This window comes from Schistocerca gregaria, unplaced genomic scaffold (assembly GCF_023897955.1).
Source record: "Schistocerca gregaria isolate iqSchGreg1 unplaced genomic scaffold, iqSchGreg1.2 ptg000066l, whole genome shotgun sequence".
Lineage (NCBI taxonomy): Eukaryota > Metazoa > Arthropoda > Insecta > Orthoptera > Acrididae > Schistocerca > Schistocerca gregaria.
The window spans coordinates 13,457,362-13,529,450 of NW_026061707.1; the positions used below are offsets into that span (position 1 = coordinate 13,457,362).

The following is a 72,089-nucleotide window of genomic DNA, read 5'->3' on the forward strand; positions in this document are numbered from 1 at the left end:
TTACACCTGCAGCGGATCAAAATTCCGTTCCGCCCAGCGTCTGGGTCGAACCCACGACCCTGGGTTTAAGAGTCTGACGCTCTACCGACTGAGCTAGCCGGCTACCTCGGTGAATACCTGCCGGGTAGCACGTCACACAGTACTCGTTTGGGTTGGGTGGTCCCATACAGAATCTCTCCATGATGCCTAATGTTTTCCTAACGTCACACTCGTCACGTACTTCACTTTTATGTCATAATCATTTCTGAGAGGTAAAGAAATTGCATGACAACATGCAGAGCTAGTGGCGTCAAAATTAACACACATACTTTATGTGACTCAAAAGCCGAACGAGTTACTTTCCGACGTTGTTTTAGATGTGCAAGTGATAGTCAAAACTCGCTGTGTTGGCACTCTGCCGACCATTTCGCTAGTTAACACCGGTCTTGTTGTGTGTGTTTCAAGCTCAAGAGCATCTCCAAGCAAAAAATGGTCAACAGCAACATTCAGACTGTTTCGTACTGCTCAATTGCTACATTAAAACGTTATGTTTCTTTTTCAGAACTGGAAAAACACAAGCGTGACAGCATTCAAACCTGTAATCTTCAGATCCGAAGTCCGACGCCTTATCCATTAGGCCACACGGTCACTGACGACCAACATTTACATGTATACGACTCATCTCGAAACGCTCACACCCCTGAGGATTTGTGTTTTCGTTCTGCACAGCCGCTGCCCCTTGCTCTTTCCCACCCATTCGTTACATTCAACCTCTGACGTGACCGACCAAATATAGACTGAGAAACAAGACCACACACTTTGTGCATTCGGAATCGAAGGCAGGGCGTCCCTCGCCGCATTTGCTACGATTGCCATTTGCTACTTCTGCAGAAGCGGCGGCGGCGACGACGACGACGACGACGACGACGACGACGAATATCGCGAGAGGCTCTGAGATATGTGAGAAATACATCTATAAAATGTAATTCAGACTGCCTCGTCCCACCTTATGCTGTACCGCTTTGGCAAATGCTTTATCTGCGCCATTCGCCTTAATCGCATCTGAGAGCAATTCTTAAAAAAACGCCTGTTGCTAATTGTTCGTCATCACAGGTACTGTTTGCAATACGGCCACGACGCGCAACTGATTTCCAAAATTCATCTTTCTCCTGTGAGGATGGAACTTACGACCCCTGGTTTATTACACCAGTGCTCTACCACTGAGCTAAAGAGGCGCGGGCTAGCGGTACTCTTGGGTTCTTCGTCCTTACGGTCGTCTGCATCATCAGACTTTAGCTGACAACACTTCATATTACCGGCTAATATTTGCAGCTATGGCGACAAATTACTGCTTGGCTACACATCTGACACGTAACCGATGTGCTCTCCAAACAACAACACTTGCATTTCAGAACATGTCTTTCACACATGTCTACAAAATCACCTTCACCTTCAAATACAGTTTCCTTGCGACTGACAGAGACGTAGGCAAAGTTTAAAGTTGCTATTTCCATTAAATCTCGTTAATCAGAAAAACGGTGATTTACACCTGCAGCGGAACAAAATTCCGTTCCGCCCAGCGTCTGGCTCGAACCCACAACCCTGGGTTTATGAGTCTGACGCTCTACCGACTGAGCTAGCCGGCTACCTCGGTGAATACCTGCCGGGTAGCACGTCACACAGTACTCGTTTGGGTTGGGTGGTCCCATACAGAATCTCTCCATGATGCCTAATGTTTTCCTAACGTCACACTCGTCACGTACTTCACTTTTATGTCATAATCATTTCTGAGAGGTAAAGAAATTGCATGACAACATGCAGAGCTAGTGGCGTCAAAATTAACACACATACTTTATGTGACTCAAAAGCCGAACGAGTTACTTTCCGACGTTGTTTTAGATGTGCAAGTGATAGTCAAAACTCGCTGTGTCGGCACTCTGCCGACCATTTCGCTAGTTAACACCGGTCTTGTTGTGTGTGTTTCAAGGTCAAGAGCATCTCCAAGCAAAAAATGGTCAACAGCAACATTCAGACTGTTTCGTACTGCTCAATTGCTACATTAAAACGTTATGTTTCTTTTTCAGAACTGGAAAAACACAAGCGTGACAGCATTCGAACCTGTAATCTTCAGATCCGAAGTCCGACGCCTTATCCATTTTTTTTTTTTTTTTTATTGTCATCTTTGCGCAGGGGCCATGCTAATCTTCTCTGTATCGTTCCAACTTTAGTATATGTACCGCCGAAGCGAGTACTCCATTAGGCCACACGGTCACTGACGACCAACATTTACATGTATACGACTCATCTCGAAACGCTCACACCCCTGAGGATTTGTGTTTTCGTTCTGCACAGCCGCTGCCCCTTGCTCTTTCCCACCCATTCGTTACATTCAACCTCTGACGTGACCGACCAAATATAGACTGAGAAACAAGACCACACACTTTGTGCATTCGGAATCGAAGGCAGGGCGTCCCTCGCCGCATTGGCTACGATTGCCATTTGCTACTTCTGCAGAAGCGGCGGCGGCGACGATGACGACGACGACGACGACGACGACGACGACGACGACGACGAATATCGCGAGAGGCTCTGAGATATGTGAGAAATACATCTATAAAATGTAATTCAGACTGCCTCGTCCCACTTTATGCTGTACCGCTTTGGCAAATGCTTTATCTGCGCCATTCGCCTTAATCGCATCTGAGAGTAATTCTTAAAAAAACGCCTGTCGCTAATTGTTCGTCATCACAGGTACTGTTTGCAATACGGCCACTACGCGCAACTGATTTCCAAAATTCATCTTTCTCCTGTGAGGATGGAACTTACGACCCCTGGTTTATTACACCAGTGCTCTACCACTGAGCTAAAGAGGCGCGGCCTAGCGGTACTCTTGGGTACTTCGTCCTTACGGTCGTCTGCATCATCAGACTTTAGCTGACAACACTTCATATTACCGGCTAATATTTGCAGCTATGGCGACAAATTACTGCTTGGCTACACATCTGACACGTAACCGATGTGCTCTCCAAACAACAACACTTGCATTTCAGAACATGTCTTTCACACATGTCTACAAAATCACCTTCACCTTCAAATACAGTTTCCTTGCGACTGACAGAGACGTAGGCAAAGTTTAAAGTTCCTATTTCCATTAAATCTCGTTAATCAGAAAAACGGTGATTTACACCTGCAGCGGAACAAAATTCCGTTCCGCCCAGCGTCTGGCTCGAACCCACGACCCTGGGTTTATGAGTCTGACGCTCTACCGACTGAGCTAGCCGGCTACCTCGGTGAATACCTGCCGGGTAGCACGTCACACAGTACTCGTTTGGGTTGGGTGGTCCCATACAGAATCTCTCCATGATGCCTAATGTTTTCCTAACGTCACACTCGTCACGTACTTCACTTTTATGTCATAATCACTTCTGAGAGGTAAAGAAATTGCATGACAACATGCAGAGCTAGTGGCGTCAAAATTAACACACATACTTTATGTGACTCAAAAGCCGAACGAGTTACTTTCCGACGTTGTTTTAGATGTGCAAGTGATAGTCAAAACTCGCTGTGTCGGCACTCTGCCGACAATTTCGCTAGTTAACACCGGTCTTGTTGTGTGTGTTTCAAGCTGAAGAGCATCTCCAAGCAAAAAATGGTCAACAGCAACATTCAGACTGTTTCGTACTGCTCAATTGCTACATTAAAACGTTATGTTTCTTTTTCAGAACTGGAAAAACACAAGCGTGACAGCATTCGAACCTGTAATCTTCAGATCCGAAGTCCGACGCCTTATCCATTAGGCCACACGGTCACTGACGACCAACATTTACTTGTATACGACTCATCTCGAAACGCTCACACCCCTGAGGATTTGTGTTTTCGTTCTGCACAGCCGCTGCCCCTTGCTCTTTCCCACCCATTCGTTACATTCAACCTCTGACGTGACCGACCAAATATAGACTGAGAAACAAGACCACACACTTTGTGCATTCGGAATCGAAGGCAGGGCGTCCCTCGCCGCATTTGCTACGATTGCCATTTGCTACTTCTGCAGAAGCGGCGGCGGCGACGACGACGACGACGACGACGACGAATATCGCGAGAGGCTCTGAGATATGTGAGAAATACATCTATAAAATGTAATTCAGACTGCCTCGTCCCACCTTATGCTGTACCGCTTTGGCAAATGCTTTATCTGCGCCATTCGCCTTAATCGCATCTGAGAGTAATTCTTAAAAAAACGCCTGTCGCTAATTGTTCGTCATCACAGGTACTGTTTGCAATACGGCCACGACGCGCAACTGATTTCCAAAACTAATCTTTCTCCTGTGAGGATGGAACTTACGACCCCTGGTTTACTACACCAGTGCTGTACCACTGAGCTAAAGAAGCGCGGCCTAGCGGTACTCTTGGGTGCTTCGTCCTTACGGTCGTCTGCATCATCAGACTTTAGCTGACAACACTTCATATTACCGGCTAATATTTGCAGCTATGGCGACAAATTACTGCTTGGCTACACATCTGACACGTAACCGATGTGCTCTCCAAACAACAACACTTGCATTTCAGAACATGTCTTTCACACATGTCTACAAAATCACCTTCACCTTCAAATACAGTTTCCTTGCGACTGACAGAGACGTAGGCAAAGTTTAAAGTTGCTATTTCCATTAAATCTCGTTAATCATAAAAACGGTGATTTACACCTGCAGCGGATCAAAATTCCGTTCCGCCCAGCGTCTGGGTCGAACCCACGACCCTGGGTTTAAGAGTCTGACGCTCTACCGACTGAGCTAGCCGGCTACCTCGGTGAATACCTGCCGGGTAGCACGTCACACAGTACTCGTTTGGGTCGGGTGGTCCCTTACAGAATCTCTCCATGATGCCTAATGTTTTCCTAACGTCACACTCGTCACGTACTTCACTTTTATGTCATAATCATTTCTGAGAGGTAAAGAAATTGCATGACAACATGCAGAGCTAGTGGCGTCAAAATTAACACACATACTTTATGTGACTCAAAAGCCGAACGAGTTACTTTCCGACGTTGTTTTAGATGTGCAAGTGATAGTCAAAACTCGCTGTGTTGGCACTCTGCCGACCATTTCGCTAGTTAACACCGGTCTTGTTGTGTGTGTTTCAAGCTCAAGAGCATCTCCAAGCAAAAAATGGTCAACAGCAACATTCAGACTGTTTCGTACTGCTCAATTGCTACATTAAAACGTTATGTTTCTTTTTCAGAACTGGAAAAACACAAGCGTGACAGCATTCAAACCTGTAATCTTCAGATCCGAAGTCCGACGCCTTATCCATTAGGCCACACGGTCACTGACGACCAACATTTACATGTATACGACTCATCTCGAAACGCTCACACCCCTGAGGATTTGTGTTTTCGTTCTGCACAGCCGCTGCCCCTTGCTCTTTCCCACCCATTCGTTACATTCAACCTCTGACGTGACCGACCAAATATAGACTGAGAAACAAGACCACACACTTTGTGCATTCGGAATCGAAGGCAGGGCGTCCCTCGCCGCATTTGCTACGATTGCCATTTGCTACTTCTGCAGAAGCGGCGGCGGCGACGACGACGACGACGACGACGACGAATATCGCGAGAGGCTCTGAGATATGTGAGAAATACATCTATAAAATGTAATTCAGACTGCCTCGTCCCACCTTATGCTGTACCGCTTTGGCAAATGCTTTATCTGCGCCATTCGCCTTAATCGCATCTGAGAGCAATTCTTAAAAAAACGCCTGTTGCTAATTGTTCGTCATCACAGGTACTGTTTGCAATACGGCCACGACGCGCAACTGATTTCCAAAATTCATCTTTCTCCTGTGAGGATGGAACTTACGACCCCTGGTTTATTACACCAGTGCTCTACCACTGAGCTAAAGAGGCGCGGCCTAGCGGTACTCTTGGGTTCTTCGTCCTTACGGTCGTCTGCATCATCAGACTTTAGCTGACAACACTTCATATTACCGGCTAATATTTGCAGCTATGGCGACAAATTACTGCTTGGCTACACATCTGACACGTAACCGATGTGCTCTCCAAACAACAACACTTGCATTTCAGAACATGTCTTTCACACATGTCTACAAAATCACCTTCACCTTCAAATACAGTTTCCTTGCGACTGACAGAGACGTAGGCAAAGTTTAAAGTTGCTATTTCCATTAAATCTCGTTAATCAGAAAAACGGTGATTTACACCTGCAGCGGAACAAAATTCCGTTCCGCCCAGCGTCTGGCTCGAACCCACAACCCTGGGTTTATGAGTCTGACGCTCTACCGACTGAGCTAGCCGGCTACCTCGGTGAATACCTGCCGGGTAGCACGTCACACAGTACTCGTTTGGGTTGGGTGGTCCCATACAGAATCTCTCCATGATGCCTAATGTTTTCCTAACGTCACACTCGTCACGTACTTCACTTTTATGTCAGAATCATTTCTGAGAGGTAAAGAAATTGCATGACAACATGCAGAGCTAGTGGCGTCAAAATTAACACACATACTTTATGTGACTCAAAAGCCGAACGAGTTACTTTCCGACGTTGTTTTAGATGTGCAAGTGATAGTCAAAACTCGCTGTGTCGGCACTCTGCCGACCATTTCGCTAGTTAACACCGGTCTTGTTGTGTGTGTTTCAAGCTGAAGAGCATCTCCAAGCAAAAAATGGTCAACAGCAACATTCAGACTGTTTCGTACTGCTCAATTGCTACATTAAAACGTTATGTTTCTTTTTCAGAACTGGAAAAACACAAGCGTGACAGCATTCGAACCTGTAATCTTCAGATCCGAAGTCCGACGCCTTATCCATTAGGCCACACGGTCACTGACGACCAACATTTACATGTATACGACTCATCTCGAAACGCTCACACCCCTGAGGATTTGTGTTTTCGTTCTGCACAGCCGCTGCCCCTTGCTCTTTCCCACCCATTCGTTACATTCAACCTCTGACGTGACCGACCAAATATAGACTGAGAAACAAGACCACACACTTTGTGCATTCGGAATCGAAGGCAGGGCGTCCCTCGCCGCATTGGCTACGATTGCCATTTGCTACTTCTGCAGAAGCGGCGGCGGCGACGATGACGACGACGACGACGACGACGACGACGACGAATATCGCGAGAGGCTCTGAGATATGTGAGAAATACATCTATAAAATGTAATTCAGACTGCCTCGTCCCACCTTATGCTGTACCGCTTTGGCAAATGCTTTATCTGCGCCATTCGCCTTAATCGCATCTGAGAGTAATTCTTAAAAAAACGCCTGTCGCTAATTGTTCGTCATCACAGGTACTGTTTGCAATACGGCCACTACGCGCAACTGATTTCCAAAATTCATCTTTCTCCTGTGAGGATGGAACTTACGACCCCTGGTTTATTACACCAGTGCTCTACCACTGAGCTAAAGAGGCGCGGCCTAGCGGTACTCTTGGGTACTTCGTCCTTACGGTCGTCTGCATCATCAGACTTTAGCTGACAACACTTCATATTACCGGCTAATATTTGCAGCTATGGCGACAAATTACTGCTTGGCTACACATCTGACACGTAACCGATGTGCTCTCCAAACAACAACACTTGCATTTCAGAACATGTCTTTCACACATGTCTACAAAATCACCTTCACCTTCAAATACAGTTTCCTTGCGACTGACAGAGACGTAGGCAAAGTTTAAAGTTGCTATTTCCATTAAATCTCGTTAATCAGAAAAACGGTGATTTACACCTGCAGCGGAACAAAATTCCGTTCCGCCCAGCGTCTGGCTCGAACCCACGACCCTGGGTTTATGAGTCTGACGCTCTACCGACTGAGCTAGCCGGCTACCTCGGTGAATACCTGCCGGGTAGCACGTCACACAGTACTCGTTTGGGTTGGGAGGTCCCATACAGAATCTCTCCATGATGCCTAATGTTTTCCTAACGTCACACTCGTCACGTACTTCACTTTTATGTCATAATCACTTCTGAGAGGTAAAGAAATTGCATGACAACATGCAGAGCTAGTGGCGTCAAAATTAACACACATACTTTATGTGACTCAAAAGCCGAACGAGTTACTTTCCGACGTTGTTTTAGATGTGCAAGTGATAGTCAAAACTCGCTGTGTCGGCACTCTGCCGACAATTTCGCTAGTTAACACCGGTCTTGTTGTGTGTGTTTCAAGCTGAAGAGCATCTCCAAGCAAAAAATGGTCAACAGCAACATTCAGACTGTTTCGTACTGCTCAATTGCTACATTAAAACGTTATGTTTCTTTTTCAGAACTGGAAAAACACAAGCGTGACAGCATTCGAACCTGTAATCTTCAGATCCGAAGTCCGACGCCTTATCCATTAGGCCACACGGTCACTGACGACCAACATTTACATGTATACGACTCATCTCGAAACGCTCACACCCCTGAGGATTTGTGTTTTCGTTCTGCACAGCCGCTGCCCCTTGCTCTTTCCCACCCATTCGTTACATTCAACCTCTGACGTGACCGACCAAATATAGACTGAGAAACAAGACCACACACTTTGTGCATTCGGAATCGAAGGCAGGGCGTCCCTCGCCGCATTTGCTACGATTGCCATTTGCTACTTCTGCAGAAGCGGCGGCGGCGACGACGACGACGACGACGACGACGAATATCGCGAGAGGCTCTGAGATATGTGAGAAATACATCTATAAAATGTAATTCAGACTGCCTCGTCCCACCTTATGCTGTACCGCTTTGGCAAATGCTTTATCTGCGCCATTCGCCTTAATCGCATCTGAGAGTAATTCTTAAAAAAACGCCTGTCGCTAATTGTTCGTCATCACAGGTACTGTTTGCAATACGGCCACGACGCGCAACTGATTTCCAAAACTAATCTTTCTCCTGTGAGGATGGAACTTACGACCCCTGGTTTACTACACCAGTGCTGTACCACTGAGCTAAAGAAGCGCGGCCTAGCGGTACTCTTGGGTGCTTCGTCCTTACGGTCGTCTGCATCATCAGACTTTAGCTGACAACACTTCATATTACCGGCTAATATTTGCAGCTATGGCGACAAATTACTGCTTGGCTACACATCTGACACGTAACCGATGTGCTCTCCAAACAACAACACTTGCATTTCAGAACATGTCTTTCACACATGTCTACAAAATCACCTTCACCTTCAAATACAGTTTCCTTGCGACTGACAGAGACGTAGGCAAAGTTTAAAGTTGCTATTTCCATTAAATCTCGTTAATCATAAAAACGGTGATTTACACCTGCAGCGGATCAAAATTCCGTTCCGCCCAGCGTCTGGGTCGAACCCACGACCCTGGGTTTAAGAGTCTGACGCTCTACCGACTGAGCTAGCCGGCTACCTCGGTGAATACCTGCCGGGTAGCACGTCACACAGTACTCGTTTGGGTTGGGTGGTCCCATACAGAATCTCTCCATGATGCCTAATGTTTTCCTAACGTCACACTCGTCACGTACTTCACTTTTATGTCATAATCATTTCTGAGAGGTAAAGAAATTGCATGACAACATGCAGAGCTAGTGGCGTCAAAATTAACACACATACTTTATGTGACTCAAAAGCCGAACGAGTTACTTTCCGACGTTGTTTTAGATGTGCAAGTGATAGTCAAAACTCGCTGTGTTGGCACTCTGCCGACCATTTCGCTAGTTAACACCGGTCTTGTTGTGTGTGTTTCAAGCTCAAGAGCATCTCCAAGCAAAAAATGGTCAACAGCAACATTCAGACTGTTTCGTACTGCTCAATTGCTACATTAAAACGTTATGTTTCTTTTTCAGAACTGGAAAAACACAAGCGTGACAGCATTCAAACCTGTAATCTTCAGATCCGAAGTCCGACGCCTTATCCATTAGGCCACACGGTCACTGACGACCAACATTTACATGTATACGACTCATCTCGAAACGCTCACACCCCTGAGGATTTGTGTTTTCGTTCTGCACAGCCGCTGCCCCTTGCTCTTTCCCACCCATTCGTTACATTCAACCTCTGACGTGACCGACCAAATATAGACTGAGAAACAAGACCACACACTTTGTGCATTCGGAATCGAAGGCAGGGCGTCCCTCGCCGCATTTGCTACGATTGCCATTTGCTACTTCTGCAGAAGCGGCGGCGGCGACGACGACGACGACGACGACGACGACGACGAATATCGCGAGAGGCTCTGAGATATGTGAGAAATACATCTATAAAATGTAATTCAGACTGCCTCGTCCCACCTTATGCTGTACCGCTTTGGCAAATGCTTTATCTGCGCCATTCGCCTTAATCGCATCTGAGAGCAATTCTTAAAAAAACGCCTGTTGCTAATTGTTCGTCATCACAGGTACTGTTTGCAATACGGCCACGACGCGCAACTGATTTCCAAAATTCATCTTTCTCCTGTGAGGATGGAACTTACGACCCCTGGTTTATTACACCAGTGCTCTACCACTGAGCTAAAGAGGCGCGGCCTAGCGGTACTCTTGGGTTCTTCGTCCTTACGGTCGTCTGCATCATCAGACTTTAGCTGACAACACTTCATATTACCGGCTAATATTTGCAGCTATGGCGACAAATTACTGCTTGGCTACACATCTGACACGTAACCGATGTGCTCTCCAAACAACAACACTTGCATTTCAGAACATGTCTTTCACACATGTCTACAAAATCACCTTCACCTTCAAATACAGTTTCCTTGCGACTGACAGAGACGTAGGCAAAGTTTAAAGTTGCTATTTCCATTAAATCTCGTTAATCAGAAAAACGGTGATTTACACCTGCAGCGGAACAAAATTCCGTTCCGCCCAGCGTCTGGCTCGAACCCACAACCCTGGGTTTATGAGTCTGACGCTCTACCGACTGAGCTAGCCGGCTACCTCGGTGAATACCTGCCGGGTAGCACGTCACACAGTACTCGTTTGGGTTGGGTGGTCCCATACAGAATCTCTCCATGATGCCTAATGTTTTCCTAACGTCACACTCGTCACGTACTTCACTTTTATGTCATAATCATTTCTGAGAGGTAAAGAAATTGCATGACAACATGCAGAGCTAGTGGCGTCAAAATTAACACACATACTTTATGTGACTCAAAAGCCGAACGAGTTACTTTCCGACGTTGTTTTAGATGTGCAAGTGATAGTCAAAACTCGCTGTGTCGGCACTCTGCCGACCATTTCGCTAGTTAACACCGGTCTTGTTGTGTGTGTTTCAAGCTGAAGAGCATCTCCAAGCAAAAAATGGTCAACAGCAACATTCAGACTGTTTCGTACTGCTCAATTGCTACATTAAAACGTTATGTTTCTTTTTCAGAACTGGAAAAACACAAGCGTGACAGCATTCGAACCTGTAATCTTCAGATCCGAAGTCCGACGCCTTATCCATTAGGCCACACGGTCACTGACGACCAACATTTACATGTATACGACTCATCTCGAAACGCTCACACCCCTGAGGATTTGTGTTTTCGTTCTGCACAGCCGCTGCCCCTTCCTCTTTCCCACCCATTCGTTACATTCAACCTCTGACGTGACCGACCAAATATAGACTGAGAAACAAGACCACACACTTTGTGCATTCGGAATCGAAGGCAGGGCGTCCCTCGCCGCATTTGCTACGATTGCCATTTGCTACTTCTGCAGAAGCGGCGGCGGCGACGACGACGACGACGAATATCGCGAGAGGCTCTGAGATATGTGAGAAATACATCTATAAAATGTAATTCAGACTGCCTCGTCCCACCTTATGCTGTACCGCTTTGGCAAATGCTTTATCTGCGCCATTCGCCTTAATCGCATCTGAGAGTAATTCTTAAAAAAACGCCTGTCGCTAATTGTTCGTCATCACAGGTACTGTTTGCAATACGGCCACGACGCGCAACTGATTTCCAAAATTAATCTTTCTCCTGTGAGGATGGAACTTACGACCCCTGGTTTACTACACCAGTGCTCTACCACTGAGCTAAAGAAGCGCGGCCTAGCGGTACTCTTGGGTGCTTCGTCCTTACGGTCGTCTGCATCATCAGACTTTAGCTGACAACACTTCATATTACCGGCTAATATTTGCAGCTATGGCGACAAATTACTGCTTGGCTACACATCTGACACGTAACCGATGTGCTCTCCAAACAACAACACTTGCATTTCAGAACATGTCTTTCACACATGTCTACAAAATCACCTTCACCTTCAAATACAGTTTCCTTGCGACAGACAGAGACGTAGGCAAAGTTTAAAGTTGCTATTTCCATTAAATCTCGTTAATCAGAAAAACGGTGATTTACACCTGCAGCGGATCAAAATTCCGTTGCGCCCAGCGTCTGGCTCGAACCCACGACCCTGGGTTTAAGAGTCTGACGCTCTACCGACTGAGCTAGCCGGCTACCTCGGTGAATACCTGCCGGGTAGCACGTCACACAGTACTCGTTTGGGTTGGGTGGTCCCATACAGAATCTCTCCATGATGCCTAATGTTTTCCTAACGTCACACTCGTCACGTACTTCACTTTTATGTCAGAATCATTTCTGAGAGGTAAAGAAATTGCATGACAACATGCAGAGCTAGTGGCGTCAAAATTAACACACATACTTTATGTGACTCAAAAGCCGAACGAGTTACTTTCCGACGTTGTTTTAGATGTGCAAGTGATAGTCAAAACTCGCTGTGTTGGCACTCTGCCGACCATTTCGCTAGTTAACACCGGTCTTGTTGTGTGTGTTTCAAGCTCAAGAGCATCTCCAAGCAAAAAATGGTCAACAGCAACATTCAGACTGTTTCGTACTGCTCAATTGCTACATTAAAACGTTATGTTTCTTTTTCAGAACTGGAAAAACACAAGCGTGAAAGCATTCGAACCTGTAATCTTCAGATCCGAAGTCCGACGCCTTATCCATTAGGCCACACGGTCACTGACGACCAACATTTACATGTATACGACTCATCTCGAAACGCTCACACCCCTGAGGATTTGTGTTTTAGTTCTGCACAGCCGCTGCCCCTTGCTCTTTCCCACCCATTCGTTACATTCAACCTCTGACGTGACCGACCAAATATAGACTGAGAAACAAGACCACACACTTTGTGCATTCGGAATCGAAGGCAGGGCGTCCCTCGCCGCATTTGCTACGATTGCCATTTGCTACTTCTGCAGAAGCGGCGGCGGCGACGACGACGACGACGACGACGAATATCGCGAGAGGCTCTGAGATATGTGAGAAATACATCTATAAAATGTAATTCAGACTGCCTCGTCCCACCTTATGCTGTACCGCTTTGGCAAATGCTTTATCTGCACCATTCGCCTTAATCGCATCTGAGAGTAATTCTTAAAAAAACGCCTGTCGCTAATTGTTCGTCATCACAGGTACTGTTTGCAATACGGCCACGACGCGCAACTGATTTCCAAAATTAATCTTTCTCCTGTGAGGATGGAACTTACGACCCCTGGTTTACTACACCAGTGCTGTACCACTGAGCTAAAGAAGCGCGGCCTAGCGGTACTCTTGGGTGCTTCGTCCTTACGGTCGTCTGCATCATCAGACTTTAGCTGACAACACTTCATATTACCGGCTAATATTTGCAGCTATGGCGACAAATTACTGCTTGGCTACACATCTGACACGTAACCGATGTGCTCTCCAAACAACAACACTTGCATTTCAGAACATGTCTTTCACACATGTCTACAAAATCACCTTCACCTTCAAATACAGTTTCCTTGCGACTGACAGAGACGTAGGCAAAGTTTAAAGTTGCTATTTCCATTAAATCTCGTTAATCATAAAAACGGTGATTTACACCTGCAGCGGATCAAAATTCCGTTCCGCCCAGCGTCTGGGTCGAACCCACGACCCTGGGTTTAAGAGTCTGACGCTCTACCGACTGAGCTAGCCGGCTACCTCGGTGAATACCTGCCGGGTAGCACGTCATACAGTACTCGTTTGGGTTGGGTGGTCCCATACAGAATCTCTCCATGATGCCTAATGTTTTCCTAACGTCACACTCGTCACGTACTTCACTTTTATGTCAGAATCATTTCTGAGAGGTAAAGAAATTGCATGACAACATGCAGAGCTAGTGGCGTCAAAATTAACACACATACTTTATGTGACTCAAAAGCCGAACGAGTTACTTTCCGACGTTGTTTTAGATGTGCAAGTGATAGTCAAAACTCGCTGTGTTGGCACTCTGCCGACCATTTCGCTAGTTAACACCGGTCTTGTTGTGTGTGTTTCAAGCTCAAGAGCATCTCCAAGCAAAAAATGGTCAACAGCAACATTCAGACTGTTTCGTACTGCTCAATTGCTACATTAAAACGTTATGTTTCTTTTTCAGAACTGGAAAAACACAAGCGTGACAGCATTCAAACCTGTAATCTTCAGATCCGAAGTCCGACGCCTTATCCATTAGGCCACACGGTCACTGACGACCAACATTTACATGTATACGACTCATCTCGAAACGCTCACACCCCTGAGGATTTGTGTTTTCGTTCTGCACAGCCGCTGCCCCTTGCTCTTTCCCACCCATTCGTTACATTCAACCTCTGACGTGACCGACCAAATATAGACTGAGAAACAAGACCACACACTTTGTGCATTCGGAATCGAAGGCAGGGCGTCCCTCGCCGCATTTGCTACGATTGCCATTTGCTACTTCTGCAGAAGCGGCGGCGGCGACGACGACGACGACGACGACGACGACGACGAATATCGCGAGAGGCTCTGAGATATGTGAGAAATACATCTATAAAATGTAATTCAGACTGCCTCGTCCCACCTTATGCTGTACCGCTTTGGCAAATGCTTTATCTGCGCCATTCGCCTTAATCGCATCTGAGAGCAATTCTTAAAAAAACGCCTGTTGCTAATTGTTCGTCATCACAGGTACTGTTTGCAATACGGCCACGACGCGCAACTGATTTCCAAAATTCATCTTTCTCCTGTGAGGATGGAACTTACGACCCCTGGTTTATTACACCAGTGCTCTACCACTGAGCTAAAGAGGCGCGGCCTAGCGGTACTCTTGGGTTCTTCGTCCTTACGGTCGTCTGCATCATCAGACTTTAGCTGACAACACTTCATATTACCGGCTAATATTTGCAGCTATGGCGACAAATTACTGCTTGGCTACACATCTGACACGTAACCGATGTGCTCTCCAAACAACAACACTTGCATTTCAGAACATGTCTTTCACACATGTCTACAAAATCACCTTCACCTTCAAATACAGTTTCCTTGCGACTGACAGAGACGTAGGCAAAGTTTAAAGTTGCTATTTCCATTAAATCTCGTTAATCAGAAAAACGGTGATTTACACCTGCAGCGGAACAAAATTCCGTTCCGCCCAGCGTCTGGCTCGAACCCACAACCCTGGGTTTATGAGTCTGACGCTCTACCGACTGAGCTAGCCGGCTACCTCGGTGAATACCTGCCGGGTAGCACGTCACACAGTACTCGTTTGGGTTGGGTGGTCCCATACAGAATCTCTCCATGATGCCTAATGTTTTCCTAACGTCACACTCGTCACGTACTTCACTTTTATGTCATAATCATTTCTGAGAGGTAAAGAAATTGCATGACAACATGCAGAGCTAGTGGCGTCAAAATTAACACACATACTTTATGTGACTCAAAAGCCGAACGAGTTACTTTCCGACGTTGTTTTAGATGTGCAAGTGATAGTCAAAACTCGCTGTGTCGGCACTCTGCCGACCATTTCGCTAGTTAACACCGGTCTTGTTGTGTGTGTTTCAAGCTGAAGAGCATCTCCAAGCAAAAAATGGTCAACAGCAACATTCAGACTGTTTCGTACTGCTCAATTGCTACATTAAAACGTTATGTTTCTTTTTCAGAACTGGAAAAACACAAGCGTGACAGCATTCGAACCTGTAATCTTCAGATCCGAAGTCCGACGCCTTATCCATTAGGCCACACGGTCACTGACGACCAACATTTACATGTATACGACTCATCTCGAAACGCTCACACCCCTGAGGATTTGTGTTTTCGTTCTGCACAGCCGCTGCCCCTTCCTCTTTCCCACCCATTCGTTACATTCAACCTCTGACGTGACCGACCAAATATAGACTGAGAAACAAGACCACACACTTTGTGCATTCGGAATCGAAGGCAGGGCGTCCCTCGCCGCATTTGCTACGATTGCCATTTGCTACTTCTGCAGAAGCGGCGGCGGCGACGACGACGACGACGAATATCGCGAGAGGCTCTGAGATATGTGAGAAATACATCTATAAAATGTAATTCAGACTGCCTCGTCCCACCTTATGCTGTACCGCTTTGGCCAATGCTTTATCTGCGCCATTCGCCTTAATCGCATCTGAGAGTAATTCTTAAAAAAACGCCTGTCGCTAATTGTTCGTCATCACAGGTACTGTTTGCAATACGGCCACGACGCGCAACTGATTTCCAAAATTAATCTTTCTCCTGTGAGGATGGAACTTACGACCCCTGGTTTACTACACCAGTGCTCTACCACTGAGCTAAAGAAGCGCGGCCTAGCGGTACTCTTGGGAGCTTCGTCCTTACGGTCGTCTGCATCATCAGACTTTAGCTGACAACACTTGATATTACCGGCTAATATTTGCAGCTATGGCGACAAATTACTGCTTGGCTACACATCTGACACGTAACCGATGTGCTCTCCAAACAACAACACTTGCATTTCAGAACATGTCTTTCACACATGTCTACAAAATCACCTTCACCTTCAAATACAGTTTCCTTGCGACTGACAGAGACGTAGGCAAAGTTTAAAGTTGCTATTTCCAATAAATCTCGTTAATCATAAAAACGGTGATTTACACCTGCAGCGGATCAAAATTCGGTTCCGCCCAGCGTCTGGGTCGAACCCACGACCCTGGGTTTAAGAGTCTGACGCTCTACCGACTGAGCTAGCCGGCTACTTCGGTGAATACCTCCCGGGTAGCACGTCACACAGTACTCGTTTGGGTTGGGTGGTCCCATACAGAATCTCTCCATGATGCCTAATGATTTCCTAACGTCACACTCGTCACGTACTTCACTTTTATGTCATAATCATTTCTGAGAGGTAAAGAAATTGCATGACAACATGCAGAGCTAGTGGCGTCAAAATTAACACACATACTTTATGTGACTCAAAAGCCGAACGAGTTACTTTCCGACGTTGTTTTAGATGTGCAAGTGATAGTCAAAAATCGCTGTGTTGGCACTCTGCCGACCATTTCGCTAGTTAACACCGGTCTTGTTGTGTGTGTTTCAAGGTCAAGAGCATCTCCAAGCAAAAAATGGTCAACAGCAACATTCAGACTGTTTCGTACTGCTCAATTGCTACATTAAAACGTTATGTTTCTTTTTCAGAACTGGAAAAACACAAGCGTGACAGCATTCGAACCTGTAATCTTCAGATCCGAAGTCCGACGCCTTATCCATTTTTTTTTTTTTTTTTTTATTGTCATCTTTGCGCAGGGGCCATGCTAATCTTCTCTGTATCGTTCCAACTTTAGTATATGTACCGCCGAAGCGAGTACTCCATTAGGCCACACGGTCACTGACGACCAACATTTACATGTATACGACTCATCTCGAAACGCTCACACCCCTGAGGATTTGTGTTTTCGTTCTGCACAGCCGCTGCCCCTTGCTCTTTCCCACCCATTCGTTACATTCAACCTCTGACGTGACCGACCAAATATAGACTGAGAAACAAGACCACACACTTTGTGCATTCGGAATCGAAGGCAGGGCGTCCCTCGCCGCATTTGCTACGATTGCCATTTGCTACTTCTGCAGAAGCGGCGGCGGCGACGACGACGACGACGAATATCGCGAGAGGCTCTGAGATATGTGAGAAATACATCTATAAAATGTAATTCAGACTGCCTCGTCCCACCTTATGCTGTACCGCTTTGGCCAATGCTTTATCTGCGCCATTCGCCTTAATCGCATCTGAGAGTAATTCTTAAAAAAACGCCTGTCGCTAATTGTTCGTCATCACAGGTACTGTTTGCAATACGGCCACGACGCGCAACTGATTTCCAAAATTAATCTTTCTCCTGTGAGGATGGAACTTACGACCCCTGGTTTACTACACCAGTGCTCTACCACTGAGCTAAAGAAGCGCGGCCTAGCGGTACTCTTGGGAGCTTCGTCCTTACGGTCGTCTGCATCATCAGACTTTAGCTGACAACACTTGATATTACCGGCTAATATTTGCAGCTATGGCGACAAATTACTGCTTGGCTACACATCTGACACGTAACCGATGTGCTCTCCAAACAACAACACTTGCATTTCAGAACATGTCTTTCACACATGTCTACAAAATCACCTTCACCTTCAAATACAGTTTCCTTGCGACTGACAGAGACGTAGGCAAAGTTTAAAGTTGCTATTTCCATTAAATCTCGTTAATCATAAAAACGGTGATTTACACCTGCAGCGGATCAAAATTCCGTTCCGCCCAGCGTCTGGGTCGAACCCACGACCCTGGGTTTAAGAGTCTGACGCTCTACCGACTGAGCTAGCCGGCTACTTCGGTGAATACCTCCCGGGTAGCACGTCACACAGTACTCGTTTGGGTTGGGTGGTCCCATACAGAATCTCTCCATGATGCCTAATGATTTCCTAACGTCACACTCGTCACGTACTTCACTTTTATGTCATAATCATTTCTGAGAGGTAAAGAAATTGCATGACAACATGCAGAGCTAGTGGCGTCAAAATTAACACACATACTTTATGTGACTCAAAAGCCGAACGAGTTACTTTCCGACGTTGTTTTAGATGTGCAAGTGATAGTCAAAAATCGCTGTGTTGGCACTCTGCCGACCATTTCGCTAGTTAACACCGGTCTTGTTGTGTGTGTTTCAAGGTCAAGAGCATCTCCAAGCAAAAAATGGTCAACAGCAACATTCAGACTGTTTCGTACTGCTCAATTGCTACATTAAAACGTTATGTTTCTTTTTCAGAACTGGAAAAACACAAGCGTGACAGCATTCGAACCTGTAATCTTCAGATCCGAAGTCCGACGCCTTATCCATTTTTTTTTTTTTTTTTATTGTCATTTTTGCGCAGGGGCCATGCTAATCTTCTCTGTATCGTTCCAACTTTAGTATATGTACCGCCGAAGCGAGTACTCCATTAGGCCACACGGTCACTGACGACCAACATTTACATGTATACGACTCATCTCGAAACGCTCACACCCCTGAGGATTTGTGTTTTCGTTCTGCACAGCCGCTGCCCCTTGCTCTTTCCCACCCATTCGTTACATTCAACCTCTGACGTGACCGACCAAATATAGACTGAGAAACAAGACCACACACTTTGTGCATTCGGAATCGAAGGCAGGGCGTCCCTCGCCGCATTTGCTACGATTGCCATTTGCTACTTCTGCAGAAGCGGCGGCGGCGACGACGACGACGACGACGACGACGACGAATATCGCGAGAGGCTCTGAGATATGTGAGAAATACATCTATAAAATGTAATTCAGACTGCCTCGTCCCACCTTATGCTGTACCGCTTTGGCAAATGCTTTATCTGCGCCATTCGCCTTAATCGCATCTGAGAGTAATTCTTAAAAAAACGCCTGTCGCTAATTGTTCGTCATCACAGGTACTGTTTGCAATACGGCCACGACGCGCAACTGATTTCCAAAACTAATCTTTCTCCTGTGAGGATGGAACTTACGACCCCTGGTTTACTACACCAGTGCTGTACCACTGAGCTAAAGAAGCGCGGCCTAGCGGTACTCTTGGGTGCTTCGTCCTTACGGTCGTCTGCATCATCAGACTTTAGCTGACAACACTTCATATTACCGGCTAATATTTGCAGCTATGGCGACAAATTACTGCTTGGCTACACATCTGACACGTAACCGATGTGCTCTCCAAACAACAACACTTGCATTTCAGAACATGTCTTTCACACATGTCTACAAAATCACCTTCACCTTCAAATACAGTTTCCTTGCGACTGACAGAGACGTAGGCAAAGTTTAAAGTTGCTATTTCCATTAAATCTCGTTAATCATAAAAACGGTGATTTACACCTGCAGCGGATCAAAATTCCGTTCCGCCCAGCGTCTGGGTCGAACCCACGACCCTGGGTTTAAGAGTCTGACGCTCTACCGACTGAGCTAGCCGGCTACCTCGGTGAATACCTGCCGGGTAGCACGTCACACAGTACTCGTTTGGGTTGGGTGGTCCCATACAGAATCTCTCCATGATGCCTAATGTTTTCCTAACGTCACACTCGTCACGTACTTCACTTTTATGTCATAATCATTTCTGAGAGGTAAAGAAATTGCATGACAACATGCAGAGCTAGTGGCGTCAAAATTAACACACATACTTTATGTGACTCAAAAGCCGAACGAGTTACTTTCCGACGTTGTTTTAGATGTGCAAGTGATAGTCAAAACTCGCTGTGTTGGCACTCTGCCGACCATTTCGCTAGTTAACACCGGTCTTGTTGTGTGTGTTTCAAGCTCAAGAGCATCTCCAAGCAAAAAATGGTCAACAGCAACATTCAGACTGTTTCGTACTGCTCAATTGCTACATTAAAACGTTATGTTTCTTTTTCAGAACTGGAAAAACACAAGCGTGAAAGCATTCGAACCTGTAATCTTCAGATCCGAAGTCCGACGCCTTATCCATTAGGCCACACGGTCACTGACGACCAACATTTACATGTATACGACTCATCTCGAAACGCTCACACCCCTGAGGATTTGTGTTTTAGTTCTGCACAGCCGCTGCCCCTTGCTCTTTCCCACCCATTCGTTACATTCAACCTCTGACGTGACCGACCAAATATAGACTGAGAAACAAGACCACACACTTTGTGCATTCGGAATCGAAGGCAGGGCGTCCCTCGCCGCATTTGCTACGATTGCCATTTGCTACTTCTGCAGAAGCGGCGGCGGCGACGACGACGACGACGACGACGAATATCGCGAGAGGCTCTGAGATATGTGAGAAATACATCTATAAAATGTAATTCAGACTGCCTCGTCCCACCTTATGCTGTACCGCTTTGGCAAATGCTTTATCTGCACCATTCGCCTTAATCGCATCTGAGAGTAATTCTTAAAAAAACGCCTGTCGCTAATTGTTCGTCATCACAGGTACTGTTTGCAATACGGCCACGACGCGCAACTGATTTCCAAAATTAATCTTTCTCCTGTGAGGATGGAACTTACGACCCCTGGTTTACTACACCAGTGCTGTACCACTGAGCTAAAGAAGCGCGGCCTAGCGGTACTCTTGGGTGCTTCGTCCTTACGGTCGTCTGCATCATCAGACTTTAGCTGACAACACTTCATATTACCGGCTAATATTTGCAGCTATGGCGACAAATTACTGCTTGGCTACACATCTGACACGTAACCGATGTGCTCTCCAAACAACAACACTTGCATTTCAGAACATGTCTTTCACACATGTCTACAAAATCACCTTCACCTTCAAATACAGTTTCCTTGCGACTGACAGAGACGTAGGCAAAGTTTAAAGTTGCTATTTCCATTAAATCTCGTTAATCATAAAAACGGTGATTTACACCTGCAGCGGATCAAAATTCCGTTCCGCCCAGCGTCTGGGTCGAACCCACGACCCTGGGTTTAAGAGTCTGACGCTCTACCGACTGAGCTAGCCGGCTACCTCGGTGAATACCTGCCGGGTAGCACGTCATACAGTACTCGTTTGGGTTGGGTGGTCCCATACAGAATCTCTCCATGATGCCTAATGTTTTCCTAACGTCACACTCGTCACGTACTTCACTTTTATGTCAGAATCATTTCTGAGAGGTAAAGAAATTGCATGACAACATGCAGAGCTAGTGGCGTCAAAATTAACACACATACTTTATGTGACTCAAAAGCCGAACGAGTTACTTTCCGACGTTGTTTTAGATGTGCAAGTGATAGTCAAAACTCGCTGTGTTGGCACTCTGCCGACCATTTCGCTAGTTAACACCGGTCTTGTTGTGTGTGTTTCAAGCTCAAGAGCATCTCCAAGCAAAAAATGGTCAACAGCAACATTCAGACTGTTTCGTACTGCTCAATTGCTACATTAAAACGTTATGTTTCTTTTTCAGAACTGGAAAAACACAAGCGTGACAGCATTCAAACCTGTAATCTTCAGATCCGAAGTCCGACGCCTTATCCATTAGGCCACACGGTCACTGACGACCAACATTTACATGTATACGACTCATCTCGAAACGCTCATACCCCTGAGGATTTGTGTTTTCGTTCTGCACAGCCGCTGCCCCTTGCTCTTTCCCACCCATTCGTTACATTCAACCTCTGACGTGACCGACCAAATATAGACTGAGAAACAAGACCACACACTTTGTGCATTCGGAATCGAAGGCAGGGCGTCCCTCGCCGCATTTGCTACGATTGCCATTTGCTACTTCTGCAGAAGCGGCGGCGGCGACGACGACGACGACGACGACGACGACGACGAATATCGCGAGAGGCTCTGAGATATGTGAGAAATACATCTATAAAATGTAATTCAGACTGCCTCGTCCCACCTTATGCTGTACCGCTTTGGCAAATGCTTTATCTGCGCCATTCGCCTTAATCGCATCTGAGAGCAATTCTTAAAAAAACGCCTGTTGCTAATTGTTCGTCATCACAGGTACTGTTTGCAATACGGCCACGACGCGCAACTGATTTCCAAAATTCATCTTTCTCCTGTGAGGATGGAACTTACGACCCCTGGTTTATTACACCAGTGCTCTACCACTGAGCTAAAGAGGCGCGGCCTAGCGGTACTCTTGGGTTCTTCGTCCTTACGGTCGTCTGCATCATCAGACTTTAGCTGACAACACTTCATATTACCGGCTAATATTTGCAGCTATGGCGACAAATTACTGCTTGGCTACACATCTGACACGTAACCGATGTGCTCTCCAAACAACAACACTTGCATTTCAGAACATGTCTTTCACACATGTCTACAAAATCACCTTCACCTTCAAATACAGTTTCCTTGCGACTGACAGAGACGTAGGCAAAGTTTAAAGTTGCTATTTCCATTAAATCTCGTTAATCAGAAAAACGGTGATTTACACCTGCAGCGGAACAAAATTCCGTTCCGCCCAGCGTCTGGCTCGAACCCACAACCCTGGGTTTATGAGTCTGACGCTCTACCGACTGAGCTAGCCGGCTACCTCGGTGAATACCTGCCGGGTAGCACGTCACACAGTACTCGTTTGGGTTGGGTGGTCCCATACAGAATCTCTCCATGATGCCTAATGTTTTCCTAACGTCACACTCGTCACGTACTTCACTTTTATGTCATAATCATTTCTGAGAGGTAAAGAAATTGCATGACAACATGCAGAGCTAGTGGCGTCAAAATTAACACACATACTTTATGTGACTCAAAAGCCGAACGAGTTACTTTCCGACGTTGTTTTAGATGTGCAAGTGATAGTCAAAACTCGCTGTGTCGGCACTCTGCCGACCATTTCGCTAGTTAACACCGGTCTTGTTGTGTGTGTTTCAAGCTGAAGAGCATCTCCAAGCAAAAAATGGTCAACAGCAACATTCAGACTGTTTCGTACTGCTCAATTGCTACATTAAAACGTTATGTTTCTTTTTCAGAACTGGAAAAACACAAGCGTGACAGCATTCGAACCTGTAATCTTCAGATCCGAAGTCCGACGCCTTATCCATTTTTTTTTTTTTTTTATTGTCATCTTTGCGCAGGGGCCATGCTAATCTTCTCTGTATCGTTCCAACTTTAGTATATGTACCGCCGAAGCGAGTACTCCATTAGGCCACACGGTCACTGACGACCAACATTTACATGTATACGACTCATCTCGAAACGCTCACACCCCTGAGGATTTGTGTTTTCGTTCTGCACAGCCGCTGCCCCTTGCTCTTTCCCACCCATTCGTTACATTCAACCTCTGACGTGACCGACCAAATATAGACTGAGAAACAAGACCACACACTTTGTGCATTCGGAATCGAAGGCAGGGCGTCCCTCGCCGCATTTGCTACGATTGCCATTTGCTACTTCTGCAGAAGCGGCGGCGGCGACGACGACGACGACGAATATCGCGAGAGGCTCTGAGATATGTGAGAAATACATCTATAAAATGTAATTCAGACTGCCTCGTCCCACCTTATGCTGTACCGCTTTGGCAAATGCTTTATCTGCGCCATTCGCCTTAATCGCATCTGAGAGTAATTCTTAAAAAAACGCCTGTCGCTAATTGTTCGTCATCACAGGTACTGTTTGCAATACGGCCACGACGCGCAACTGATTTCCAAAATTAATCTTTCTCCTGTGAGGATGGAACTTACGACCCCTGGTTTACTACACCAGTGCTCTACCACTGAGCTAAAGAAGCGCGGCCTAGCGGTACTCTTGGGAGCTTCGTCCTTACGGTCGTCTGCATCATCAGACTTTAGCTGACAACACTTGATATTACCGGCTAATATTTGCAGCTATGGCGACAAATTACTGCTTGGCTACACATCTGACACGTAACCGATGTGCTCTCCAAACAACAACACTTGCATTTCAGAACATGTCTTTCACACATGTCTACAAAATCACCTTCACCTTCAAATACAGTTTCCTTGCGACTGACAGAGACGTAGGCAAAGTTTAAAGTTGCTATTTCCATTAAATCTCGTTAATCATAAAAACGGTGATTTACACCTGCAGCGGATCAAAATTCCGTTCCGCCCAGCGTCTGGGTCGAACCCACGACCCTGGGTTTAAGAGTCTGACGCTCTACCGACTGAGCTAGCCGGCTACTTCGGTGAATACCTCCCGGGTAGCACGTCACACAGTACTCGTTTGGGTTGGGTGGTCCCATACAGAATCTCTCCATGATGCCTAATGATTTCCTAACGTCACACTCGTCACGTACTTCACTTTTATGTCATAATCATTTCTGAGAGGTAAAGAAATTGCATGACAACATGCAGAGCTAGTGGCGTCAAAATTAACACACATACTTTATGTGACTCAAAAGCCGAACGAGTTACTTTCCGACGTTGTTTTAGATGTGCAAGTGATAGTCAAAAATCGCTGTGTTGGCACTCTGCCGACCATTTCGCTAGTTAACACCGGTCTTGTTGTGTGTGTTTCAAGGTCAAGAGCATCTCCAAGCAAAAAATGGTCAACAGCAACATTCAGACTGTTTCGTACTGCTCAATTGCTACATTAAAACGTTATGTTTCTTTTTCAGAACTGGAAAAACACAAGCGTGACAGCATTCGAACCTGTAATCTTCAGATCCGAAGTCCGACGCCTTATCCATTTTTTTTTTTTTTTTATTGTCATTTTTGCGCAGGGGCCATGCTAATCTTCTCTGTATCGTTCCAACTTTAGTATATGTACCGCCGAAGCGAGTACTCCATTAGGCCACACGGTCACTGACGACCAACATTTACATGTATACGACTCATCTCGAAACGCTCACACCCCTGAGGATTTGTGTTTTCGTTCTGCACAGCCGCTGCCCCTTGCTCTTTCCCACCCATTCGTTACATTCAACCTCTGACGTGACCGACCAAATATAGACTGAGAAACAAGACCACACACTTTGTGCATTCGGAATCGAAGGCAGGGCGTCCCTCGCCGCATTTGCTACGATTGCCATTTGCTACTTCTGCAGAAGCGGCGGCGGCGACGACGACGACGACGACGACGACGAATATCGCGAGAGGCTCTGAGATATGTGAGAAATACATCTATAAAATGTAATTCAGACTGCCTCGTCCCACCTTATGCTGTACCGCTTTGGCAAATGCTTTATCTGCGCCATTCGCCTTAATCGCATCTGAGAGTAATTCTTAAAAAAACGCCTGTCGCTAATTGTTCGTCATCACAGGTACTGTTTGCAATACGGCCACGACGCGCAACTGATTTCCAAAACTAATCTTTCTCCTGTGAGGATGGAACTTACGACCCCTGGTTTACTACACCAGTGCTGTACCACTGAGCTAAAGAAGCGCGGCCTAGCGGTACTCTTGGGTGCTTCGTCCTTACGGTCGTCTGCATCATCAGACTTTAGCTGACAACACTTCATATTACCGGCTAATATTTGCAGCTATGGCGACAAATTACTGCTTGGCTACACATCTGACACGTAACCGATGTGCTCTCCAAACAACAACACTTGCATTTCAGAACATGTCTTTCACACATGTCTACAAAATCACCTTCACCTTCAAATACAGTTTCCTTGCGACTGACAGAGACGTAGGCAAAGTTTAAAGTTGCTATTTCCATTAAATCTCGTTAATCATAAAAACGGTGATTTACACCTGCAGCGGATCAAAATTCCGTTCCGCCCAGCGTCTGGGTCGAACCCACGACCCTGGGTTTAAGAGTCTGACGCTCTACCGACTGAGCTAGCCGGCTACCTCGGTGAATACCTGCCGGGTAGCACGTCACACAGTACTCGTTTGGGTTGGGTGGTCCCATACAGAATCTCTCCATGATGCCTAATGTTTTCCTAACGTCACACTCGTCACGTACTTCACTTTTATGTCATAATCATTTCTGAGAGGTAAAGAAATTGCATGACAACATGCAGAGCTAGTGGCGTCAAAATTAACACACATACTTTATGTGACTCAAAAGCCGAACGAGTTACTTTCCGACGTTGTTTTAGATGTGCAAGTGATAGTCAAAACTCGCTGTGTTGGCACTCTGCCGACCATTTCGCTAGTTAACACCGGTCTTGTTGTGTGTGTTTCAAGCTCAAGAGCATCTCCAAGCAAAAAATGGTCAACAGCAACATTCAGACTGTTTCGTACTGCTCAATTGCTACATTAAAACGTTATGTTTCTTTTTCAGAACTGGAAAAACACAAGCGTGAAAGCATTCGAACCTGTAATCTTCAGATCCGAAGTCCGACGCCTTATCCATTAGGCCACACGGTCACTGACGACCAACATTTACATGTATACGACTCATCTCGAAACGCTCACACCCCTGAGGATTTGTGTTTTAGTTCTGCACAGCCGCTGCCCCTTGCTCTTTCCCACCCATTCGTTACATTCAACCTCTGACGTGACCGACCAAATATAGACTGAGAAACAAGACCACACACTTTGTGCATTCGGAATCGAAGGCAGGGCGTCCCTCGCCGCATTTGCTACGATTGCCATTTGCTACTTCTGCAGAAGCGGCGGCGGCGACGACGACGACGACGACGACGAATATCGCGAGAGGCTCTGAGATATGTGAGAAATACATCTATAAAATGTAATTCAGACTGCCTCGTCCCACCTTATGCTGTACCGCTTTGGCAAATGCTTTATCTGCACCATTCGCCTTAATCGCATCTGAGAGTAATTCTTAAAAAAACGCCTGTCGCTAATTGTTCGTCATCACAGGTACTGTTTGCAATACGGCCACGACGCGCAACTGATTTCCAAAATTAATCTTTCTCCTGTGAGGATGGAACTTACGACCCCTGGTTTACTACACCAGTGCTGTACCACTGAGCTAAAGAAGCGCGGCCTAGCGGTACTCTTGGGTGCTTCGTCCTTACGGTCGTCTGCATCATCAGACTTTAGCTGACAACACTTCATATTACCGGCTAATATTTGCAGCTATGGCGACAAATTACTGCTTGGCTACACATCTGACACGTAACCGATGTGCTCTCCAAACAACAACACTTGCATTTCAGAACATGTCTTTCACACATGTCTACAAAATCACCTTCACCTTCAAATACAGTTTCCTTGCGACTGACAGAGACGTAGGCAAAGTTTAAAGTTGCTATTTCCATTAAATCTCGTTAATCATAAAAACGGTGATTTACACCTGCAGCGGATCAAAATTCCGTTCCGCCCAGCGTCTGGGTCGAACCCACGACCCTGGGTTTAAGAGTCTGACGCTCTACCGACTGAGCTAGCCGGCTACCTCGGTGAATACCTGCCGGGTAGCACGTCATAAAGTACTCGTTTGGGTTGGGTGGTCCCATACAGAATCTCTCCATGATGCCTAATGTTTTCCTAACGTCACACTCGTCACGTACTTCACTTTTATGTCAGAATCATTTCTGAGAGGTAAAGAAATTGCATGACAACATGCAGAGCTAGTGGCGTCAAAATTAACACACATACTTTATGTGACTCAAAAGCCGAACGAGTTACTTTCCGACGTTGTTTTAGATGTGCAAGTGATAGTCAAAACTCGCTGTGTTGGCACTCTGCCGACCATTTCGCTAGTTAACACCGGTCTTGTTGTGTGTGTTTCAAGCTCAAGAGCATCTCCAAGCAAAAAATGGTCAACAGCAACATTCAGACTGTTTCGTACTGCTCAATTGCTACATTAAAACGTTATGTTTCTTTTTCAGAACTGGAAAAACACAAGCGTGAAAGCATTCGAACCTGTAATCTTCAGATCCGAAGTCCGACGCCTTATCCATTAGGCCACACGGTCACTGACGACCAACATTTACATGTATACGACTCATCTCGAAACGCTCACACCCCTGAGGATTTGTGTTTTAGTTCTGCACAGCCGCTGCCCCTTGCTCTTTCCCACCCATTCGTTACATTCAACCTCTGACGTGACCGACCAAATATAGACTGAGAAACAAGACCACACACTTTGTGCATTCGGAATCGAAGGCAGGGCGTCCCTCGCCGCATTTGCTACGATTGCCATTTGCTACTTCTGCAGAAGCGGCGGCGGCGACGACGACGACGACGACGACGAATATCGCGAGAGGCTCTGAGATATGTGAGAAATACATCTATAAAATGTAATTCAGACTGCCTCGTCCCACCTTATGCTGTACCGCTTTGGCAAATGCTTTATCTGCGCCATTCGCCTTAATCGCATCTGAGAGCAATTCTTAAAAAAACGCCTGTTGCTAATTGTTCGTCATCACAGGTACTGTTTGCAATACGGCCACGACGCGCAACTGATTTCCAAAATTCATCTTTCTCCTGTGAGGATGGAACTTACGACCCCTGGTTTATTACACCAGTGCTCTACCACTGAGCTAAAGAGGCGCGGCCTAGCGGTACTCTTGGGTTCTTCGTCCTTACGGTCGTCTGCATCATCAGACTTTAGCTGACAACACTTCATATTACCGGCTAATATTTGCAGCTATGGCGACAAATTACTGCTTGGCTACACATCTGACACGTAACCGATGTGCTCTCCAAACAACAACACTTGCATTTCAGAACATGTCTTTCACACATGTCTACAAAATCACCTTCACCTTCAAATACAGTTTCCTTGCGACTGACAGAGACGTAGGCAAAGTTTAAAGTTGCTATTTCCATTAAATCTCGTTAATCAGAAAAACGGTGATTTACACCTGCAGCGGAACAAAATTCCGTTCCGCCCAGCGTCTGGCTCGAACCCACAACCCTGGGTTTATGAGTCTGACGCTCTACCGACTGAGCTAGCCGGCTACCTCGGTGAATACCTGCCGGGTAGCACGTCACACAGTACTCGTTTGGGTTGGGTGGTCCCATACAGAATCTCTCCATGATGCCTAATGTTTTCCTAACGTCACACTCGTCACGTACTTCACTTTTATGTCATAATCATTTCTGAGAGGTAAAGAAATTGCATGACAACATGCAGAGCTAGTGGCGTCAAAATTAACACACATACTTTATGTGACTCAAAAGCCGAACGAGTTACTTTCCGACGTTGTTTTAGATGTGCAAGTGATAGTCAAAACTCGCTGTGTCGGCACTCTGCCGACCATTTCGCTAGTTAACACCGGTCTTGTTGTGTGTGTTTCAAGCTGAAGAGCATCTCCAAGCAAAAAATGGTCAACAGCAACATTCAGACTGTTTCGTACTGCTCAATTGCTACATTAAAACGTTATGTTTCTTTTTCAGAACTGGAAAAACACAAGCGTGACAGCATTCGAACCTGTAATCTTCAGATCCGAAGTCCGACGCCTTATCCATTAGGCCACACGGTCACTGACGACCAACATTTACATGTATACGACTCATCTCGAAACGCTCACACCCCTGAGGATTTGTGTTTTCGTTCTGCACAGCCGCTGCCCCTTCCTCTTTCCCACCCATTCGTTACATTCAACCTCTGACGTGACCGACCAAATATAGACTGAGAAACAAGACCACACACTTTGTGCATTCGGAATCGAAGGCAGGGCGTCCCTCGCCGCATTTGCTACGATTGCCATTTGCTACTTCTGCAGAAGCGGCGGCGGCGACGACGACGACGACGAATATCGCGAGAGGCTCTGAGATATGTGAGAAATACATCTATAAAATGTAATTCAGACTGCCTCGTCCCACCTTATGCTGTACCGCTTTGGCCAATGCTTTATCTGCGCCATTCGCCTTAATCGCATCTGAGAGTAATTCTTAAAAAAACGCCTGTCGCTAATTGTTCGTCATCACAGGTACTGTTTGCAATACGGCCACGACGCGCAACTGATTTCCAAAATTAATCTTTCTCCTGTGAGGATGGAACTTACGACCCCTGGTTTACTACACCAGTGCTCTACCACTGAGCTAAAGAAGCGCGGCCTAGCGGTACTCTTGGGAGCTTCGTCCTTACGGTCGTCTGCATCATCAGACTTTAGCTGACAACACTTGATATTACCGGCTAATATTTGCAGCTATGGCGACAAATTACTGCTTGGCTACACATCTGACACGTAACCGATGTGCTCTCCAAACAACAACACTTGCATTTCAGAACATGTCTTTCACACATGTCTACAAAATCACCTTCACCTTCAAATACAGTTTCCTTGCGACTGACAGAGACGTAGGCAAAGTTTAAAGTTGCTATTTCCAATAAATCTCGTTAATCATAAAAACGGTGATTTACACCTGCAGCGGATCAAAATTCGGTTCCGCCCAGCGTCTGGGTCGAACCCACGACCCTGGGTTTAAGAGTCTGACGCTCTACCGACTGAGCTAGCCGGCTACTTCGGTGAATACCTCCCGGGTAGCACGTCACACAGTACTCGTTTGGGTTGGGTGGTCCCATACAGAATCTCTCCATGATGCCTAATGATTTCCTAACGTCACACTCGTCACGTACTTCACTTTTATGTCATAATCATTTCTGAGAGGTAAAGAAATTGCATGACAACATGCAGAGCTAGTGGCGTCAAAATTAACACACATACTTTATGTGACTCAAAAGCCGAACGAGTTACTTTCCGACGTTGTTTTAGATGTGCAAGTGATAGTCAAAAATCGCTGTGTTGGCACTCTGCCGACCATTTCGCTAGTTAACACCGGTCTTGTTGTGTGTGTTTCAAGGTCAAGAGCATCTCCAAGCAAAAAATGGTCAACAGCAACATTCAGACTGTTTCGTACTGCTCAATTGCTACATTAAAACGTTATGTTTCTTTTTCAGAACTGGAAAAACACAAGCGTGACAGCATTCGAACCTGTAATCTTCAGATCCGAAGTCCGACGCCTTATCCATTTTTTTTTTTTTTTTTATTGTCATCTTTGCGCAGGGGCCATGCTAATCTTCTCTGTATCGTTCCAACTTTAGTATATGTACCGCCGAAGCGAGTACTCCATTAGGCCACACGGTCACTGACGACCAACATTTACATGTATACGACTCATCTCGAAACGCTCACACCCCTGAGGATTTGTGTTTTCGTTCTGCACAGCCGCTGCCCCTTGCTCTTTCCCACCCATTCGTTACATTCAACCTCTGACGTGACCGACCAAATATAGACTGAGAAACAAGACCACACACTTTGTGCATTCGGAATCGAAGGCAGGGCGTCCCTCGCCGCATTTGCTACGATTGCCATTTGCTACTTCTGCAGAAGCGGCGGCGGCGACGACGACGACGACGAATATCGCGAGAGGCTCTGAGATATGTGAGAAATACATCTATAAAATGTAATTCAGACTGCCTCGTCCCACCTTATGCTGTACCGCTTTGGCCAATGCTTTATCTGCGCCATTCGCCTTAATCGCATCTGAGAGTAATTCTTAAAAAAACGCCTGTCGCTAATTGTTCGTCATCACAGGTACTGTTTGCAATACGGCCACGACGCGCAACTGATTTCCAAAATTAATCTTTCTCCTATGAGGATGGAACTTACGACCCATGGTTTACTACACCATTGCTCTACCACTGAGCTAAAGAAGCGCGGCCTAGCGGTACTCTTGGGAGCTTCGTCCTTACGGTCGTCTGCATCATCAGACTTTAGCTGACAACACTTGATATTACCGGCTAATATTTGCAGCTATGGCGACAAATTACTGCTTGGCTACACATCTGACACGTAACCGATGTGCTCTCCAAACAACAACACTTGCATTTCAGAACATGTCTTTCACACATGTCTACAAAATCACCTTCACCTTCAAATACAGTTTCCTTGCGACTGACAGAGACGTAGGCAAAGTTTAAAGTTGCTATTTCCATTAAATCTCGTTAATCATAAAAACGGTGATTTACACCTGCAGCGGATCAAAATTCCGTTCCGCCCAGCGTCTGGGTCGAACCCACGACCCTGGGTTTAAGAGTCTGACGCTCGACCGACTGAGCTAGCCGGCTACTTCGGTGAATACCTCCCGGGTAGCACGTCACACAGTACTCGTTTGGGTTGGGTGGTCCCATACAGAATCTCTCCATGATGCCTAATGATTTCCTAACGTCACACTCGTCACGTACTTCACTTTTATGTCATAATCATTTCTGAGAGGTAAAGAAATTGCATGACAACATGCAGAGCTAGTGGCGTCAAAATTAACACACATACTTTATGTGACTCAAAAGCCGAACGAGTTACTTTCCGACGTTGTTTTAGATGTGCAAGTGATAGTCAAAACTCGCTGTGTTGGCACTCTGCCGACCATTTCGCTAGTTAACACCGGTCTTGTTGTGTGTGTTTCAAGGTCAAGAGCATCTCCAAGCAAAAAATGGTCAACAGCAACATTCAGACTGTTTCGTACTGCTCAATTGCTACATTAAAACGTTATGTTTCTTTTTCAGAACTGGAAAAACACAAGCGTGACAGCATTCGAACCTGTAATCTTCAGATCCGAAGTCCGACGCCTTATCCATTTTTTTTTTTTTTTTTTTATTGTCATTTTTGCGCAGGGGCCATGCTAATCTTCTCTGTATCGTTCCAACTTTAGTATATGTACCGCCGAAGCGAGTACTCCATTAGGCCACACGGTCACTGACGACCAACATTTACATGTATACGACTCATCTCGAAACGCTCACACCCCTGAGGATTTGTGTTTTCGTTCTGCACAGCCGCTGCCCCTTGCTCTTTCCCACCCATTCGTTACATTCAACCTCTGACGTGACCGACCAAATATAGACTGAGAAACAAGACCACACACTTTGTGCATTCGGAATCGAAGGCAGGGCGTCCCTCGCCGCATTTGCTACGATTGCCATTTGCTACTTCTGCAGAAGCGGCGGCGGCGACGACGACGACGACGAATAGCGCGATAGGCTCTGAGATATGTGAGAAATACATCTATAAAATGTAATTCAGACTGCCTCGTCCCACCTTATGCTGTACCGCTTTGGCCAATGCTTTATCTGCGCCATTCGCCTTAATCGCATCTGAGAGTAATTCTTAAAAAAACGCCTGTCGCTAATTGTTCGTCATCACAGGTACTGTTTGCAATACGGCCACGACGCGCAACTGATTTCCAAAATTAATCTTTCTCCTGTGAGGATGGAACTTACGACCCCTGGTTTACTACACCAGTGCTCTACCACTGAGCTAAAGAAGCGCGGCCTAGCGGTACTCTTGGGAGCTTCGTCCTTACGGTCGTCTGCATCATCAGACTTTAGCTGACAACACTTGATATTACCGGCTAATATTTGCAGCTATGGCGACAAATTACTGCTTGGCTACACATCTGACACGTAACCGATGTGCTCTCCAAACAACAACACTTGCATTTCAGAACATGTCTTTCACACATGTCTACAAAATCACCTTCACCTTCAAATACAGTTTCCTTGCGACTGACAGAGACGTAGGCAAAGTTTAAAGTTGCTATTTCCATTAAATCTCGTTAATCATAAAAACGGTGATTTACACCTGCAGCGGATCAAAATTCCGTTCCGCCCAGCGTCTGGGTCGAACCCACGACCCTGGGTTTAAGAGTCTGACGCTCTACCGACTGAGCTAGCCGGCTACTTCGGTGAATACCTCCCGGGTAGCACGTCACACAGTACTCGTTTGGGTTGGGTGGTCCCATACAGAATCTCTCCATGATGCCTAATGATTTCCTAACGTCACACTCGTCACGTACTTCACTTTTATGTCATAATCATTTCTGAGAGGTAAAGAAATTGCATGACAACATGCAGAGCTAGTGGCGTCAAAATTAACACACATACTTTATGTGACTCAAAAGCCGAACGAGTTACTTTCCGACGTTGTTTTAGATGTGCAAGTGATAGTCAAAAATCGCTGTGTTGGCACTCTGCCGACCATTTCGCTAGTTAACACCGGTCTTGTTGTGTGTGTTTCAAGGTCAAGAGCATCTCCAAGCAAAAAATGGTCAACAGCAACATTCAGACTGTTTCGTACTGCTCAATTGCTACATTAAAACGTTATGTTTCTTTTTCAGAACTGGAAAAACACAAGCGTGACAGCATTCGAACCTGTAATCTTCAGATCCGAAGTCCGACGCCTTATCCATTTTTTTTTTTTTTTTATTGTCATTTTTGCGCAGGGGCCATGCTAATCTTCTCTGTATCGTTCCAACTTTAGTATATGTACCGCCGAAGCGAGTACTCCATTAGGCCACACGGTCACTGACGACCAACATTTACATGTATACGACTCATCTCGAAACGCTCACACCCCTGAGGATTTGTGTTTTCGTTCTGCACAGCCGCTGCCCCTTGCTCTTTCCCACCCATTCGTTACATTCAACCTCTGACGTGACCGACCAAATATAGACTGAGAAACAAGACCACACACTTTGTGCATTCGGAATCGAAGGCAGGGCGTCCCTCGCCGCATTGGCTACGATTGCCATTTGCTACTTCTGCAGAAGCGGCGGCGGCGACGACGACGACGACGACGACGACGACGACGACGACGACGACGACGAATATCGCGAGAGGCTCTGAGATATGTGAGAAATACATCTATAAAATGTAATTCAGACTGCCTCGTCCCACCTTATGCTGTACCGCTTTGGCAAATGCTTTATCTGCGCCATTCGCCTTAATCGCATCTGAGAGTAATTCTTAAAAAAACGCCTGTCGCTAATTGTTCGTCATCACAGGTACTGTTTGCAATACGGCCACTACGCGCAACTGATTTCCAAAATTCATCTTTCTCCTGTGAGGATGGAACTTACGACCCCTGGTTTATTACACCAGTGCTCTACCACTGAGCTAAAGAGGCGCGGCCTAGCGGTACTCTTGGGTACTTCGTCCTTACGGTCGTCTGCATCATCAGACTTTAGCTGACAACACTTCATATTACCGGCTAATATTTGCAGCTATGGCGACAAATTACTGCTTGGCTACACATCTGACACGTAACCGATGTGCTCTCCAAACAACAACACTTGCATTTCAGAACATGTCTTTCACACATGTCTACAAAATCACCTTCACCTTCAAATACAGTTTCCTTGCGACTGACAGAGACGTAGGCAAAGTTTAAAGTTGCTATTTCCATTAAATCTCGTTAATCAGAAAAACGGTGATTTACACCTGCAGCGGAACAAAATTCCGTTCCGCCCAGCGTCTGGCTCGAACCCACGACCCTGGGTTTATGAGTCTGACGCTCTACCGACTGAGCTAGCCGGCTACCTCGGTGAATACCTGCCGGGTAGCACGTCACACAGTACTCGTTTGGGTTGGGTGGTCCCATACAGAATCTCTCCATGATGCCTAATGTTTTCCTAACGTCACACTCGTCACGTACTTCACTTTTATGTCATAATCACTTCTGAGAGGTAAAGAAATTGCATGACAACATGCAGAGCTAGTGGCGTCAAAATTAACACACATACTTTATGTGACTCAAAAGCCGAACGAGTTACTTTCCGACGTTGTTTTAGATGTGCAAGTGATAGTCAAAACTCGCTGTGTCGGCACTCTGCCGACAATTTCGCTAGTTAACACCGGTCTTGTTGTGTGTGTTTCAAGCTGAAGAGCATCTCCAAGCAAAAAATGGTCAACAGCAACATTCAGACTGTTTCGTACTGCTCAATTGCTACATTAAAACGTTATGTTTCTTTTTCAGAACTGGAAAAACACAAGCGTGACAGCATTCGAACCTGTAATCTTCAGATCCGAAGTCCGACGCCTTATCCATTAGGCCACACGGTCACTGACGACCAACATTTACATGTATACGACTCATCTCGAAACGCTCACACCCCTGAGGATTTGTGTTTTCGTTCTGCACAGCCGCTGCCCCTTGCTCTTTCCCACCCATTCGTTACATTCAACCTCTGACGTGACCGACCAAATATAGACTGAGAAACAAGACCACACACTTTGTGCATTCGGAATCGAAGGCAGGGCGTCCCTCGCCGCATTTGCTACGATTGCCATTTGCTACTTCTGCAGAAGCGGCGGCGGCGACGACGACGACGACGAATAGCGCGATAGGCTCTGAGATATGTGAGAAATACATCTATAAAATGTAATTCAGACTGCCTCGTCCCACCTTATGCTGTACCGCTTTGGCAAATGCTTTATCTGCGCCATTCGCCTTAATCGCATCTGAGAGCAATTCTTAAAAAAACGCCTGTTGCTAATTGTTCGTCATCACAGGTACTGTTTGCAATACGGCCACGACGCGCAACTGATTTCCAAAATTCATCTTTCTCCTGTGAGGATGGAACTTACGACCCCTGGTTTATTACACCAGTGCTCTACCACTGAGCTAAAGAGGCGCGGCCTAGCGGTACTCTTGGGTTCTTCGTCCTTACGGTCGTCTGCATCATCAGACTTTAGCTGACAACACTTCATATTACCGGCTAATATTTGCAGCTATGGCGACAAATTACTGCTTGGCTACACATCTGACACGTAACCGATGTGCTCTCCAAACAACAACACTTGCATTTCAGAACATGTCTTTCACACATGTCTACAAAATCACCTTCACCTTCAAATACAGTTTCCTTGCGACTGACAGAGACGTAGGCAAAGTTTAAAGTTGCTATTTCCATTAAATCTCGTTAATCAGAAAAACGGTGATTTACACCTGCAGCGGAACAAAATTCCGTTCCGCCCAGCGTCTGGCTCGAACCCACAACCCTGGGTTTATGAGTCTGACGCTCTACCGACTGAGCTAGCCGGCTACCTCGGTGAATACCTGCCGGGTAGCACGTCACACAGTACTCGTTTGGGTTGGGTGGTCCCATACAGAATCTCTCCATGATGCCTAATGTTTTCCTAACGTCACACTCGTCACGTACTTCACTTTTATGTCATAATCATTTCTGAGAGGTAAAGAAATTGCATGACAACATGCAGAGCTAGTGGCGTCAAAATTAACACACATACTTTATGTGACTCAAAAGCCGAACGAGTTACTTTCCGACGTTGTTTTAGATGTGCAAGTGATAGTCAAAACTCGCTGTGTCGGCACTCTGCCGACCATTTCGCTAGTTAACACCGGTCTTGTTGTGTGTGTTTCAAGCTGAAGAGCATCTCCAAGCAAAAAATGGTCAACAGCAACATTCAGACTGTTTCGTACTGCTCAATTGCTACATTAAAACGTTATGTTTCTTTTTCAGAACTGGAAAAACACAAGCGTGACAGCATTCGAACCTGTAATCTTCAGATCCGAAGTCCGACGCCTTATCCATTAGGCCACACGGTCACTGACGACCAACATTTACATGTATACGACTCATCTCGAAACGCTCACACCCCTGAGGATTTGTGTTTTCGTTCTGCACAGCCGCTGCCCCTTCCTCTTTCCCACCCATTCGTTACATTCAACCTCTGACGTGACCGACCAAATATAGACTGAGAAACAAGACCACACACTTTGTGCATTCGGAATCGAAGGCAGGGCGTCCCTCGCCGCATTTGCTACGATTGCCATTTGCTACTTCTGCAGAAGCGGCGGCGGCGACGACGACGACGACGAATATCGCGAGAGGCTCTGAGATATGTGAGAAATACATCTATAAAATGTAATTCAGACTGCCTCGTCCCACCTTATGCTGTACCGCTTTGGCAAATGCTTTATCTGCGCCATTCGCCTTAATCGCATCTGAGAGTAATTCTTAAAAAAACGCCTGTCGCTAATTGTTCGTCATCACAGGTACTGTTTGCAATACGGCCACGACGCGCAACTGATTTCCAAAATTAATCTTTCTCCTGTGAGGATGGAACTTACGACCCCTGGTTTACTACACCAGTGCTCTACCACTGAGCTAAAGAAGCGCGGCCTAGAGGTACTCTTGGGTGCTTCGTCCTTACGGTCGTCTGCATCATCAGACTTTAGCTGACAACACTTCATATTACCGGCTAATATTTGCAGCTATGGCGACAAATTACTGCTTGGCTACACATCTGACACGTAACCGATGTGCTCTCCAAACAACAACACTTGCATTTCAGAACATGTCGTTCACACATGTCTACAAAATCACCTTCACCTTCAAATACAGTTTCCTTGCGACTGACAGAGACGTAGGCAAAGTTTAAAGTTGCTATTTCCATTAAATCTCGTTAATCAGAAAAACGGTGATTTACACCTGCAGCGGATCAAAATTCCGTTCCGCCCAGCGTCTGGCTCGAACCCACGACCCTGGGTTTAAAAGTCTGACGCTCTACCGACTGAGCTAGCCGGCTACTTCGGTGAATACCTCCCGGGTAGCACGTCACACAGTACTCGTTTGGGTTGGGTGGTCCCATACAGAATCTCTCCATGATGCCTAATGATTTCCTAACGTCACACTCGTCACGTACTTCACTTTTATGTCATAATCATTTCTGAGAGGTAAAGAAATTGCATGACAACATGCAGAGCTAGTGGCGTCAAAATTAACACACATACTTTATGTGACTCAAAAGCCGAACGAGTTACTTTCCGACGTTGTTTTAGATGTGCAAGTGATAGTCAAAAATCGCTGTGTTGGCACTCTGCCGACCATTTCGCTAGTTAACACCGGTCTTGTTGTGTGTGTTTCAAGGTCAAGAGCATCTCCAAGCAAAAAATGGTCAACAGCAACATTCAGACTGTTTCGTACTGCTCAATTGCTACATTAAAACGTTATGTTTCTTTTTCAGAACTGGAAAAACACAAGCGTGACAGCATTCGAACCTGTAATCTTCAGATCCGAAGTCCGACGCCTTATCCATTTTTTTTTTTTTTTTTTTATTGTCATCTTTGCGCAGGGGCCATGCTAATCTTCTCTGTATCGTTCCAACTTTAGTATATGTACCGCCGAAGCGAGTACTCCATTAGGCCACACGGTCACTGACGACCAACATTTACATGTATACGACTCATCTCGAAACGCTCACACCCCTGAGGATTTGTGTTTTCGTTCTGCACAGCCGCTGCCCCTTGCTCTTTCCCACCCATTCGTTACATTCAACCTCTGACGTGACCGACCAAATATAGACTGAGAAACAAGACCACACACTTTGTGCATTCGGAATCGAAGGCAGGGCGTCCCTCGCCGCATTGGCTACGATTGCCATTTGCTACTTCTGCAGAAGCGGCGGCGGCGACGACGACGACGACGACGACGACGACGACGACGAATATCGCGAGAGGCTCTGAGATATGTGAGAAATACATCTATAAAATGTAATTCAGACTGCCTCGTCCCACCTTATGCTGTACCGCTTTGGCAAATGCTTTATCTGCGCCATTCGCCTTAATCGCATCTGAGAGTAATTCTTAAAAAAACGCCTGTCGCTAATTGTTCGTCATCACAGGTACTGTTTGCAATACGGCCACTACGCGCAACTGATTTCCAAAATTCATCTTTCTCCTGTGAGGATGGAACTTACGACCCCTGGTTTATTACACCAGTGCTCTACCACTGAGCTAAAGAGGCGCGGCCTAGCGGTACTCTTGGGTACTTCGTCCTTACGGTCGTCTGCATCATCAGACTTTAGCTGACAACACTTCATATTACCGGCTAATATTTGCAGCTATGGCGACAAATTACTGCTTGGCTACACATCTGACACGTAACCGATGTGCTCTCCAAACAACAACACTTGCATTTCAGAACATGTCTTTCACACATGTCTACAAAATCACCTTCACCTTCAAATACAGTTTCCTTGCGACTGACAGAGACGTAGGCAAAGTTTAAAGTTGCTATTTCCATTAAATCTCGTTAATCAGAAAAACGGTGATTTACACCTGCAGCGGAACAAAATTCCGTTCCGCCCAGCGTCTGGCTCGAACCCACGACCCTGGGTTTATGAGTCTGACGCTCTACCGACTGAGCTAGCCGGCTACCTCGGTGAATACCTGCCGGGTAGCACGTCACACAGTACTCGTTTGGGTTGGGTGGTCCCATACAGAATCTCTCCATGATGCCTAATGTTTTCCTAACGTCACACTCGTCACGTACTTCACTTTTATGTCATAATCACTTCTGAGAGGTAAAGAAATTGCATGACAACATGCAGAGCTAGTGGCGTCAAAATTAACACACATACTTTATGTGACTCAAAAGCCGAACGAGTTACTTTCCGACGTTGTTTTAGATGTGCAAGTGATAGTCAAAACTCGCTGTGTCGGCACTCTGCCAACAATTTCGCTAGTTAACACCGGTCTTGTTGTGTGTGTTTCAAGCTCAAGAGCATCTCCAAGCAAAAAATGGTCAACAGCAACATTCAGACTGTTTCGTACTGCTCAATTGCTACATTAAAACGTTATGTTTCTTTTTCAGAACTGGAAAAACACAAGCGTGACAGCATTCGAACCTGTAATCTTCAGATCCGAAGTCCGACGCCTTATCCATTAGGCCACACGGTCACTGACGACCAACATTTACATGTATACGACTCATCTCGAAACGCTCACACCCCTGAGGATTTGTGTTTTCGTTCTGCACAGCCGCTGCCCCTTGCTCTTTCCCACCCATTCGTTACATTCAACCTCTGACGTGACCGACCAAATATAGACTGAGAAACAAGACCACACACTTTGTGCATTCGGAATCGAAGGCAGGGCGTCCCTCGCCGCATTTGCTACGATGGCCATTTGCTACTTCTGCAGAAGCGGCGACGACGACGACGACGACGACGACGACGAAGATCGCGAGAGGCTCTGAGATATGTGAGAAATACATCTATAAAATGTAATTCAGACTGCCTCGTCCCACCTTATGCTGTACCGCTTTGGCAAATGCTTTATCTGCGCCATTCGCCTTAATCGCATCTGAGAGTAATTCTTAAAAAAACGCCTGTCGCTAATTGTTCGTCATCACAGGTACTGTTTGCAATACGGCCACGACGCGCAACTGATTTCCAAAATTAATCTTTCTCCTGTGAGGATGGAACTTACGACCCCTGGTTTACTACACCAGTGCTCTACCACTGAGCTAAAGAAGCGCGGCCTAGCGGTACTCTTGGGTGCTTCGTCCTTACGGTCGTCTGCATCATCAGACTTTAGCTGACAACACTTCATATTACCGGCTAATATTTGCAGCTATGGCGACAAATTACTGCTTGGCTACACATCTGACACGTAACCGATGTGCTCTCCAAACAACAACACTTGCATTTCAGAACATGTCGTTCACACATGTCTACAAAATCACCTTCACCTTCAAATACAGTTTCCTTGCGACTGACAGAGACGTAGGCAAAGTTTAAAGTTGCTATTTCCATTAAATCTCGTTAATCAGAAAAACGGTGATTTACACCTGCAGCGGATCAAAATTCCGTTCCGCCCAGCGTCTGGCTCGAACCCACGACCCTGGGTTTAAAAGTCTGACGCTCTACCGACTGAGCTAGCCGGCTACTTCGGTGAATACCTCCCGGGTAGCACGTCACACAGTACTCGTTTGGGTTGGGTGGTCCCATACAGAATCTCTCCATGATGCCTAATGATTTCCTAACGTCACACTCGTCACGTACTTCACTTTTATGTCATAATCATTTCTGAGAGGTAAAGAAATTGCATGACAACATGCAGAGCTAGTGGCGTCAAAATTAACACACATACTTTATGTGACTCAAAAGCCGAACGAGTTACTTTCCGACGTTGTTTTAGATGTGCAAGTGATAGTCAAAAATCGCTGTGTTGGCACTCTGCCGACCATTTCGCTAGTTAACACCGGTCTTGTTGTGTGTGTTTCAAGGTCAAGAGCATCTCCAAGCAAAAAATGGTCAACAGCAACATTCAGACTGTTTCGTACTGCTCAATTGCTACATTAAAACGTTATGTTTCTTTTTCAGAACTGGAAAAACACAAGCGTGACAGCATTCGAACCTGTAATCTTCAGATCCGAAGTCCGACGCCTTATCCATTTTTTTTTTTTTTTTTTTATTGTCATCTTTGCGCAGGGGCCATGCTAATCTTCTCTGTATCGTTCCAACTTTAGTATATGTACCGCCGAAGCGAGTACTCCATTAGGCCACACGGTCACTGACGACCAACATTTACATGTATACGACTCATCTCGAAACGCTCACACCCCTGAGGATTTGTGTTTTCGTTCTGCACAGCCGCTGCCCCTTGCTCTTTCCCACCCATTCGTTACATTCAACCTCTGACGTGACCGACCAAATATAGACTGAGAAACAAGACCACACACTTTGTGCATTCGGAATCGAAGGCAGGGCGTCCCTCGCCGCATTGGCTACGATTGCCATTTGCTACTTCTGCAGAAGCGGCGGCGGCGACGACGACGACGACGACGACGACGACGACGACGACGACGACGAATATCGCGAGAGGCTCTGAGATATGTGAGAAATACATCTATAAAATGTAATTCAGACTGCCTCGTCCCACCTTATGCTGTACCGCTTTGGCAAATGCTTTATCTGCGCCATTCGCCTTAATCGCATCTGAGAGTAATTCTTAAAAAAACGCCTGTCGCTAATTGTTCGTCATCACAGGTACTGTTTGCAATACGGCCACTACGCGCAACTGATTTCCAAAATTCATCTTTCTCCTGTGAGGATGGAACTTACGACCCCTGGTTTATTACACCAGTGCTCTACCACTGAGCTAAAGAGGCGCGGCCTAGCGGTACTCTTGGGTACTTCGTCCTTACGGTCGTCTGCATCATCAGACTTTAGCTGACAACACTTCATATTACCGGCTAATATTTGCAGCTATGGCGACAAATTACTGCTTGGCTACACATCTGACACGTAACCGATGTGCTCTCCAAACAACAACACTTGCATTTCAGAACATGTCTTTCACACATGTCTACAAAATCACCTTCACCTTCAAATACAGTTTCCTTGCGACTGACAGAGACGTAGGCAAAGTTTAAAGTTGCTATTTCCATTAAATCTCGTTAATCAGAAAAACGGTGATTTACACCTGCAGCGGAACAAAATTCCGTTCCGCCCAGCGTCTGGCTCGAACCCACGACCCTGGGTTTATGAGTCTGACGCTCTACCGACTGAGCTAGCCGGCTACCTCGGTGAATACCTGCCGGGTAGCACGTCACACAGTACTCGTTTGGGTTGGGTGGTCCCATACAGAATCTCTCCATGATGCCTAATGTTTTCCTAACGTCACACTCGTCACGTACTTCACTTTTATGTCATAATCACTTCTGAGAGGTAAAGAAATTGCATGACAACATGCAGAGCTAGTGGCGTCAAAATTAACACACATACTTTATGTGACTCAAAAGCCGAACGAGTTACTTTCCGACGTTGTTTTAGATGTGCAAGTGATAGTCAAAACTCGCTGTGTCGGCACTCTGCCGACAATTTCGCTAGTTAACACCGGTCTTGTTGTGTGTGTTTCAAGCTCAAGAGCATCTCCAAGCAAAAAATGGTCAACAGCAACATTCAGACTGTTTCGTACTGCTCAATTGCTACATTAAAACGTTATGTTTCTTTTTCAGAACTGGAAAAACACAAGCGTGACAGCATTCGAACCTGTAATCTTCAGATCCGAAGTCCGACGCCTTATCCATTAGGCCACACGGTCACTGACGACCAACATTTACATGTATACGACTCATCTCGAAACGCTCACACCCCTGAGGATTTGTGTTTTCGTTCTGCACAGCCGCTGCCCCTTGCTCTTTCCCACCCATTCGTTACATTCAACCTCTGACGTGACCGACCAAATATAGACTGAGAAACAAGACCACACACTTTGTGCATTCGGAATCGAAGGCAGGGCGTCCCTCGCCGCATTTGCTACGATTGCCATTTGCTACTTCTGCAGAAGCGGCGGCGGCGACGACGACGACGACGACGACGACGACGACGAATATCGCGAGAGGCTCTGAGATATGTGAGAAATACATCTATAAAATGTAATTCAGACTGCCTCGTCCCACCTTATGCTGTACCGCTTTGGCAAATGCTTTATCTGCGCCATTCGCCTTAATCGCATCTGAGAGTAATTCTTAAAAAAACGCCTGTCGCTAATTGTTCGTCATCACAGGTACTGTTTGCAATACGGCCACGACGCGCAACTGATTTCCAAAATTCATCTTTCTCCTGTGAGGATGGAACTTACGACTCCTTGTTTATTACACCAGTGCTCTAGCACTGAGCTAAAGAGGCGCGGCCTAGCGGTACTCTTGGGTACTTCGTCCTTACGGTCGTCTGCATCATCAGACTTTAGCTGACAACACTTCATATTACCGGCTAATATTTGCAGCTATGGCGACAAATTACTGCTTGGCTACACATCCGACACGTAACCGATGTGCTCTCCAAACAACAACACTTGCATTTCAGAACATGTCTTTCACACATGTCTACAAAATCACCTTCACCTTCAAATACAGTTTCCTTGCGACTGACAGAGACGTAGGCAAAGTTTAAAGTTGCTATTTCCATTAAATCTCGTTAATCAGAAAAACGGTGATTTACACCTGTAGCGGAACAAAATTCCGTTCCGCCCAGCGTCTGGCTCGAACCCACGACCCTGGGTTTATGAGTCTGACGCTCTACCGACTGAGCTAGCCGGCTACCTCGGTGAATACCTGCCGGGTAGCACGTCACACAGTACTCGTTTGGGTTGGGTGGTCCCATACAGAATCTCTCCATGATGCCTAATGTTTTCCTAACGTCACACTCGTCACGTACTTCACTTTTATGTCATAATCATTTCTGAGAGGTAAAGAAATTGCATGACAACATGCAGAGCTAGTGGCGTCAAAATTAACACACATACTTTATGTGACTCAAAAGCCGAACGAGTTACTTTCCGACGTTGTTTTAGATGTGCAAGTGATAGTCAAAACTCGCTGTGTCGGCACTCTGCCGACAATTTCGCTAGTTAACACCGGTCTTGTTGTGTGTGTTTCAAGCTCAAGAGCATCTCCAAGCAAAAAATGGTCAACAGCAACATTCAGACTGTTTCGTACTGCTCAATTGCTACATTAAAACGTTATGTTTCTTTTTCAGAACTGGAAAAACACAAGCGTGACAGCATTCGAACCTGTAATCTTCAGATCCGAAGTCCGACGCCTTATCCATTAGGCCACACGGTCACTGACGACCAACATTTACATGTATACGACTCATCTCGAAACGCTCACACCCCTGAGGATTTGTGTTTTCGTTCTGCACAGCCGCTGCCCCTTGCTCTTTCCCACCCATTCGTTACATTCAACCTCTGACGTGACCGACCAAATATAGACTGAGAAACAAGACCACACACTTTGTGCATTCGGAATCGAAGGCAGGGCGTCCCTCGCCGCATTTGCTACGATTGCCATTTGCTACTTCTGCAGAAGCGGCGGCGGCGACGACGACGACGACGACGAAGACGACGACGAATATCGCGAGAGGCTCTGAGATATGTGAGAAATACATCTATAAAATGTAATTCAGACTGCCTCGTCCCACCTTATGCTGTACCGCTTTGGCAAATGCTTTATCTGCGCCATTCGCCTTAATCGCATCTGAGAGTAATTCTTAAAAAAACGCCTGTCGCTAATTGTTCGTCATCACAGGTACTGTTTGCAATACGGCCACGACGCGCAACTGATTTCCAAAATTCATCTTTCTCCTGTGAGGATGGAACTTACGACCCCTGGTTTATTACACCAGTGCTCTACCACTGAGCTAAAGAGGCGCGGCCTAGCGGTACTCTTGGGTACTTCGTCCTAACGGTCGTTTGCATCATCAGACTTTAGCTGACAACACTTCATATTACCGGCTAATATTTGCAGCTATGGCGACAAATTACTGCTTGGCTACACATCTGACACGTAACCGATGTGCTCTCCAAACAACAACACTTGCATTTCAGAACATGTCTTTCACACATGTCTACAAAATCACCTTCACCTTCAAATACAGTTTCCTTGCGACTGACAGAGACGTAGGCAAAGTTTAAAGTTGCTATTTCCATTAAATCTCGTTAATCAGAAAAACGGTGATTTACACCTGCAGCGGAACAAAGTTCCGTTCCGCCCAGCGTCTGGCTCGAACCCACGACCCTGGGTTTATGAGTCTGACGCTCTACCGACTGAGCTAGCCGGCTACCTCGGTGAATACCTGCCGGGTAGCACGTCACACAGTACTCGGTTGGGTTGGGTGGTCCCATACAGAATCTCTCCATGATGCCTAATGTTTTCCTAACGTCACACTCGTCACGTACTTCACTTTTATGTCATAATCATTTCTGAGAGGTAAAGAAATTGCATGACAACATGCAGAGCTAGTGGCGTCAAAATTAACACACATACTTTATGTGACTCAAAAGCCGAACGAGTTACTTTCCGACGTTGTTTTAGATGTGCAAGTGATAGTCAAAACTCGCTGTGTCGGCACTCTGCCGACAATTTCGCTAGTTAACACCGGTCTTGTTGTGTGTGTTTCAAGCTGAAGAGCATCTCCAAGCAAAAAATGGTCAACAGCAACATTCAGACTGTTTCGTACTGCTCAATTGCTACATTAAAACGTTATGTTTCTTTTTCAGAACTGGAAAAACACAAGCGTGACAGCATTCGAACCTGTAATCTTCAGATCCGAAGTCCGACGCCTTATCCATTAGGCCACACGGTCACTGACGACCAACATTTACATGTATACGACTCATCTTGAAACGCTCACACCCCTGAGGATTTGTGTTTTCGTTCTGCACAGCCGCTGCCCCTTGCTCTTTCCCACCCATTCGTTACATTCAACCTCTGACGTGACCGACCAAATATAGACTGAGAAACAAGACCACACACTTTGTGCATTCGGAATCGAAGGCAGGGCGTCCCTCGCCGCATTTGCTACGATTGCCATTTGCTACTTCTGCAGAAGCGGCGGCGGCGACGACTACGACGACGACGACGACGACGACGAATATCGCGAGAGGCTCTGAGATATGTGAGAAATACATCTATAAAATGTAATTCAGACTGCCTCGTCCCACCTTATGCTGTACCGCTTTGGCAAATGCTTTATCTGCGCCATTCGCCTTAATCGCATCTGAGAGTAATTCTTAAAAAAACGCCTGTCGCTAATTGTTCGTCATCACAGGTACTGTTTGCAATACGGCCACGACGCGCAACTGATTTCCAAAATTAATCTTTCTCCTGTGAGGATGGAACTTACGACCCCTGGTTTACTACACCAGTGCTCTACCACTGAGCTAAAGAAGCGCGGCCTAGCGGTGCTCTTGGGTGCTTCGTCCTTACGGTCGTCTGCATCATCAGACTTTAGCTGACAACACTTCATATTACCGGCTAATATTTGCAGCTATGGCGACAAATTACTGCTTGGCTACACATCTGACACGTAACCGATGTGCTCTCCAAACAACAACACTTGCATTTCAGAACATGTCGTTCACACATGTCTACAAAATCACCTTCACCTTCAAATACAGTTTCCTTGCGACTGACAGAGACGTAGGCAAAGTTTAAAGTTGCTATTTCCATTAAATCTCGTTAATCAGAAAAACGGTGATTTACACCTGCAGCGGATCAAAATTCCGTTCCGCCCAGCGTCTGGCTCGAACCCACGACCCTGGGTTTAAAAGTCTGACGCTCTACCGACTGAGCTAGCCGGCTACCTCGGTGAATACCTGCCGGGTAGCACGTCACACAGTACTCGTTTGGGTTGGGTGGTCCCATACAGAATCTCTCCATGATGCCTAATGTTTTCCTAACGTCACACTCGTCACGTACTTCACTTTTATCTCATAATCATTTCTGAGAGGTAAAGAAATTGCATGACAACATGCAGAGCTAGTGGCGTCAAAATTAACACACATACTTTATGTGACTCAAAAGCCGAACGAGTTACTTTCCGACGTTGTTTTAGATGTGCAAGTGATAGTCAAAACTCGCTGTGTTGGCACTCTGTCGACCATTTCGCTAGTTAACACCGGTCTTGTTGTGTGTGTTTCAAGCTCAAGAGCATCTCCAAGCAAAAAATGGTCAACAGCAACATTCAGACTGTTTCGTACTGCTCAATTGCTACATTAAAACGCTATGTTTCTTTTTCAGAACTGGAAAAACACAAGCGTGACAGCATTCGAACCTGTAATCTTCAAATCCGAAGTCCGACGCCTTATCCATTAGGCCACACGGTCACTGACGACCAACATTTACATGTATACGACTCATCTCGAAACGCTCACACCCCTGAGGATTTGTGTTTTCGTTCTGCACAGCCGCTGCCCCTTGCTCTTTCCCACCCATTCGTTACATTCAACCTCTGACGTGACCGACCAAATATAGACTGAGAAACAAGACCACACACTTTGTGCATTCGGAATCGAAGGCAGGGCGTCCCTCGCCGCATTTGCTACGATTGCCATTTGCTACTTCTGCAGAAGCGGCGGCGGCGACGACGACGACGACGACGACGACGACGACGACGAATATCGCGAGAGGCTCTGAGATATGTGAGAAATACATCTATAAAATGTAATTCAGACTGCCTCGTCCCACCTTATGCTGTACCGCTTTGGCAAATGCTTTATCTGCGCCATTTGCCTTAATCGCATCTGAGAGTAATTCTTAAAAAAACGCCTGTCGCTAATTGTTCGTCATCACAGGTACTGTTTGCAATACGGCCACGACGCGCAACTGATTTCCAAAATTCATCTTTCTCCTGTGAGGATGGAACTTACGACCCCTGGTTTATTACACCAGTGCTCTACCACTGAGCTAAAGAGGCACGGCCTAGAGGTGCTCTTGGGTACTTCGTCCTTACGGTCGTCTGCATCATCAGACTTTAGCTGACAACACTTCATATTACCGGCTAATATTTGCAGCTATGGCGACAAATTACTGCTTGGCTACACATCTGACACGTAACCGATGTGCTCTCCAGACAACAACACTTGCATTTCAGAACATGTCTTTCACACATGTCTACAAAATCACCTTCACCTTCAAATACAGTTTCCTTGCGACTGACAGAGACGTAGGCAAAGTTTAAAGTTGCTATTTCCTTTAAATCTCGTTAATCAGAAAAACGGTGATTTACACCTGCAGCGGAACAAAATTCCGTTCCGCCCAGCGTCTGGCTCGAACCCACGACCCTGAGGTTAAGAGTCTGACGCTCTACCGACTGAGCTAGCCGGCTACCTCGGTGAATACTTGCCGGGTAGCACGTCACACAGTACTCGTTTGGGTTGGGTGGTCCCATACAGAATCTCTCCATGATGCCTAATGTTTTCCTAACGTCACACTCGTCACGTACTTCACTTTTATGTCATAATCATTTCTGAGAGGTAAAGAAATTGCATGACAACATGCAGAGCTAGTGGCGTCAAAATTAACACACATACTTTATGTGACTCAAAAGTCGAACGAGTTACTTTCCGACGTTGTTTTAGATGTGCAAGTGATAGTCAAAACTCGCTGTGTCGGCACTCTGCCGACCATTTCGCTAGTTAACACCGGTCTTGTTGTGTGTGTTTCAAGGTCAAGAGCATCTCCAAGCAAAAAATGGTCAACAGCAACATTCAGACTGTTTCGTACTGCTCAATTGCTACATTAAAACGTTATGTTTCTTTTTCAGAACTGGAAAAACACAAGCGTGACAGCATTCGAACCTGTAATCTTCAGATCCGAAGTCCGACGCCTTATCCATTAGGCCACACGGTCACTGACGACCAACATTTACATGTATACGACTCATCTCGAAACGCTCACACCCCTGAGGATTTGTGTTTTCGTTCTGCACAGCCGCTGCCACTTGCTCTTTCCCACCCATTCGTTACATTCAACCTCTGACGTGACCGACCAAATATAGACTGAGAAACAAGACCACACACTTTGTGCATTCGGAATCGAAGGCAGGGCGTCCCTCGCCGCATTTGCTACGATTGCCATTTGCTACTTCTGCAGAAGCGGCGGCGGCGGCGACGACGACGACGACGACGACGAATATCGCGAGAGGCTCTGAGATATGTGAGAAATACATCTATAAAATGTAATTCAGACTGCCTCGTCCCACCTTATGCTGTACCGTTTTGGCAAATGCTTTATCTGCGCCATTCGCCTTAAACGCATCTGAGAGTAATTCTTAAAAAAAACGCCTGTCGCTAATTGTTCGTCATCACAGGTACTGTTTGCAATACGGCCACGACGCGCAACTGATTTCCAAAATTCATCTTTCTCCTGTGAGGATGGAACTTACGACCCCTGGTTTATTACACCAGTGCTCTACCACTGAGCTAAAGAAGCGCGGCCTAGCGGTACTCTTGGGTGCTTCGTCCTTACGGTCGTCTGCATCATCAGACTTTAGCTGACAACACTTCATATTACCGGCTAATATTTGCAGCTATGGCGACAAATTACTGCTTGGCTACACATCTGAAACGTAACCGATGTGCTGTCCAAACAACAACACTTTCATTTCAGAACATGTCTTTCACACAGGTCTACAAAATCACTTTCACCTTCAAATACAGTTTCCTTGCGACTGACAGAGACGTAGGCAAAGTTTAAAGTTGCTATTTCCATTAAATCTCGTTAATCAGAAAAACGGTGATTTACACCTGCAGCGGAACAAAATTCCGTTCCGCCCAGCGTCTGGCTCGAACCCACGACCCTGGGATTAAGAGTCTGACGCTCTACCGACTGAGCTAGCCGGCTACCTCGGTGAATACCTGCTGGGTAGCACGTCACACAGTACTCGTTTGGGTTGGGTGGTCCCATACAGAATCTCTCCATGAGGCCTAATGTTTTCCTAACGTCACACTCGTCACGTACTTCACTTTTATCTCATAATCATTTCTGAGAGGTAAAGAAATTGCATGACAACATGCAGAGCTAGTGGCGTCAAAATTAACACACATACTTTATGTGACTCAAAAGCCGAATGAGTTACTTTCCGACGTTGTTTTAGATGTGCAAGTGATAGTCAAAACTCGCTGTGTCGGCACTCTGCCGACCATTTCGCTAGTTAACACCGGTCTTGTTGTGTGTGTTTCAAGCTCAAGAGCATCTCCAAGCAAAAAATGGTCAACAGCAACATTCAGACTGTTTCGTACTGCTTAATTGCTACATTAAAACGTTATGTTTCTTTTTCAGAACTGGAAAAACACAAGCGTGACAGCATTCGAACCTGTAATCTTCAGATCCGAAGTCCGACGCCTTATCCATTAGGCCACACGGTCACTGACGACCAACATTTACATGTATACGACTCATCTCGAAACGCTCACACCCCTGAGGATTTGTGTTTTCGTTCTACACAGCCGCTGCCCCTTGCTCTTTCCCACCCATTCGTTACATTCAACCTCTGACGTGACCGACCAAATATAGACTGAGAAACAAGACCACACACTTTGTGCATTCGGAATCGAAGGCAGGGTGTCCCTCGCCGCATTTGCTACGATTGCCATTTGCTACTTCTGCAGAAGCGGCGGCGACGACGACGACGACGACGACGACGACGACGAATATCGCGAGAGGCTCTGAGATATGTGAGAAATACATCTATAAAATGTAATTCAGACTGCCTCGTCCCACCTTATGCTGAGAAACAAGACCACACACTTTGTGCATTCGGAATCGAAGGCAGGGCGTCCCTCGCCGCATTTGCTACGATTGCCATTTGCTACTTCTGCAGAAGCGGCGGCGGCGACGACGACGACGACGACGACGACGACGACGACGACGACGAATATCGCGAGAGGCTCTGAGATATGTGAGAAATACATCTATAAAATGTAATTCAGACTGCCTCGTCCCACCTTATGCTGAGAAACAAGTCCACACACTTTGTGCATTCGGAATCGAAGGCAGGGCGTCTCTCGCCGCATTTGCTACGATTGCCATTTGCTACTTCTGCAGAAGCGGCGGCGACGACGACGACGACGACGGCGACGACGACGAATATCGCGAGAGGCTCTGAGATATGTGAGAAATACATCTATAAAATGTAATTCAGACTGCCTCGTCCCACCTTATGCTGAGAAACAAGACCACACACTTTGTGCATTCGGAATCGAAGGCAGGGCGTCCCTCGCCGCATTTGCTACGATTGCCATTTGCTACTTCTGCAGAAGCGGCGGCGGCGACGACGACGACGACGACGACGACGACGACGACGACGACGAATATCGCGAGAGGCTCTGAGATATGTGAGAAATACATCTATAAAATGTAATTCAGACTGCCTCGTCCCACCCTATGCTGTACCGCTTTGGCAAATGCTTTATCTGCGCCATTCGCCTTAATCGCATCTGAGAGTAATTCTTAAAAAAACGCCTGTCGCTAATTGTTCGTCATCACAGGTACTGTTTGCTATACGACCACGACGCGCAACTGATTTCCAAAATTCATCTTTCTCAAGTGAGGATGGAACTTACGACCCCTGGTTTATTAGACCAGTGCTCTACCACTGAGCTATAGAGGGGCGGCCTAGCAGTACTCTTGGGTACTTCGTCCTTACGGTCGTCTGCATCATCAGACTTTAGCTGACAACACTTCATATTACCAGCTAATTTTTGCAGCTATGGCGACAAATTACTGCTTAGCTACACATCTGACACGTAACCGATGAGCTCTCCAAACAACAACACTTGCATTTCAGAACATGTCTTTCACACATGTCTACAAAATCACTTTCACCTTCAAATACAGTTTCCTTGCGACTGACAGAGACGTAGGCAAAGTTTAAAGTTGCTATTTCCATTAAATCTCGTTAATCAGAAAAACGGTGATTTACACCTGCAGCGGAACAAAATTCCGTTCCGCCCAGCGTCTGGCTCGAACCCACGACCCTGGGATTAAGAGTCTGACGCTCTACCGACTGAGCTAGCCGGCTACCTCGGTGAATACCTGCCGGGTAGCACGTCACACAGTACTCGTTTGGGTTGGGTGGTCCCATACAGAATCTCTCCATGATGCCTAATGTTTTCCTAACGTCACACTCGTCACGTACTTCACTTTTATCTCATAATCATTTCTGAGAGGTAAAGAAATTGCATGACAACATGCAGAGCTAGTGGCGTCAAAATTAACACACATACTTTATGTGACTCAAAAGCCGAACGAGTTACTTTCCGACGTTGTTTTAGATGTGCAAGTGATAGTCAAAACTCGCTGTGTCGGCACTCTGCCGACCATTTCGCTAGTTAACACCGGTCTTGTTGTGTGTGTTTCAAGCTCAAGAGCATCTCCAAGCAAAAAATGGTCAACAGCAACATTCAGACTGTTTCGTACTGCTTAATTGCTACATTAAAACGTTATGTTTCTTTTTCAGAACTGGAAAAACACAAGCGTGACAGCATTCGAACCTGTAATCTTCAGATCCGAAGTACGACGCCTTATCCATTAGGCCACACGGTCACTGACGACCAACATTTACATGTATACGACTCATCTCGAAACGCTCACACCCCTGAGGATTTGTGTTTTCGTTCTACACAGCCGCTGCCCCTTGCTCTTTCCCACCCATTCGTTACATTCAACCTCTGACGTGACCGACCAAATATAGACTGAGAAACAAGACCACACACTTTGTGCATTCGGAATCGAAGGCAGGGTGTCCCTCGCCGCATTTGCTACGATTGCCATTTGCTACTTCTGCAGAAGCGGCGGCGACGACGACGACGACGACGACGATGACGACGAATATCGCGAGAGGCTCTGAGATATGTGAGAAATACATCTATAAAATGTAATTCAGACTGCCTCGTCCCACCTTATGCTGTACCGCTTTGGCAAATGCTTTATCTGCGCCATTCGCCTTAATCGCATCTGAGAGTAATTCTTAAAAAAACGCCTGTCGCTAATTGTTCGTCATCACAGGTACTGTTTGCAATACGGCCACGACGCGCAACTGATTTCCGAAATTCATCTTTCTTCTGTGAGGATGGAACTTACGACCCCTGGTTTATAACACCAGTGCTCTACCACTGAGCTAAAGAGGCGCGGCCTAGCGGTGCTCTTGGGTACTTCGTCCTTACGGTCGTCTGCATCATCAGACTTTAGCTGACAACACTTCATATTACCGGCTAATATTTGCAGCTATGGCGACAAATTACTGCTTGGCTACACATCTGACACGTAACCGATGTGCTCTCCAGACAACAACACTTGCATTTCAGAACATGTCTTTCACACATGTCTACAAAATCACCTTCACCTTCAAAAACAGTTTCCTTGCGACTGACAGAGACGTAGGCAAAGTTTAAAGTTGCTATTTCCTTTAAATCTCGTTAATCAGAAAAACGGTGATTTACACCTGCAGCGGAACAAAATTCCGTTCCGCCCAGCGTCTGGCTCGAACCCACGACCCTGAGGTTAAGAGTCTGACGCTCTACCGACTGAGCTAGCCGGCTACCTCGGTGAATACTTGCCGGGTAGCACGTCACACAGTACTCGTTTGGGTTGGGTGGTCCCATACAGAATCTCTCCATGATGCCTAATGTTTTCCTAACGTCACACTCGTCACGTACTTCACTTTTATGTCATAATCATTTCTGAGAGGTAAAGAAATTGCATGACAACATGCAGAGCTAGTGGCGTCAAAATTAACACACATACTTTATGTGACTCAAAAGTCGACCGAGTTACTTTCCGACGTTGTTTTAGATGTGCAAGTGATAGTCAAAACTCGCTGTGTCGGCACTCTGCCGACCATTTCGCTAGTTAACACCGGTCTTGTTGTGTGTGTTTCAAGGTCAAGAGCATCTCCAAGCAAAAAATGGTCAACAGCAACATTCAGACTGTTTCGTACTGCTCAATTGCTACATTAAAACGTTATGTTTCTTTTTCAGAACTGGAAAAACACAAGCGTGACAGCATTCGAACCTGTAATCTTCAGATCCGAAGTCCGACGCCTTATCCATTAGGCCACACGGTCACTGACGACCAACATTTACATGTATACGACTCATCTCGAAACAATCACACGCCTGAGGATTTGTGTTTTCGTTCTGCACAGCCGCTGCCACTTGCTCTTTCCCACCCATTCGTTACATTCAACCTCTGACGTGACCGACCAAATATAGACTGAGAAACAAGACCACACACTTTGTGCATTCGGAATCGAAGGCAGGGCGTCCCTCGCCGCATTTGCTACGATTGCCATTTGCTACTTCTGCAGAAGCGGCGGCGACGACGACGACGACGACGGCGACGACGACGAATATCGCGAGAGGCTCTGAGATATGTGAGAAATACATCTATAAAATGCAATTCAGACTGCCTCGTCCCACCTTATGCTGAGAAACAAGACCACACACTTTGTGCATTCGGAATCGAAGGCAGGGCGTCCCTCGCCGCATTTGCTACGATTGCCATTTGCTACTTCTGCAGAAGCGGCGGCGGCGACGACGACGACGACGACGACGACGACGACGACGACGACGAATATCGCGAGAGGCTCTGAGATATGTGAGAAATACATCTATAAAATGTAATTCAGACTGCCTCGTCCCACCCTATGCTGTACCGCTTTGGCAAATGCTTTATCTGCGCCATTCGCCTTAATCGCATCTGAGAGTAATTCTTAAAAAAACGCCTGTCGCTAATTGTTCGTCATCACAGGTACTGTTTGCTATACGACCACGACGCGCAACTGATTTCCAAAATTCATCTTTCTCAAGTGAGGATGGAACTTACGACCCCTGGTTTATTAGACCAGTGCTCTACCACTGAGCTATAGAGGGGCGGCCTAGCAGTACTCTTGGGTACTTCGTCCTTACGGTCGTCTGCATCATCAGACTTTAGCTGACAACACTTCATATTACCAGCTAATATTTGCAGCTATGGCGACAAATTACTGCTTAGCTACACATCTGACACGTAACCGATGAGCTCTCCAAACAACAACACTTGCATTTCAGAACATGTCTTTCACACATGTCTACAAAATCACTTTCACCTTCAAATACAGTTTCCTTGCGACTGACAGAGACGTAGGCAAAGTTTAAAGTTGCTATTTCCATTAAATCTCGTTAATCAGAAAAACGGTGATTTACACCTGCAGCGGAACAAAATTCCGTTCCACCCAGCCACTGGCTCGAACCCACGACCCTGGGATTAAGAGTCTGACGCTCTACCGACTGAGCTAGCCGGCTACCTCGGTGAATACCTGCCGGGTAGCACGTCACACAGTACTCGTTTGGGTTGGGTGGTCCCATACAGAATCTCTCCATGATGCCTAATGTTTTCCTAACGTCACACTCGTCACGTACTTCACTTTTATCTCATAATCATTTCTGAGAGGTAAAGAAATTGCATGACAACATGCAGAGCTAGTGGCGTCAAAATTAACACACATACTTTATGTGACTCAAAAGCCGAACGAGTTACTTTCCGACGTTGTTTTAGATGTGCAAGTGATAGTCAAAACTCGCTGTGTCGGCACTCTGCCGACCATTTCGCTAGTTAACACCGGTCTTGTTGTGTGTGTTTCAAGCCCAAGAGCATCTCCAAGCAAAAAATGGTCAACAGCAACATTCAGACTGTTTCGTACTGCTTAATTGCTACATTAAAACGTTATGTTTCTTTTTCAGAACTGGAAAAACACAAGCGTGACAGCATTCGAACCTGTAATCTTCAGATCCGAAGTCCGACGCCTTATCCATTAGGCCACACGGTCACTGACGACCAACATTTACATGTATACGACTCATCTCGAAACAATCACACGCCTGAGGATTTGTGTTTTCGTTCTACACAGCCGCTGCCCCTTGCTCTTTCCCACCCATTCGTTACATTCAACCTCTGACGTGACCGACCAAATATAGACTGAGAAACAAGACCACACACTTTGTGCATTCGGAATCGAAGGCAGGGCGTCCCTCGCCGCATTTGCTACGATTGCCATTTGCTACTTCTGCAGAAGCGGCGGCGGCGGCGACGACGACGACGACGACGACGAATATCGCGAGAGGCTCTGAGATATGTGAGAAATACATCTATAAAATGTAATTCAGACTGCCTCGTCCCACCTTATGCTGTACCGCTTTGGCAAATGCTTTATCTGCGCCATTCGCCTTAAACGCATCTGAGAGTAATTCTTAAAAAAAACGCCTGTCGCTAATTGTTCGTCATCACAGGTACTGTTTGCAATACGGCCACGACGCGCAACTGATTTCCAAAATTCATCTTTCTCCTGTGAGGATGGAACTTACGACCCCTGGTTTATTACACCAGTGCTCTACCACTGAGCTAAAGAAGCGCGGCCTAGCGGTACTCTTGTGTGCTTCGTCCTTACGGTCGTCTGCATCATCAGACTTTAGCTGACAACACTTCATATTACCGGCTAATATTTGCAGCTATGGCGACAAATTACTGCTTGGCTACACATCTGACACGTAACCGATGTGCTCTCCAAACAACAACACTTGCATTTCAGAACATGTCTTTCACACATGTCTACAAAATCACTTTCACCTTCAAATACAGTTTCCTTGCGACTGACAGAGACGTAGGCAAAGTTTAAAGTTGCTATTTCCATTAAATCTCGTTAATCAGAAAAACGGTGATTTACACCTGCAGCGGAACAAAATTCCGTTCCGCCCAGCGTCTGGCTCGAACCCACGACCCTGGGATTAAGAGTCTGACGCTCTACCGACTGAGCTAGCCGGCTACCTCGGTGAATACCTGCCGGGTAGCACGTCACACAGTACTCGTTTGGGTTGGGTGGTCCCATACAGAATCTCTCCATGATGCCTAATGTTTTCCTAACGTCACACTCGTCACGTACTTCACTTTTATCTCATAATCATTTCTGAGAGGTAAAGAAATTGCATGACAACATGCAGAGCTAGTGGCGTCAAAATTAACACACATACTTTATGTGACTCAAAAGCCGAACGAGTTACTTTCCGACGTTGTTTTATATGTGCAAGTGATAGTCAAAACTCGCTGTGTCGGCACTCTGCCGACCATTTCGCTAGTTAACACCGGTCTTGTTGTGTGTGTTTCAAGCTCAAGAGCATCTCCAAGCAAAAAATGGTCAACAGCAACATTCAGACTGTTTCGTACTGCTTAGTTGCTACATTAAAACGTTATGTTTCTTTTTCAGAACTGGAAAAACACAAGCGTGACAGCATTCGAACCTGTAATCTTCAGATCCGAAGTCCGACGCCTTATCCATTAGGCCACACGGTCACTGACGACCAACATTTACATGTATACGACTCATCTCGAAACGCTCACACCCCTGAGGATTTGTGTTTTCGTTCTACACAGCCGCTGCCCCTTGCTCTTTCCCACCCATTCGTTACATTCAACCTCTGACGTGACCGACCAAATATAGACTGAGAAACAAGACCACACACTTTGTGCATTCGGAATCGAAGGCAGGGTGTCCCTCGCCGCATTTGCTACGATTGCCATTTGCTACTTCTGCAGAAGCGGCGGCGACGACGACGACGACGACGACGACGACGACGACGAATATCGCGAGAGGCTCTGAGATATGTGAGAAATACATCTATAAAATGTAATTCAGACTGCCTCGTCCCACCTTATGCTGAGAAACAAGACCACACACTTTGTGCATTCGGAATCGAAGGCAGGGCGTCCCTCGCCGCATTTGCTACGATTGCCATTTGCTACTTCTGCAGAAGCGGCGGCGGCGACGACGACGACGACGAATATCGCGAGAGGCTCTGAGATATGTGAGAAATACATCTATAAAATGTAATTCAGACTGCCTCGTCCCACCTTATGCTGTACCGCTTTGGCAAATGCTTTATCTGCGCCATTCGCCTTAATCGCATCTGAGAGTAATTCTTAAAAAAACGCCTGTCGCTAATTGTTCGTCATCACAGGTACTGTTTGCAATACGGCCACGACGCGCAACTGATTTCCAAAATTCATCTTTCTCCTGTGAGGATGGAACTTACGACCCCTGGTTTATAACACCAGTGCTCTACCACTGAGCTAAAGAGGCGCGGCCTAGCGGTGCTCTTGGGTACTTCGTCCTTACGGTCGTCTGCATCATCAGACTTTAGCTGACAACACTTCATATTACCGGCTAATATTTGCAGCTATGGCGACAAATTACTGCTTGGCTACACATCTGACACGTAACCGATGTGCTCTCCAAACAACAACACTTGCATTTCAGAACATGTCTTTCACACATGTCTACAAAATCACCTTCACCTTCAAAAACAGTTTCCTTGCGACTGACAGAGACGTAGGCAAAGCTTAAAGTTGCTATTTCCTTTAAATCTCGTTAATCAGAAAAACGGTGATTTACACCTGCAGCGGAACAAAATTCCGTTCCGCCCAGCGTCTGGCTCGAACCCACGACCCTGAGGTTAAGAGTCTGACGCTCTACCGACTGAGCTAGCCGGCTACCTCGGTGAATACTTGCCGGGTAGCACGTCACACAGTACTCGTTTGGGTTGGGTGGTCCCATACAGAATCTCTCCATGATGCCTAATGTTTTCCTAACGTCACACTCGTCACGTACTTCACTTTTATGTCATAATCATTTCTGAGAGGTAAAGAAATTGCATGACAACATGCAGAGCTAGTGGCGTCAAAATTAACACACATACTTTATGTGACTCAAAAGTCGACCGAGTTACTTTCCGACGTTGTTTTAGATGTGCAAGTGATAGTCAAAACTCGCTGTGTCGGCACTCTGCCGACCATTTCGCTAGTTAACACCGGTCTTGTTGTGTGTGTTTCAAGGTCAAGAGCATCTCCAAGCAAAAAATGGTCAACAGCAACATTCAGACTGTTTCGTACTGCTCAATTGCTACATTAAAACGTTATGTTTCTTTTTCAGAACTGGAAAAACACAAGCGTGACAGCATTCGAACCTGTAATCTTCAGATCCGAAGTCCGACGCCTTATCCATTAGGCCACACGGTCACTGACGACCAACATTTACATGTATACGACTCATCTCGAAACAATCACACGCCTGAGGATTTGTGTTTTCGTTCTGCACAGCCGCTGCCACTTGCTCTTTCCCACCCATTCGTTACATTCAACCTCTGACGTGACCGACCAAATATAGACTGAGAAACAAGACCACACACTTTGTGCATTCGGAATCGAAGGCAGGGCGTCCCTCGCCGCATTTGCTACGATTGCCATTTGCTACTTCTGCAGAAGCGGCGGCGGCGGCGACGACGACGACGACGACGACGAATATCGCGAAAGGCTCTGAGATATGTGAGAAATACATCTATAAAATGTAATTCAGACTGCCTCGTCCCACCTTATGCTGTACCGCTTTGGCAAATGCTTTATCTGCGCCATTCGCCTTAAACGCATCTGAGAGTAATTCTTAAAAAAAACGCCTGTCGCTAATTGTTCGTCATCACAGGTACTGTTTGCAATACGGCCACGACGCGCAACTGATTTCCAAAATTCATCTTTCTCCTGTGAGGATGGAACTTACGACCCTGGTTTATTACACCAGTGCTCCACCACTGAGCTAAAGAAGCGCGGCCTAGCGGTACTCTTGTGTGCTTCGTCCTTACGGTCGTCTGCATCATCAGACTTTAGCTGACAACACTTCATATTACCGGCTAATATTTGCAGCTATGGCGACAAATTACTGCTTGGCTACACATCTGACACGTAACCGATGTGCTCTCCAAACAACAACACTTGCATTTCAGAACATGTCTTTCACACATGTCTACAAAATCACTTTCACCTTCAAATACAGTTTCCTTGCAAAGTTTAAAGTTGCTATTTCCATTAAATCTCGTTAATCAGAAAAACGGTGATTTACACCTGCAGCGGAACAAAATTCCGTTCCGCCCAGCGTCTGGCTCGAACCCACGACCCTGGGATTAAGAGTCTGACGCTCTACCGACTGAGCTAGCCGGCTACCTCGGTGAATACCTGCCGGGTAGCACGTCACACAGTACTCGTTTGGGTTGGGTGGTCCCATACAGAATCTCTCCATGATGCCTAATGTTTTCCTAACGTCACACTCGTCACGTACTTCACTTTTATCTCATAATCATTTCTGAGAGGTAAAGAAATTGCATGACAACATGCAGAGCTAGTGGCGTCAAAATTAACACACATACTTTATGTGACTCAAAAGCCGAACGAGTTACTTTCCGACGTTGTTTTAGATGTGCAAGTGATAGTCAAAACTCGCTGTGTCGGCACTCTGCCGACCATTTCGCTAGTTAACACCGGTCTTGTTGTGTGTGTTTCAAGCTCAAGAGCATCTCCAAGCAAAAAATGGTCAACAGCAACATTCAGACTGTTTCGTACTGCTTAGTTGCTACATTAAAACGTTATGTTTCTTTTTCAGAACTGGAAAAACACAAGCGTGACAGCATTCGAACCTGTAATCTTCAGATCCGAAGTCCGACGCCTTATCCATTAGGCCACACGGTCACTGACGACCAACATTTACATGTATACGACTCATCTCGAAACGCTCACACCCCTGAGGATTTGTGTTTTCGTTCTACACAGCCGCTGCCCCTTGCTCTTTCCCACCCATTCGTTACATTCAACCTCTGACGTGACCGACCAAATATAGACTGAGAAACAAGACCAGACACTTTGTGCATTCGGAATCGAAGGCAGGGTGTCCCTCGCCGCATTTGCTACGATTGCCATTTGCTACTTCTGCAGAAGCGGCGGCGACGACGACGACGACGACGACGACGACGACGACGACGAATATCGCGAGAGGCTCTGAGATATGTGAGAAATACATCTATAAAATGTAATTCAGACTGCCTCGTCCCACCTTATGCTGTACCGCTTTGGCAAATGCTTTATCTGCGCCATTCGCCTTAATCGCATCTGAGAGTAATTCTTAAAAAAACGCCTGTCGCTAATTGTTCGTCATCACAGGTACTGTTTGCAATACGGCCACGACGCGCAACTGATTTCCAAAACTCATCTTTCTCCTGTGAGGATCTAACTTACGACCCCTGGTTTATTAGACCAGTGCTCTACCACTGAGCTAAAGGGGCGCTGCCTAGCGGTACTCGTTGGTACTTCGTCCTTACGGTCGTCTGCATCATCAGACTTTAGCTGACAACACTTCATATTACCAGCTAATATTTGCAGCTATGGCGACAAATTACTGCTTGGCTACACATCTGACACGTAACCGATGTGCTCTCCAAACAACAACACTTGCATTTCAGAACATGTCTTTCACACATGTCTACAAAATCACCTTCACCTTCAAATACAGTTTCCTTGCGACTGACAGAGACGTAGGCAAAGTTTAAAGTTGCTATTTCCATTAAATCTCGTTAATCAGAAAAACGGTGATTTACACCTGCAGCGGAACAAAATTCCGTTCCGCCCAGCGTCTGGCTCGAACCCACGACCCTGGGATTAAGAGTCTGACGCTCTACCGACTGAGCTAGCCGGCTACCTCGGTGAATACCTGCCGGGTAGCTCGTCACACAGTACTCGTTTGGGTTGGGTGGTCCCATACAGAATCTCTCTATGATGCCTAATGTTTTCCTAACGTCACACTCGTCACGTACTTCACTTTTATCTCATAATCATTTCTGAGAGGTAAAGAAATTGCATGACAACATGCAGAGCTAGTGGCGTCAAAATTAACACACATACTTTATGTGACTCAAAAGCCGAACGAGTTACTTTCCGACGTTGTTTTAGATGTGCAAGTGATAGTCAAAACTCGCTGTGTCGGCACTCTGCCGACCATTTCGCTAGTTAACACCGGTCTTGTTGTGTGTGTTTCAAGCTCAAGAGCATCTCCAAGCAAAAAATGGTCAACAGCAACATTCAGACTGTTTCGTACTGCTCAATTGCTACATTAAAACGTTATGTTTCTTTTTCAGAACTGGAAAAACACAAGCGTGACAGCATTCGAACCTGTAATCTTCAGATCCGAAGTCCGACGCCTTATCCATTAGGCCACACGGTCACTGACGACCAACATTTACATGTATACGACTCATCTCGAAACGCTCACACCCCTGAGGATTTGTGTTTTCGTTCTGCACAGCCGCTGCCCCTTGCTCTTTCCCACCCATTCGTTACATTCAACCTCTGACGTGACCGACCAAATATAGACTGAGAAACAAGACAACACACTTTGTGCATTCGGAATCGAAGGCAGGGCGTCCCTCGCCGCATTTGCTACGATTGCCATTTGCTACTTCTGCAGAAGCGGTGGCGGCGGCGGCGACGACGACGACGACGACGACGACGACGAATATCGCGAGAGGCTCTGAGATATGTGAGAAATACATCTATAAAATGTAATTCAGACTGCCTCGTCCCACCTTATGCTGTACCGCTTTGGCAAATGCTTTATCTGCGCCATTCGCCTTAATCGCATCTGAGAGTAATTCTTAAAAAAACGCCTGTCGCTAATTGTTCGTCATCACAGGTACTGTTTGCAATACGGCCACGACGCGCAACTGATTTCCAAAACTCATCTTTCTCCTGTGAGGATCTAACTTACGACCCCTGGTTTATTAGACCAGTGCTCTACCACTGAGCTAAAGGGGCGCTGCCTAGCGGTACTCGTTGGTACTTCGTCCTTACGGTCGTCTGCATCATCAGACTTTAGCTGACAACACTTCATATTACCAGCTAATATTTGCAGCTATGGCGACAAATTACTGCTTGGCTACACATCTGACACGTAACCGATGTGCTCTCCAAACAACAACACTTGCATTTCAGAACATGTCTTTCACACATGTCTACAAAATCACCTTCACCTTCAAATACAGTTTCCTTGCGACTGACAGAGACGTAGGCAAAGTTTAAAGTTGCTATTTCCATTAAATCTCGTTAATCAGAAAAACGGTGATTTACACCTGCAGCGGAACAAAATTCCGTTCCGCCCAGCGTCTGGCTCGAACCCACGACCCTGGGATTAAGAGTCTGACGCTCTACCGACTGAGCTAGCCGGCTACCTCGGTGAATACCTGCCGGGTAGCTCGTCACACAGTACTCGTTTGGGTTGGGTGGTCCCATACAGAATCTCTCTATGATGCCTAATGTTTTCCTAACGTCACACTCGTCACGTACTTCACTTTTATCTCATAATCATTTCTGAGAGGTAAAGAAATTGCATGACAACATGCAGAGCTAGTGGCGTCAAAATTAACACACATACTTTATGTGACTCAAAAGCCGAACGAGTTACTTTCCGACGTTGTTTTAGATGTGCAAGTGATAGTCAAAACTCGCTGTGTCGGCACTCTGCCGACCATTTCGCTAGTTAACACCGGTCTTGTTGTGTGTGTTTCAAGCTCAAGAGCATCTCCAAGCAAAAAATGGTCAACAGCAACATTCAGACTGTTTCGTACTGCTCAATTGCTACATTAAAACGTTATGTTTCTTTTTCAGAACTGGAAAAACACAAGCGTGACAGCATTCGAACCTGTAATCTTCAGATCCGAAGTCCGACGCCTTATCCATTAGGCCACACGGTCACTGACGACCAACATTTACATGTATACGACTCATCTCGAAACGCTCACACCCCTGAGGATTTGTGTTTTCGTTCTGCACAGCCGCTGCCCCTTGCTCTTTCCCACCCATTCGTTACATTCAACCTCTGACGTGACCGACCAAATATAGACTGAGAAAGAAGACAACACACTTTGTGCATTCGGAATCGAAGGCAGGGCGTCCCTCGCCGCATTTGCTACGATTGCCATTTGCTACTTCTGCAGAAGCGGCGGCGGCGACGACGACGACGACGACGACGACGACGACGACGAATATCGCGAGAGGCTCTGAGATATGTGAGAAATACATCTATAAAATGTAATTCAGACTGCCTCGTCCCACCCTATGCTGTACCGCTTTGGCAAATGCTTTATCTGCGCCATTCGCCTTAATCGCATCTGAGAGTAATTCTTAAAAAAACGCATGTCGCTAATTGTTCGTCATCACAGGTACTGTTTGCTATACGGCCACGACGCGCAACTGAATTCCAAAATTCATCTTTCTCATGTGAGGATGGAACTTACGACCCCTGGTTTATTAGACCAGTGCTCTACCACTGAGTTAAGAGGGGCGGCCTAGCAGTACTCTTGGTTACTTCGTCCTTACGGTCGTCTGCATCATCAGACTTTAGCTGACAACACTTCATATTACCAGCTAATATTTGCAGCTATGGCGACAAATTACTGCTTAGCTACACATCTGACACGTAACCGATGAGCTCTCCAAACAACAACACTTGCATTTCAGAACATGTCTTTCACACATGTCTACAAAATCACTTTCACCTTCAAATACAGTTTCCTTGCGACTGACAGAGACGTAGGCAAAGTTTAAAGTTGCTATTTCCATTAAATCTCGTTAATCAGAAAAACGGTGATTTACACCTGCAGCGGAACAAAATTCCGTTCCGCCCAGCGTCTGGCTCGAACCCACGACCCTGGGATTAAGAGTCTGACGCTCTACCGACTGAGCTAGCCGGCTACCTCGGTGAATACCTGCCGGGTAGCACGTCACACAGTACTCGTTTGGGTTGGGTGGTCCCATACAGAATCTCTCTATGATGCCTAATGTTTTCCTAACGTCACACTCGTCACGTACTTCACTTTTATCTCATAATCATTTCTGAGAGGTAAAGAAATTGAATGACAACATGCAGAGCTAGTGGCGTCAAAATTAACACACATACTTTATGTGACTCAAAAGCCGAACGAGTTACTTTCCGACGTTGTTTTAGATGTGCAAGTGATAGTCAAAACTCGCTGTGTCGGCACTCTGCCGACCATTTCGCTAGTTAACACCGGTCTTGTTGTGTGTGTTTCAAGCTCAAGAGCATCTCCAAGCAAAAAATGGTCAACAGCAACATTCAGACTGTTTCGTACTGCTTAATTGCTACATTAAAACGTTATGTTTCTTTTTCAGAACTGGAAAAACACAAGCGTGACAGCATTCGAACCTGTAATCTTCAGATCCGAAGTCCGACGCCTTATCCATTAGGCCACACGGTCACTGACGACCAACATTTACATGTATACGACTCATCTCGAAACGCTCACACCCCTGAGGATTTGTGTTTTCGTTCTACACAGCCGCTGCCCCTTGCTCTTTCCCACCCATTCGTTACATTCAACCTCTGACGTGACCGACCAAATATAGACTGAGAAACAAGACCACACACTTTGTGCATTCGGAATCGAAGGCAGGGTGTCCCTCGCCGCATTTGCTACGATTGCCATTTGCTACTTCTGCAGAAGCGGCGGCGACGACGACGACGACGACGACGACGACGACGACGAATATCGCGAGAGGCTCTGAGATATGTGAGAAATACATCTATAAAATGTAATTCAGACTGCCTCGTCCCACCCTATGCTGTACCGCTTTGGCAAATGCTTTATCTGCGCCATTCGCCTTAATCGCATTTGAGAGTAATTCTTAAAAAAACGCATGTCGCTAATTGTTCGTCATCACAGGTACTGTTTGCTATACGGCCACGACGCGCAACTGATTTCCAAAATTCATCTTTCTCATGTGAGGATGGAACTTACGACCCCTGGTTTATTAGACCAGTGCTCTACCACTGAGCTAAAGAGGGGCAGCCTAGCAGTACTCTTGGTTACTTCGTCCTTACGGTCGTCTGCATCATCAGACTTTAGCTGACAACACTTCATATTACCAGCTAATATTTGCAGCTATGGCGACAAATTACTGCTTAGCTACACATCTGACACGTAACCGATGAGCTCTCCAAACAACAACACTTGCATTTCAGAACATGTCTTTCACACATGTCTACAAAATCACTTTCACCTTCAAATACAGTTTCCTTGCGACTGACAGAGACGTAGGCAAAGTTTAAAGTTGCTATTTCCATTAAATCTCGTTAATCAGAAAAACGGTGATTTACACCTGCAGCGGAACAAAATTCCGTTCCGCCCAGCGTCTGGCTCGAACCCACGACCCTGGGATTAAGTGTCTGACGCTCTACCGACTGAGCTAGCCGGCTACCTCGGTGAATACCTGCCGGGTAGCACGTCACACAGTACTCGTTTGGGTTGGGTGGTCCCATACAGAATCTCTCCATGATGCCTAATGTTTTCCTAACGTCACACTCGTCACGTACTTCACTTTTATCTCATAATCATTTCTGAGAGGTAAAGAAATTGAATGACAACATGCAGAGCTAGTGGCGTCAAAATTAACACACATACTTTATGTGACTCAAAAGCCGAACGAGTTACTTTCCGACGTTGTTTTAGATGTGCAAGTGATAGTCAAAACTCGCTGTGTCGGCACTCTGCCGACCATTTCGCTAGTTAACACCGGTCTTGTTGTGTGTGTTTCAAGCTCAAGAGCATCTCCAAGCAAAAAATGGTCAACAGCAACATTCAGACTGTTTCGTACTGCTTAATTGCTACATTAAAACGTTATGTTTCTTTTTCAGAACTGGAAAAACACAAGCGTGACAGCATTCGAACCTGTAATCTTCAGATCCGAAGTCCGACGCATTATCCATTAGGCCACACGGTCACTGACGACCAACATTTACATGTATACGACTCATCTCGAAACGCTCACACCCCTGAGGATTTGTGTTTTCGTTCTACACAGCCGCTGCCCCTTGCTCTTTCCCACCCATTCGTTACATTCAACCTCTGACGTGACCGACCAAATATAGACTGAAAAACAAGACCACACACTTTGTGCATTCGGAATCGAAGGCCGGGTGTCCCTCGCCGCATTTGCTACGATTGCCATTTGCTACTTCTGCAGAAGCGGCGGCGACGACGACGACGACGACGACGACGACGACGACGACGAATATCGCGAGAGGCTCTGAGATATGTGAGAAATACATCTATAAAATGTAATTCAGACTGCCTCGTCCCACCTTATGCTGAGAAACAAGACCACACACTTTGTGCATTCGGAATCGAAGGCAGGGCGTCCCTCGCCGCATTTGCTACGATTGCCATTTGCTACTTCTGCAGAAGCGGCGGCGGCGACGACGACGACGACGACGACGACGACGAATATCGCGAGAGGCTCTGAGATATGTGAGAAATACATCTATAAAATGTAATTCAGACTGCCTCGTCCCACCCAATGCTGTACCGCTTTGGCAAATGCTTTATCAGCGCCATTCGCCTTAATCGCATCTGAGAGTAATTCTTAAAAAAACGCCTGTCGCTAATTGTTCGTCATCACAGGTACTGTTTGCTATACGGCCACGACGCGCAACTGATTTCCAAAATTCATCTTTCTCATGTGAGGATGGAACTTACGACCCCTGGTTTATTAGACCAGTGCTCTACCACTGAGCTAAAGAGGGGCGGCCTAGCGGCACTCTTGGGTACTTCGTCCTTACGGTCGTCTGCATCATCAGACTTTAGCTGACAACACTTCATATTACCAGCTAATATTTGCAGCTATGGCGACAAATTACTGCTTAGCTACACATCTGACACCTAACCGATGAGCTCTCCAAACAACAACACTTGCATTTCAGAACATGTCTTTCACACATGTCTACAAAATCACTTTCACCTTCAAATACAGTTTCCTTGCGACTGACAGAGACGTAGGCAAAGTTTAAAGTTGCTATTTCCATTAAATCTCGTTAATCAGAAAAACGGTGATTTACACCTGCAGCGGAACAAAATTCCGTTCCGCCCAGCGTCTGGCTCGAACCCACGACCCTGGGATTAAGAGTCTGACGCTCTACCGACTGAGCTAGCCGGCTACCTCGGTGAATACCTGCCGGGTAGCACGTCACACAGTACTCGTTTGGGTTGGGTGGTCCCATACAGAATCTCTCCATGATGCCTAATGTTTTCCTAACGTCACACTCGTCACGTACTTCACTTTTATCTCATAATCATTTCTGAGAGGTAAAGAAATTGCATGACAACATGCAGAGCTAGTGGCGTCAAAATTAACACACATACTTTATGTGACTCAAAAGCCGAACGAGTTACTTTCCGACGTTGTTTTAGATGTGCAAGTGATAGTCAAAACTTGCTGTGTCGGCACTCTGCCGACCATTTCGCTAGTTAACACCGGTCTTGTTGTGTGTGTTTCAAGCTCAAGAGCATCTCCAAGCAAAAAATGGTCAACAGCAACATTCAGACTGTTTCGTACTGCTTAATTGCTACATTAAAACGTTATGTTTCTTTTTCAGAACTGGAAAAACACAAGCGTGACAGCATTCGAACCTGTAATCTTCAGATCCGAAGTCCGACGCCTTATCCATTAGGCCACACGGTCACTGACGACCAACATTTACATGTATACGACTCATCTCGAAACGCTCACACCCCTGAGGATTTGTGTTTTCGTTCTGCACAGCCGCTGCCCCTTGCTCTTTCCCACCCATTCGTTACATTCAACCTCTGACGTGACCGATCAAATATAGACTGAGAAACAAGACAACACACTTTGTTCATTCGGAATCGAAGGCAGGGCGTCCCTCGCCGCATTTGCTACGATTGCCATTTGCTACTTCTGCAGAAGCGGCGGCGACGACGACGACGACGACGACGACGACGACGACGAATATCGCGAGAGGCTCTGAGATATGTGAGAAATACATCTATAAAATGTAATTCAGACTGCCTCGTCCCACCTTATGCTGAGAAACAAGACCACACACTTTGTGCATTCGGAATCGAAGGCAGGCCGTCCCTCGCCGCATTTGCTACGATTGCCATTTGCTACTTCTGCAGAAGCGGCGGCGGCGACGACGACGACTACGACGACGACGAATATCGCGAGAGGCTCTGAGATATGTGAGAAATACATCTATAAAATGTAATTCAGACTGCCTCGTCCCACTCAATGCTGTACCGCTTTGGCAAATGCTTTATCAGCGCCATTCGCCTTAATCGCATCTGAGAGTAATTCTTAAAAAAACGCCTGTCGCTAATTGTTCGTCATCACAGGTACTGTTTGCTATACGGCCACGACGCGCAACTGATTTCCAAAATTCATCTTTCTCATGTGAGGATGGAACTTACGACCCCTGGTTTATTAGACCAGTGCTCTACCACTGAGCTAAAGAGGGGCGGCCTAGCGGCACTCTTGGGTACTTCGTCCTTACGGTCGTCTGCATCATCAGACTTTAGCTGACAACACTTCATATTACCAGCTAATATTTGCAGCTATGGCGACAAATTACTGCTTAGCTACACATCTGACACCTAACCGATGAGCTCTCCAAACAACAACACTTGCATTTCAGAACATGTCTTTCACACATGTCTACAAAATCACTTTCACCTTCAAATACAGTTTCCTTGCGACTGACAGAGACGTAGGCAAAGTTTAAAGTTGCTATTTCCATTAAATCTCGTTAATCAGAAAAACGGTGATTTACACCTGGAGCGGAACAAAATTCCGTTCCGCCCAGCGTCTGGCTCGAACCCACGACCCTGGGATTAAGAGTCTGACGCTCTACCGACTGAGCTAGCCGGCTACCTCGGTGAATACCTGCCGGGTAGCACGTCACACAGTACTCGTTTGGGTTGGGTGGTCCCATACAGAATCTCTCCATGATGCCTAATGTTTTCCTAACGTCACACTCGTCACGTACTTCACTTTTATCTCATAATCATTTCTGAGAGGTAAAGAAATTGCATGACAACATGCAGAGCTAGTGGCGTCAAAATTAACACACATACTTTATGTGACTCAAAAGCCGAACGAGTTACTTTCCGACGTTGTTTTAGATGTGCAAGTGATAGTCAAAACTTGCTGTGTCGGCACTCTGCCGACCATTTCGCTAGTTAACACCGGTCTTGTTGTGTGTGTTTCAAGCTCAAGAGCATCTCCAAGCAAAAAATGGTCAACAGCAACATTCAGACTGTTTCGTACTGCTTAATTGCTACATTAAAACGTTATGTTTCTTTTTCAGAACTGGAAAAACACAAGCGTGACAGCATTCGAACCTGTAATCTTCAGATCCGAAGTCCGACGCCTTATCCATTAGGCCACACGGTCACTGACGACCAACATTTACATGTATACGACTCATCTCGAAACGCTCACACCCCTGAGGATTTGTGTTTTCGTTCTGCACAGCCGCTGCCCCTTGCTCTTTCCCACCCATTCGTTACATTCAACCTCTGACGTGACCGATCAAATATAGACTGAGAAACAAGACAACACACTTTGTTCATTCGGAATCGAAGGCAGGGCGTCCCTCGCCGCATTTGCTACGATTGCCATTTGCTACTTCTGCAGAAGCGGCGGCGACGACGACGACGACGACGACGACGACGACGACGAATATCGCGAGAGGCTCTGAGATATGTGAGAAATACATCTATAAAATGTAATTCAGACTGCCTCGTCCCACCTTATGCTGAGAAACAAGACCACACACTTTGTGCATTCGGAATCGAAGGCAGGCCGTCCCTCGCCGCATTTGCTACGATTGCCATTTGCTACTTCTGCAGAAGCGGCGGCGGCGACGACGACGACTACGACGACGACGAATATCGCGAGAGGCTCTGAGATATGTGAGAAATACATCTATAAAATGTAATTCAGACTGCCTCGTCCCACTCAATGCTGTACCGCTTTGGCAAATGCTTTATCAGCGCCATTCGCCTTAATCGCATCTGAGAGTAATTCTT

At 46.2% G+C, this 72,089-nt stretch overlaps 10 non-coding genes across 10 annotated transcripts; all 10 read right to left on the reverse strand.

The window, feature by feature from the left end:
- Positions 1 to 2,129: 2,129 nt before the first annotated feature.
- LOC126301333 (U6 spliceosomal RNA) lies at positions 2,130 to 2,231 on the reverse strand. Its single transcript, XR_007553047.1, has one exon. It is a non-coding gene; the product is annotated as a U6 spliceosomal RNA (small nuclear RNA).
- Positions 2,232 to 17,414: 15,183 nt separating this feature from the next.
- LOC126301339 (U6 spliceosomal RNA) lies at positions 17,415 to 17,518 on the reverse strand. Its single transcript, XR_007553053.1, has one exon. It is a non-coding gene; the product is annotated as a U6 spliceosomal RNA (small nuclear RNA).
- A 1,506-nt stretch (positions 17,519 to 19,024) lies between these two features.
- LOC126301338 (U6 spliceosomal RNA) lies at positions 19,025 to 19,126 on the reverse strand. Its single transcript, XR_007553052.1, has one exon. It is a non-coding gene; the product is annotated as a U6 spliceosomal RNA (small nuclear RNA).
- A 4,546-nt stretch (positions 19,127 to 23,672) lies between these two features.
- LOC126301342 (U6 spliceosomal RNA) lies at positions 23,673 to 23,780 on the reverse strand. The gene has a single exon (XR_007553056.1). It is a non-coding gene; the product is annotated as a U6 spliceosomal RNA (small nuclear RNA).
- Positions 23,781 to 25,279: 1,499 nt separating this feature from the next.
- LOC126301336 (U6 spliceosomal RNA) lies at positions 25,280 to 25,387 on the reverse strand. Its single transcript, XR_007553050.1, has one exon. It is a non-coding gene; the product is annotated as a U6 spliceosomal RNA (small nuclear RNA).
- Positions 25,388 to 31,435: 6,048 nt separating this feature from the next.
- On the reverse strand, positions 31,436 to 31,537 carry LOC126301334 (U6 spliceosomal RNA). The gene has a single exon (XR_007553048.1). It is a non-coding gene; the product is annotated as a U6 spliceosomal RNA (small nuclear RNA).
- Positions 31,538 to 33,043: 1,506 nt separating this feature from the next.
- On the reverse strand, positions 33,044 to 33,147 carry LOC126301335 (U6 spliceosomal RNA). The gene has a single exon (XR_007553049.1). It is a non-coding gene; the product is annotated as a U6 spliceosomal RNA (small nuclear RNA).
- Positions 33,148 to 34,646: 1,499 nt separating this feature from the next.
- LOC126301337 (U6 spliceosomal RNA) lies at positions 34,647 to 34,754 on the reverse strand. The gene has a single exon (XR_007553051.1). It is a non-coding gene; the product is annotated as a U6 spliceosomal RNA (small nuclear RNA).
- A 4,550-nt stretch (positions 34,755 to 39,304) lies between these two features.
- LOC126301340 (U6 spliceosomal RNA) lies at positions 39,305 to 39,408 on the reverse strand. Its single transcript, XR_007553054.1, has one exon. It is a non-coding gene; the product is annotated as a U6 spliceosomal RNA (small nuclear RNA).
- Positions 39,409 to 42,445: 3,037 nt separating this feature from the next.
- On the reverse strand, positions 42,446 to 42,549 carry LOC126301341 (U6 spliceosomal RNA). Its single transcript, XR_007553055.1, has one exon. It is a non-coding gene; the product is annotated as a U6 spliceosomal RNA (small nuclear RNA).
- Between the last annotated feature and the right edge of the window lie 29,540 nt (positions 42,550 to 72,089).